Genomic DNA, 72089 nt, shown 5'->3' on the forward strand with positions numbered 1-72089 from the left:
TAACTAAAAAGATGAGGGTAACTAACAAAATGGGCCAGAGGAGGAGTTAAACTAAACACAAGAGACAGAGATCAACAATCACCATAATAAGAGACATAACTGAGAACAAGAAACACAGAGACAAAACTGGAGGAACAGAACGGGAACACAAGCTGGAGATAACTACATACTTCAGAACAAAGACACACAGCGACCCCACCCAAACATAACCTAAGAAACAGAAGTAGAAGGCAAATACAAACCGACATGCTGGATAATAAATGACATCAACGAAAATAGAAACATTATGACTGGGACCATGAAATACTCTCTCTTTCATTAATCAGCTCATCAGCTCTCATAATTATCTTGTGGCTGACGGTTATTTCACATTTACAGATTTAGATGCTGGAAAACTTTCGCAGTTCCTGGAGTCAAGCTCCACAGTAAGGGTGAGAGCTGCAGGCGTCCTTGTTCATCCAACCCTCCATATGTTTAAGAGATGAAGGAAACCTTTCAGAAAACGGCTAAGTGCTCCTTTATGAGGAAAGACAGTCTCCCACGTGTTCCTCAAGGGAGCATTTTAGCTTAATCATGAAATACCAGCAAGGTGGAAAAGTCATGTATTAACCTTTTTCCAAAACCAGGACCACTTGTAACCACAAACCCACGTCCAGCATTTCCCAGCCTTGTCCACTGAATAGCGGTGGGTGACCTCATGAGCAGAAGGCTGTTGTCCCTGTCCAGCAACACCTCATGAACCGGTTTCCACATCCTGCTGCTGTTGGCTGATTGCGCTGTCCAGCGAGTCCTCTCTGAGCCCACAGAGTCTGCTCCATTTCCGTCAACAGTTTCAGGCAGATTACATGACAAATGGCGAGGAGCTGCTGTAGCCCTCATTACAAAGCGTTAGTGTCAGAGAGCAGGAGAGCCTCGGAAATGACTTGAGATTGTTATGATATAAAAGCAAGAGCAAGATTTGATATTACCTTTATTCACCTAAGGGTGGGTGGAAGTGAAAAAGACAGCTTGTAATTATTCACGACTGCTCGCTTTGGGTAAAAACAAAAATGCACTGAAACAGTCTGACGACATGTGACGGCCGCAAAAGGAATGAGAGCAACAGCTAATTTCTTCTAAATGCGACTTCCCTTTTTCTCTTTTTTTTTTTGGTGCAACATTTCATATGGACTTTGGTGTTGCATGAGCGGGCATAATGTGATTTCTTCCCAGAGTTTACCTCATCGGACGGCTACCAGCGAACTGGAAACATGACTACTTCATAGGCGATTCATCATCATGTCAAATAGCGCACATGCAGTTTTCTTTACAGAAAGAAACATTCGCCTGTTGCCAGGCGTCTGGACACGTGTTCGCGGTCCTCGTCAGCTTTGACAGTCTAATGAAAATAAAACAGCATGGCCCTCAGGACCCCTCAGCAAGTCCTCAACAAAATTTTCCACCAACAGAGCAGAAGAAAAATAAATGTTATCTTTCCACTGTAGCCATACACTTGGCCACAGTCGTTTCACTCAGTAGCACCATGGTGAATTTATTCCATTATGTTGCCGTGTGTGTGTGCCTTTCAGTTGTGTTTGTGTGCGAATCTGTGCGCACGTGCATGCTTTCAGAGGTCTGAGTTTATCAGCCCTGCTGACTGAGTTTCTCTCAGGCCGGAGATAAAGCTCTGCAGCCTCGGGGCTCAAAGCCTCTGTCTTGCTACAGGACACAAAGTGGTTGTGATTCAGTGAGAAAAATGAAGCACGCAGGGTAAGCTTAATGGCAACAGAGATAGGTAAACGGCAGGACATTGTGCATGTATGAGTGTTTTCTTCATGCGTTTACACATGTAGAGCTCCGTGTGTGTTTTTGTGTGTGGACTTCAGTCACAAATTACTGTTGCTTAAAGGTGGAGCGGCAGAGATTAGAGAGGAGAGAAAAAGAGGATCCTCTGGTATTTTGGGGGGGATTTGCACCCGGCGCTTTCGCTAAGCAATTCTCTCATTCTTCATTCAGAGTTGCTCTTCCGGCCGATGAATGTCATTTGATTCTTAAAGCCAGCTCCACACTCATATCATCAAGGATAATTTGCCTTTCAGAAGTCCTTGTGAGGCTGTTGTTACTTGGACTATACAGCTTTTTTATTTCTTATTTTTAAACTGTGTCGGTTCAGGACACTTTTTGTCAAAGGTATTTTTGGGTCCATTTGCAGAGCTGGGCAGAGCAGGCACAAACTTTACCTAAGTAGAAGAAAAAGTAGAAATCGAAATATCTTCTTGATTTTGAGGTGATGTAAGTGGTAACCCTAGACCACAGTGAGAAGCTCAGTCATTCAGGAAGGAAGGAGAGTAGAGCAGATGCTCCTCCTCATTGAAACGAGCCAGTTAAGGTGGTCCAGGTGTCTGATTAGGATGCCTTCTTGATGCCTCTTAGCTGAGTTTGTTTCAGGCATGTTCTAACCAGCAGGAGCTCCCAGGGCAGACCCAGGAGTTGATGGAGACAGAGATATCTCTCAAATGGCTTGGAAAAGCCCATCTGTCCTCCAGGACCAGCTGGAGGAGGTAATCAGGGAGAATATGTCCGCTGAGACTGTGATCCACGCAACCCAGATGCACATTTGTGGAAGGAAATGGATGGATGGAGTGTCCACTTTGCAGTGTTGGGAAGGTTACTTTTAAAATGTATTCCACTACAGATTACATGCCCCAAAATGTATTTTGTATTCCGTTACGTTACTCAATAAGAATACATAACACCGGTACATGTATTCCGTTACTCCCCAACACTGCCACTTGGATGTTTTGGAATGCTGACAATCACAATCTATGTTGTGGAACGACAAATTATTATAGCTTAGCCTAAGTTGCATTCACAGACTGTACGAATGCATTGCATAGATACAGGTAGCTAGTAATTAGTGTTAACATTAATAAAGTACTGACACTTCACTGGCCAGAACTACGGACACTTGTTTCCACCACTGAAAAAAAAATAGCCATCCATAAGACAAAATATCAAGTTACTATATGAAAATCTTGATTAAATAACTCAAAAATTCAAGTTATTTTTATGTCATTTGAGCTAGCAAGTCAAAATTTTGAGATGATAACCAGAAATATCAACTTATGGATGGCAAAAAAATGTTTCCCTTGAAAAGTTCTTGTTTGGTTTGTACAATAAACAGCAGAGGTAATCAGACTTAATGCTTTAAAACGGGTGTGACAAGGAAGGAGTCGACACAAGAGATTTGCCTTTTGTTATAAATAATATTTTATTAACGTAAACACCAAAGGGGGTCGATGCCAGGTGGAGTGGAAGAGAGAGTGAGCCTGGAAATCCCAGGTGAGCTGCATCAGCTGACAACCTTCCCATATCATCCAATTACAGGCTGCGATTTCTTTGTGGGAGGGCGCCACAGGTACCGGCAGCATAAACAAGAAGAGGGATACAGTGACTCAATTTAGCATCAACAAATTGCTCAAATAGGCAGTGTAGTAAACATGTTTATTTCTGCTGTGAACTTGGCTCTTTCATAATGGGTCTATGTGGCTAGACTCGATTTTTTGGCATTTATGCATCAGCTTTATTTTTCAGCCTCAGAGGTTGCTGCTTGATGATAACAGATCTGGGAACAGCAAGCTACCTCTAATGTATGAATGCTTTAAACAATAAATATTAATTTATTTGTATTTATTGACGTAAAAACAAAACTTAGGCAGCACAAAACCATCCAAATACGTTTCACAGCATGCATGTGTTAAATACATTGTGCAAAAGAGAAGAGCAAGGGAAAACGGTATAACATCCAAAAACATCGCACATAAACCTCCATTATCCATATAACTGGTAAATATATCAATGGTAAGAATGGCAATGAGTGCATAACTTGGAAGTTTTGGTCTGGTAGCTTCGGTGTAAACACCCCTAATGTACTTTGAATTGGCGTAAAGCTTTGTTGGAGGTTGGTTCCCTCTTTCTTGGCTAGAGAGTATCGTCACTGATTTCTAGAATCGATTTGATTCCGGTTCACAAGGTCCCGAATCAATTCGATCCACGATTCGATTCGATTTGAATCGGGGAAAATTTGCCTCAGACAGTCAGAAATATTATAATTCAGATCATGCATCAGTACATTTCCATATTTGGTACCACTTTACAATAAGGCTCCCCTTATAGATGCTAATAAATAGTTTATAGCTATATTATTAATTAATCTGTAAATGCTTTATAAACCATTATTAATGGTTTATTATGCATTAGTTAAGGGTGAGAAAGAGGAAAAAAACTGACCGGTTTCTTGCCAAATAGTGAGCCAAATGTGTTCACCTATATATTTCATCTAGAGTTGCTATATTAAACATTTCAGACTAAGTTACTATCCTGTAAGCACAATCAGCATTTGTAAACATATTTTTTATCATAGAAAATTGTACTTCAGAAATGCATTATAAATATCCACAACTATCAATCGGAGCTTTGTTGTAAAGTGTAAAGCATAAAACCATTTATTAATGAATAATAAATATTTATAAATGCCAAATGGGAGCCTTATTGTAAAGTGTAAAGCATGACACCATTTATTTATGACTAATAAACATTTATAAATGCCAAATGGGAGCCTTATTGTAAAGTGTAAAGCATAAAACCATTTATTAATGAATAATAAATATTTATAAATGCCAAATGGGAGCCTTATTGTAAAGTGTAAAGCATGACACCATTTATTTATGACTAATAAACATTTATAAATGCCAAATGGGAGCCTTATTGTAAAGTGTAAAGCATAACACCATTTATTAATGACTACTAAACATAAATGACAAAAGAAAGTTTTGTTGTAAAGTTTAAAACATGTCAACATTTATTAAGGACTAATAAACATTTATAAATGCCAAATGGGAGCCTTATTGTAAAGTGTAAAGCATAAGACCATTTATTAATGACTACTAAACATTTATAAATGACAAAAGATAGCTTTGTCGTAAAGTTTAAAACATGTCAACATTTATTAATCACTAATAAACATTTATAATTGCCTAAAGTGAGTCTTAAATGTATAATGTCACCATTTATAACACTTAGACCTAAATTACAATCAGTGCTTGAAATAACATTTAACTACTGTCAAAAATGGCAATGTATTGTAAGAGTAACACATGTAACATTAAATGTGTTTTTTAAAACACCAAACAGTCACCCACTCCAAAAAAAGTTCATGCCAGACTGGTTCAAACTGGAAATATTTTTTGTATGTCCTTAAATAAGCGTCCCAGTGGTCCATCAGGGTGTCGCGAACCAAGCCAAGATGACCACTCAAGAACCATCAGGTGTTCCTCCAGCAACTTCTCAGTGCGATTTCCTTAGTCTACGGACATGTCCTTTGATGGTCATCCAAGCCCTTTCGATATGCTGTGTATGACTGCCAGATTGAGGATATACAAACCACCTGCTGTGATTTACAGTGTAATGTCTGTACCCTATGTTTGTCAAAACATTCTTGTAGGCTTTCCACTCATCACTGATAATGGCACTACCCAACTTAGCATGCTGTCTGATCAGAGGAACAAGGTGGCGCCTTGATCGTTTTTCAACAAGTTTTAACACGAGCCTTCGCCTTTTGTCTTTAATTCCCATCATTCCAAATACCCATTTCTTCCTTTTCCATGCATTTCCAAAGCGTCCACGTGCATACTGAAAACAAAAAGAATAAAATTAAACAGAATATCTACAAAGAAACATTCAAAAAGATGGTTGCTTCTACTAATTTTTTTTACTTATGGTAAAGGTTTCCATGTTTAGAGGACACATTCAGATCTGCATTGATTCTAACAAACCTGTCTGAGAGTTTACCAACCTTTCGCTGATGACGGAGACAGCTTTCATCTATAACCACAAATTCTCTGTCACCACCAAGACGGTGTCCATTGTTTATTCTGTGTCTTTTAATTGCACGTATACAAACATGTCGAATGTGTCTTGCCATGCTACTTAGTGTTCTGGAGCTGCCAGCCACTTCATCATCGATCATATCTATTTGTCTGAGCCTGAGCCCTTGTGAAAATCTGTGATAGAAATTGAGGCAATTATTACTTACTGAGGCCCTAATTTTATTTCACAAGTCTCGTATTGGTGTTCAATTATGAAAGGTGCATTGCTATTAATGTCTACATCTACATATACCTGTAAATGAACTTCATCCAACTGAAAAGAGATGTTTTTGATTTCTCAAAGAGGGAGCTAGTTCTAATTGTTCTGGAAACTTTCCTATGACTTGCTCTTTTGCAGCACCTGAGAACATACAAATGAGTTAAGTAAAGAAATGGACCCTTAAACAAGAGCATTAATTGAAAAGATAATCACAAAATTAAGTATGAAGAAAATAATAATGAAAAGAGGTTAATGCTCCCTCTTGCATTGATAACCGAAATATTTTGTTATATTTACTACATGCACTACATTATCATGCATTATACATACCACATATATTGGTCTTTCTTCACCACGGAAATCATTTTCATCTTATGGTGACAAACAGGACATCTAAGCTTCTTTTTTAGCAGGTGTTTCTTCTGCAGCCATTTAATGAGCCTTAGTGCCTTATATTTAGTTTGTTTTCCTTCTATTCTGGCGCGCAATCTCATTCCCAGAGACATTCTGGTGGGAAAAAATGAGTAATTTATTTTATTATCACCTCGAAACACCGTAAAATACTCTATGGGAGTCTAGTGCAAATCGGTTCAGAGTTAAAGAACTTCACATGCTATATAAAACAAGCCCTATAATCAAAAATAGTCCCACGCAAAAAAAGAGGATTGTCTCACCTGTTATAATGTATCTCCGACTTTGTTATGTAGATCTAACCCGCTGGATTCATGCTAAAGAAATATGTTCTGCCGCCAAAGGGAGGGAAAACAAATTTAATTTAAACGCAGAGGAGCTTATACAACCATCCAATCACAGTTAACTTTATTAAGGAAAGCCCCTCCTCTCAGAGCGCGACAGGCAGTGGAGCGCTCTGGAAGGTCAAGCCAAAGGGGCACGAACAGACACACTGAAGGCGCTCGTTCAAGTTGCTGCACCATGGATGGAGCAGAAGATAAAAATTTGTGTGCGTCTGCGACTTACACAGTTAGCACACGTTCGAAGAGATACAAAAAGCAGAGACTGGATGATCTAGATTGCACTAAGCCAACGACGTCAGCAGTTAGACATGAAGGTGAGTATAATGCTAGCTAGCTAGCTACCGAGCCATTTGGCTGCTAGCTACAGTGGCTAACTAACATCACATAACATGTGAATAGCTCTATTACTATTGGTTATTCCAAACGATTGATATCACTTAGTTGTATATTTTTAGTTTTGTTTATGTGCATCATTAAATTTATATTAAACACCCTGTTAAGGCAGTACACATAAGAATTATTTGCCTTGTTTTAGAAATGTCTGAACCACCACATGTGTATATAACATAATTTTTACAAAGTGGCTTTTTATAAATTCAAGTTGTAACCGTTTTTAATCAATATTTTATTTGAGTTTCCCAAGTTTAGATTATAAATTATTTTAGTATTGTAATTTAATAATTGTTTGTTCTTTAGATTCTTCTTCTAATCCTGCCCCTACTGCAACTGCCCTTCTTAACAAGGAGCGAGAGAAACTGACTTTTCTTAAGGAGGAACTGGAGCGCGACACCCTGATGGACCACTGGGACGCTTATTTAAGGACATACAAAAAATATTTCCAGTTTGAACCAGTCTGGCATGAACTTTTTTTGGAGTGGGTGACTGTTTGGTGTTTTAAAAAAACACATTTAATGTTACATGTGTTACTCTTACAATACATTGCCATTTTTGACAGTAGTTAAATGTTATTTCAAGCACTGATTGTAATTTAGGTCTAAGTGTTATAAATGGTGACATTATACATTTAAGACTCACTTTTGGCAATTAAAAATGTTTATTAGTGATTAATAAATGTTGACATGTTTTAAACTTTACGACAAAGCTATCTTTTGTCATTTATAAATGTTTAGTAGTCATTAATAAATGGTGTTATGCTTTACACTTTACAATAAGGCTCCCATTTGGCATTTATAAATGTTTATTAGTCCTTAATAAATGGTGTCATGCTTTACACTTTACAATAAGGCTCCCATTTGGCATTTATAAATATTTATTATTCATTAATAAATGGTGTTATGCTTTACACTTTACAATAAGGCTCCCATTTGGCATTTATAAATGTTTATTAGTCCTTAATAAATGTTGACATGTTTTAAACTTTACAACAAAACTCTCTTTTGTCATTTATGTTTAGTAGTCATTAATAAATGGTGTCATGCTTTACACTTTACAATAAGGCTCCCATTTGGCATTTATAAATATTTATTATTCATTAATAAATGGTTTTATGCTTTACACTTTACAACAAAGCTCCGATTGATAGTTGTGGATATTTATAATGCATTTCTGAAGTAAAATTTTATATGATAAAAAATATGTTTACAAATGCTGATTGTGCTTACAGGATAGTAACTTAGTCTGAAATGTTTAATATAGCAACTCTAGATGAAATATATAGGTGAACACATTTGGCTCACTATTTGGCAAGAAACCGGTCAGTTTTTTTCCTCTTTCTCACCCTTAACTAATGCATAATAAACCATTAATAATGGTTTATAAAGCATTTACAAATTAATTAATAATATAGCTATAAACTATTTATTAGCATCTATAAGGGGAGCCTTATTGTAAAGTGGTACCCCATATTTTTATATCTACAAAAAGAAAGCTGACACTTGAGACTTGTGCATAACAAGCAAGCGAATAATGCAGAAAACAGATTTTTAGATGAGAGAGAGAGAGAGAGAGAGAGAGAGCTGTGCATGAAGTGTGATTTTATTGTGGTGGAAACAAAACAGGAAAAGTAAGAGGGGATTCATGACGATTATATCAAATGTGAAGCGTAGTTTGCTGCTTCTTTTGCTGCTGGTTCAGTGAATTTTGGTTGGAGATAAATAAAACCTGCAGCTTCAGAATCTAACGCAAAAAGGGCGTAAACACAAAGCGCGGACCCGCCGAAACATCAGAATCAGCGAGCTGTCGGCTTTCAGCCTCGACCGTGTCCGTACCGTCGGGTGAGAAAGGCGACATCTCACTGATTCTGATCCGTCGGCGGGTCCGCACTTTGTGTTTACGTCTTTGTGCAGAATCCGTGTACCTGCTCTCATTTACTGTTTTAGCTGTTTGGTGGTTGTTGAAATTTTGTGAGGTTTAACCTGAGATTCTGGCTTTTCGGGCAAAATACATTTATATTAAAAAATCGATTCAGGATTTTAATGAATCAATATCATGTAATCCAAGCTAGAATCGATTTTAATCGATAAATCGATAATCAAAACTCACCCCTACTAGAGAGCCTTTTGTTTGGAGAACCTTTGAGGATGCTGCTTTGGTCGATGCTCATACTTTAATTCCAGTTATGTTTTGGTGGCTGGAATTTTGGCAAAGCAGTGCGGCGCCTGAATTATGCATTTGTAAAGAGACCACTGCTTCTGTCCTGTATGGACCTTTTGTATTTTATGCTTGTCCTAGTCTTTTCTGATTTAGTTTCACTGGCTTTTTACTCTTCAGCCATGAAATGCCAATGGAGGATTGTCATCACCCTGCCGGGCTGGCCGGTGGCACGAATGCCCAAGTTTGTCAAATTTATAAATGGAGAATGAGGCAACATAGGATTTTGAAACAGATGCATCTATTAAATATCTCAAATGAGTTCAAGTCTCAGTGACCTCAACCTTAATGTCAGCGGTCAACTTTTCTAAAAATATCTTGTGATTTTCAAATTTATACCATCTACTAGGACGCTGAGGGGTAGCACTGATGGACAGCAGTGTTTTTGTTCTAGCTTTCCCTAAACACTTAGATTTTTTTTTTCTTTTTTTAAGGAAAAAGCTGAGAAATTATTGAAAGAAATATACTGATTACCTAGAAACAGGCAATTCTGAATGAATACCTTCCTTTTGAGGCATATCCTCCTTCAAATTCATACAGCTTCCTCCAGCTCTCAGCACCTCTGAGCAGCTCCAACGGGGCAGCTTGAAGTTCAATGCCTTGCTTAAGGGCAGCTCAACTATTCACTTTAGCCACCCAGATTTTCCAGCCAGACACAGAGATGTGTGTGCATGTGTGTTACATCACGTAAGTGACCAGCTCCAGATCTATCTCAGGTAGGAATTAAGTGCCCTAGGGTCAGGTTATAATAAGGTGACACTCTCCTTCTCTCTGCCTCTTTCCCGTCAGTAATTCCTTCTGATGTCACCCTGCACTTCTCCCCAGTTCCTTATGCGAGAACCAGGGGGCATGGTGCATCCGCAGGAATGTCAATGATGGAGCCGTGTGTCGCCTTATGCTGCGGGGGAGCAGCGTCCTCGAATCATGATGAGGAGGAGAGTGCTTTCTAATGACAATACGACTCAGCCGCGGCACAAAGACAGATGCTGCTCCCTGGCTCTCCACTGCAAGAAATAAAGAATAAACTCTCTTTGCTTTTAAACTTTGAAGGTACATGTAAAAAGCCAGATATTTGCCAACGGCTCTAACCTGAAAATCTCTGAATACTGCATGAGAAACAGCTTGCTATGACTTCATAGTTTTTTCCTGTTAAAAAAAATACCTTTTGGGGAGGGGGTGGACGAAAATAAAGTGGCATGCAATAAACCTATACGTGCAAAACGGCTAACTACTGCAGGCTTTTTTGTTTTTATGGTTTGAGCACTTTAAATGGTCATTTTGTTTTAAACAGCCTTTTCTCTCTTTACCTACAGTGGGGCAAAAAAGTATTTAGTCAGCCACCGATTGTGCAAGTTCCCCCACCTAAAATGATGACAGAGGTCAGTAATTTGCACCAGAGGTACACTTCAACTGTGAGAGACAGAATGTGAAAAAAAAATCCATGAATTCACATGGTAGGATTTGTAAAGAATTTATTCATAAATTAGGGTGGAAAATAAGTATTTGGTCACCTCAAACAAGGAAAATCTCTGGCTCTCACAGACCTGTAACGTCTTCTGTAAGAAGCTTTTCTGTCCCCCACTCGTTACCTGTATGAATGGCACCTGTTTGAACTCATCATCTGTATAAAAGACACCTGTCCACAGCCTCAAACAGTCAGACTCCAAACTCCGCCATGGCCAAGACCAAAGAGCTTTCGAAGGACACCAGGAAAAGTATTGTAGACCTGCACCAGACTGGGAAGAGTGAATCTACAATAGGCAAGCAGCTTGGTGTGAAAAAATCAACTGTGGGAGCAATCATCAGAAAATGGAAGACATACAAGACCACTGATAATCTCCCTCGATCTGGGGCTCCACGCGAGATCTCATCCCGTGGGGTCAAAATGATCATGAGAACGGTGAGCAAAGATCCCAGAACCACACGGGGGGACCTGGTGAATGACCTGCAGAGAGCTGGGACCAAAGTAACAAAGGTCACCATCAGTAACACACTACAACGGCAGGGAATCAAATCCCGCAGTGCCAGACGTGTTCCGCTGCTGAAGCCAGTGCATGTCCAGGCCCATCTGAAGTTTGCCAGAGAGCACATGGATGATACAGCAGAGGATTGGGAGAATGTCATGTGGTCAGATGAAACCAAAGTAGAACTTTTTGGTATAAACTCAACTCGTCGTGTTTGGAGGAAGAAGAATACTGAGTTGCATCCCAAGAACACCATACCTACTGTGAAGCATGGGGGTGGAAACATCATGCTATGGGGCTGTTTTTCTGCCAAGGGGACAGGACGACTGATCCGTGTTAAGGACAGAATGAATGGGGCCATGTATCGTGAGATTTTGAGCCAAAACCTCCTTCCATCAGTGAGAACTTTGAAGATGAAACGAGGCTGGGTCTTCCAACATGACAATGATCCAAAACACACCGCCCGGGCAACAAAGGAGTGGCTCCGTAAGAAGCATTTGAAAGTCCTGGAGTGGCCTAGCCAGTCTCCAGACCTCAACCCCATAGAAAATCTGTGGCGGGAGTTGAAAGTCCGTGTTGCTCGGCGACAGCCCCAAAACATCACTGCTCTCGAGAAGATCTGCATGGAGGAATGGGCCAAAATACCAGCTACTGTGTGTGCAAACCTGGTAAAGACCTATAGTAAACGTTTGACCTCTGTTATTGCCAACAAAGGTTATGTTACAAAGTATTGAGTTGTATTTTTGTTATTGACCAAATACTTATTTTCCACCCTGATTTACGAATAAATTCTTTACAAATCCTACCATGTGGATTCATGGATTTTTTTTTTCACATTCTGTCTCTCACAGTTGCAGTGTACCTCTGGTGCAAATTACTGACCTCTGTCATCATTTTAGGTGGGGGAACTTGCACAATCGGTGGCTGACTAAATACTTTTTTGCCCCACTGTATCTTTCTCTTACCCTAATTAGAACTACCAACTGCTCTACAGTACGATCAGAGTTTAATGTAGACATCAGGGAGATGGGGAGGACAGTAAAAGTGGACTAATTGATCACTGAACAGAACAACATCTGCAAACTTTACTGAAAGGAAGTAAAAGAAAAACAATTTGTGATTTCAGACACCTACGTATGTCCAGAAATTGTTTACTATATATGGATAATCGTCAAGTGACAAAATTAACCTGAAAAGTGTAGTTAGTTTAGAAATTCCTTAAATTTGCAAATATTAACACTCGATCTGTGATTCACTCTACTCATCCCCAACTGGTCACAGCTGCTGACTGCCCCTCCCTGAGCCTAGTTCTGCCTGAGGTTTCTACCTACCAAAAGGGATTTTTTTCCTTCCCACAGTCTCCAGGTGATTGCTCATATTGTTGTCTGATTGTTGTGGTTTTCTCTATTATGATTATTATGTAGGGTCTTTACCTTACAATATAAAGCGCCTCAAGGTTGTTGTGGTTTGATCTATATTTTTAAATGGGAATTGACAGAGACTGAGTCATTGTTAGATTCTGCCTCAAGTGGTCATTAAAGAAACTGCAATTTTTGGGGTTAAATTTTTCCATCCATGGGGTGCTGGTTTAGCTCTGCACGTTGAGCAGGCACCCACGTGCCTTATGGCTGAGAGCAGCCAGCCCGGGTTTGAGTCTGATCTGTGACCTTTTGCTGCATGTCTTCCCCCTTCTCTCTCTCTGCCCTCGCTTTCCTGTTGTTTCTTCACTGGATTTGTCAAATCAAGCTGAAAAAGGTCCCAAGATCTTTTTCCATCCCTGGAAGTTGCTTGCTTAGTGCATGGTGTTCATTTTGAAAAATTATGGCCCCAAGGATAGTGTAATGTGTGCTTTAGCATGGGCCCTAGTCTGTGACTTACTGATCTCTACTGTATTAGTGATACATTTTCTTCTGTTTCTTAGTTGAACTAACTCCTTGGCAAGAGCATAATGATACAAATGAGGGCTTCACTAACCAATGGGTGATGTCTCAATCTATCTTTTATTTACAGTCTGTTAAGCATTCAAGATATTGTTAGAAACATTTCTTTTGTCTCCCAGTGCTACTTACAGATCAACAGTCAGTCAGAACTAAAATATCAAAGTGCACCAAGGCACTCTTTATATAACATTTAACATTCCTTTATTCTCATGCCATAGTCATGTTTAACAAAAACAAAACAAAAAACTCCCCAATGAAGGTTTGAATGATGAAACATTTTTGGTGGGTTTAAACATTCTTGTGGGATGGGAATAAAGGAATTGCTTTCTATGTATCCCTTACAGAGAGCAGCTCAAACAAAAACAGTTTGAATCCAGGAAACAATCCTTTTCATAAACAGTTCAAGTACACCTACTGCATCATCACTTATGTGGACTCTGATACTCTTATTGTCCTTTTTAGGATACCCTGCAAGACCTACTTTCCCATTCCAGCTTAACATATCCCAGCTGTGACTGGAGCTATTATTCTTTGAAGTAAGTCTTTTTAAAAAGTGAAAGTACTGTAGTAGTAGTAGTGGTAATAGTTGTAGTTTTTTGTTTTGTCTTCTTCTAAACCTCTCTAACTTTACATGTCAGTCATATCATAAATTTGAAGACATGTTCCACATCTAGGTTAAGCATTAAAGAAATCCAGCTGTTTTGTCTCTTTGGTTTATCTTTAGCATCTTGAGAGCTGACTTGCTTCTCAGTTGTATTATCTTAATGTTCGAGGTTCTGTGCTTGCTTTGGTTTGTCTGTTTTTGATTAAAATAAATGCAAATCTGCCCATAAATGTTCATGAAAATCTGCTGATAGCGATATTAAAGAGGTGGCCTGGCCCAGCTTAGAAGTGATGGAGCCCATCTAGATCTGAATACAGGAACTTTTGGAAGAATTTTGTAATGTAGGGCATAATTGGACATTTTGAGGTAAAGACCTGATTGAAATACTAAAGACTGGAAGACACTGTCTTGATGTCCTTGTGAAAATACCACAATCTAGTACATATGAAAAAGGTTATGTTCATAGGACTGTGGAAATATTAAATACACCTCAAGACTTAGTAGCATGAAGAACCACCTCAAGCAGGAGTAACTTCTATCACACTCTCACAAGATTGTGGAGGAATTGTGGCCCACTCTTCGTTGCCATGTTGCTTCAGTACGTTGAGGTTTGTAGGAATTCCTTTAAGATCCACACCCCAGAATATTTCATTTGGGTTGAGATCTGGACTTTTACTGGATCATTGCAACATTTGACTCTTTTCTTTTCAGACATCAGATATCATTGTTCTCCAGAATCCTTTGGTATACAGAGCAGTTCACAGACAACTCTGTGACTGCAAGGTGCCCAGACCATGTGTCAAAACAAGAGCAAATCATCACTCCTCCATCACTGACAGTCAGTATGAGGTGTTTGTACAATATTGTCTCACCTGTCCAAAGAATATTGTTCCTGAAACCCTGTTGTTTGTTCAGGTACTGCCTGTACTGCCACTCTACACAGAGACAGAAGAGTCCTTCTCCTAGCAACCCTTCCAAACAAGCCATACATGTTCAGTGTGTTTCTAATTTTACTGTCATGAACTTTAGCATTTAACATGCTAACCGAGACCTGTAGAGTCTGAGATGTAGCCGTTTTGCAGTTTCTCTGACCTCGGGGTGAATTTGCTGGGACATCCACTACTTGGATGATCGTAGTATTTTGTTAGCACACCCCTGAATGCCCCAGACCAACAAACTGCTGAAACATCTGCTTTTTTAGAGGTGCTCACACTAGCTGATGATCAATTAATCAAGAGCAGTTGATTAGCAGCACCTGACTGATGCTTAATTCCTAATTTATTTTTCACATAACTGCACTTGTGGAGGCTGGGACTCGATTCATTCATGATGTGGAGGTCATTTTCAGTGTCAGTGGAGGTACGCAGTCTTGCACAGCTCTTGTTAAGCTATAACTCCTACATCATGTTCAAATTAACCTACATATAAACACTCCTAGTGAAGCAATCTGCAGTGGGCTTTTTCTCTCTCTCTTTTTTTTGTTTTTACTTTGGCCCAGCTGTCGCTGTACTTTTTAAAAACTTTATCTCTGTAGAATAAACCCACTGTATAAACTCCCCAACCTATAAAACTTCCAGGTATTTTTTTCTCTTGTTTGTACGATCTGTTTGAGCTCTTGGTATCGTGCATGCTTGCGCTGCATGCTTTTACATTTGGTTGGACCATAAAAAGAATCACATTTTTCACCACCTCGCTTCATATGATGCAGTTACGTGCTTTACAAAATCAAAGGTCATCAATATTTGCCACTTACACTTATGCTTTTGTATGTTTCCTCTACTCAGCACCTTTGATGTTTCCAGCTCATAGCTGCAATTTCACCATGGCTGAATCATTTTCTTTGTCGGACTCTTTCCTCTCTCTCTCTCTTTCTCTTGTAGGAGCAACAGCAGGCATTTGGCGGGGTTATCTCAGTCCAACAGATGACTTTCATTAGCAATCCAGAACTCTGCCAAAATTCCCACACACCATGATCATCACCAGATTTTCAAACAAAACACAGATCTCTGTCCCTGTTAGATACAACATGTTGTACTTTCGTGGACGGGAAAGTGACCTCTCAAAACCTAACATTTAGAAATCCGTTCCTCGATCTAAGTTTGATGTCCTTAGCCATTAAGCAAATACTCGTTCAGTTCCCAACAGTTCAATAAAACATTGTAGAAGCCAACTGACAGCTGAATAGATGTTGGCTTCTTGTGTCTGTTAGAAAAACAAAGCATTACAGTACTTTAAACAAAAGAGAGTCTTAGTGACGCAGCAGACGCTTGGGCTAGGAAGCATGGTCGTAACACCATCAGTTACGAAACAAGCAACATTCGGTATACAACAGTGTGAAATGAGAAACAACAGAATCGCACAGAATTAAACCGCATGTCTCGGGTCTCTTCCTATGATGTGCCTCCTCTTTGTGCATATAGTAGCCTGTGTAACACCCGTCCCACGTTCTATTGAGAGGGGCCCTGGGTTCCTGTTGTTACTTTCCTATTGATACTCCCTTTTTAATGCTTATGGTATTAAATATGTAATAAAACTACACTACATGGAAATAAATCACACACAAGCAGGTCAATTATAAAGTTAACTCCACTTTAGTGAATGCTGAATTAACAACACAAAGAAAATAAGTAAAATCAATAAAGTTTGTTAAACAATGATAAGGTATCTACCTCAACAGAAACAAAATAATCAAATAATATTGTGGGCCCACACGCACTCTCACCAAACACACACACACACACCTCAAGTGCTACAGTCTTTCTGCTAGCAAACCCCTCGTTGCAGGCCTGAGTCATGGCTCGGGTGCGTTGGGACCTAAAACAATATGGTCGCTTCACTTGTTGCAAAGCAGTAAAAATAAAAAGCACGTGCAAACAACAGTACTCACACCTCCAGGCAGTTCAAGGGGATAGCGGGGAAACTGGGTCACGGCTAGGGCTGCTCGATTATGGCAAAAATGATAATCGCGATTATTTTCACTGAAATTGAGATCTCGATTATTTGACGATATTTATTTAACCCTTTAAGACCTACCATAGAACCAAGTCCGCCAGAGCTTATATTATATTTTTACATGTTGTAGTGCCATTTGTGGGAGCATTTCAAGTTGCTATACAACTATTATAGCCCATATTTTAATAATATGTATGCATTAAGTCCATAGTAACTACATTAATTGCAAAAAAGTGCAATAAACTACAAAAAAAAATTGAAAATCATTTTTGGTTTTTTTGCATATATTTCTACTTGGAGAAATTTAAGAGGCTTATCCTTCAAAACTTTAAATACAAAAAAGTTGCAAAAAATAGTTTACAACAGGAAATTTATTTTGAGTGTCTTCATAGTTTTATTTTGGAGATACATAAATTTTTATATACTGCAGGAAAAACGAAAAAACAATCCTATGATGCAAATTTGCAAAGAAAACAGCATCAAAATAAACTATTTCCAGCAGTGCAATTCGAGTTCTAAGCATCCCAGAAACTATTCAGAAAAGTCAAACATGACCAGTATAGGCTTTTAAGGCCTACAAGTAAAAAAACTACAATTTCCGCGAAAATGACGTCACTTCCGGTTTCGGGCAGGAAATGGCGGAAATGTGACAGTTCGCGCTGACGTGTTACGAACAGCTGATCGGATCGGCAAAGCGTGTTTCTGGAATATTATGTTTTTGTTCCTGCAAGCGCTTTTTATGCAGTTTTTGCAAAGCTTTATGTGGAAGGAAACCGTGACCGAGGACAAACTGATGGCATCAGATGTAAGTACAACTCCTCCGGTTTCATATGCAAAACAAATTATTGCGCTAACTTACACGGTCCAGGTTCTACAGGGATTTAAAAATAGTTATGCAAAACGGAGCGTGCTGCTCTGACCGGATCTAAAGGGTTAACAATGACTTTAAAAAATAATATAAAATAGTGTGCAACACCACTGAAGTTTTTTTTACCTCTCTTTTCAACCAACGGCAGTCACTCTCCTCTCCAAATAACTTCTGCTTAGCTTTCCGAGCTTCCCTCGGGTCCTCTTAATCAGCGGTCTCCAACCTTTTTTGCGCCACAGACGGTTTATGCCCCACAATATTTTCACGGACCGGCCTTTAAGGTGTCGCGGATAAATGAGGGAGGGGCCAATAATCGGCTCAGTCATTTTTAATGATCGTTGAAAGCCCAGATCGTAATCGTGATTAAAATTCGATTAATTGAGCAGCCCTAGTCACGGCTACCAGCAGGCCGCGGCAGCAGCACTCACAGTCGTCCTTTCCACGTGCTCCCACGTGAACACATAACTTCAGCACACCAGCAGAAGGGACCTCTCTGACCACCAGCAAGACGTCCGTCTCCTCCTACTGAATCACACAACTCCGCTAAATGCCAGTTCACATGCGATAACATTCAATCTTAGCATTAGCTTAATAAATAAAAACAGAGCAGAACAAGAGCTTAGCGAATATGCTAGGCTACGCTAGCGGCTATGTTAGCAGTTGTGCTAGCGGCTGTGTTAGCGCTAATCCGTTTTACACAATATAACATTGGGTACAAGTGTCAGACAAAATCCACCTTTACCTCACAGTAGGGTACAACAGTTCTCGACTCCAGTTAACTATCCGTTAACCCGAAAATGCGTCTGTCGCCCTTCTATGAACTCTGCGTTCACTCGACACTGTTCAGCTCTCGTCTCTCTCGCTTCCTGCAGAGTGCACACGGCTCCCCACTTACTCCCACCCCTCTACCTGAGACTACTTCAGGGTTCACTGGAGCTGTAGTACATATCAATACCATATCAAAAATAATGACATAAACCTCAAAATACAAATAAAAAGGTTGTGCATTTAACTGACACACATCACATACTTTGCAGGCATTTGTATACATTCTTGAACACATTAAACATTTGCAATTAACTATCAATATTAATGAACAAATTGAAATAATGAGCTACTTATATAGCCAGGGCTACACCTGTATGAGACTAATCAAGAGGTATAATGTAGTTTTTAGTGTATGTGAATGTCAATTGTTCTTTTTTTTAAAAAAACAAAAAACTAACATAATTCCCCCAGAAGTATGTTTTGCACCTTCAACATTTATCTTTTCCAAGATTGCCCTGATGGGACATACCAATTCTCTACATCCCAAATAAAAATATGGAGCTTTTAAACACAATATTTTTTCTGTAGCTGTGGTCACTACATCAGAGAAGGTGATTATACAGTCGTAAAATATTGCATTTTTGAGACTGAGAGACTCGACGGACTACATTATGCTCCATGATCAATCGTGCTTGCTGGCCTTTATAACTTGCTCTGTCAGGTAGCAGGAAACAGACAACCAAAAGTTAGTGAAACAGTATGCATACACTGGCTGACTACCTCACTGTCCAGTTACACTGGCAATATTAATTAATTTTATCTCCGTTTTGCACTTATAGTTTGTATAATTTCTTAAGACTTTCTGCACCTTTTCTTACGTTTTGCCTATATGTATGTATTATAGACAAGAGACAAATAAACGATATAATAAATAGTTTCTTTTTTTGTATGCAGAAGTGCAAACCGGAGTGAAATTCCTTGTTTGTGCGCACAAAAGTCATTCTGATTCTGATTATTTATGGTTATACCCATCTGAACAACTTTTCACGTTAGTTTGTTTGAACCATCCAATCCAAGGAAACGTTTTGTTTTTAGTGAGAGGGTAACGACCCTACAGAGAATTTCTGTCACACTCACATGAACGAACTGTACAATAAATAAATAAACTTTTAGGACATGAAATCTTATTTTTTATTCTTTTTTTTTAAATTAATTTAGGTTTTTTAAAAGTTTTAAAAGTTTTTTATGAGATAAAATTATTCAGTGAATTCCTGCAGAATGTGAAAATATCTTGTAATGTTTGGTATGATGTGCGTGTCACTTTCCTTTTTAGCATTTGCTATTTTTCTGAGAATTGTATACATGTAAATGTACTGACTATTAAATATCTATTTTTAGATGTATAAATATATATATATATATTTTTTAAATACTGATAGGATTACATCCAGTTTTGTTTAAAATGCTGTAAAGTTTATTTGCACACACAAATATGCTTTGGAAGCTGAAATGGTCCAGAGGATCAAATATGTGAAAGCGAGGGCAGGCATCAGAGTCTGTGTTTTCCTAAAGGTTTACTCTGAGAGCTGGCACACAAGCGGGGATCTGAGCGGAGGAGAAGAGCACAAGGTACGTCAAGTCTCCAGGGAAGCACAAAAAGCATTAAACACCACGTATAGCTATTACTGGGGAACAGGAGGCCTGATTGACTGTAACCGATCGAAATGATCTGGCAAAGAGCAAGAAGATGTTTGCAGCACACGAGTAATTAGAATTTGAAAACAAGTATTTTAGCCCCACCTTTAGATGTTTGGAGTTGATGCCCATCTACACTTTTAGATAGATTATCATTTTTGTTGTACTTACTGTGCAAAATCTGAGACTGAAGCTGAGCTCAAATTAAATAGGTACACAAATACACTGATCGAGATAAGTTTAGGGGATGGGGGGGATAGACACAGCCCTCCATATGAATAATAAGAGATACACGGATGACAAAAGCGATTAATTATGGCAGCAGTGGTTGGATGCCCTGTTGGCACACTGTCAGACAGAGATTTATTCATTTAAGCTTATATCACAGGCCTTCATTCATCATATGATTAAATGATGATGTTGTGCTTTTTTCTTTTTTGTCTTCTATTTTTCCTTTTCCCCTGCATACGTGTGCTGTTGGTTTGACATTTGTTGTGAAGTGTTTTGACCATAAATCAATTCATAAAGTGTCAATACAAAACACAGCAATCATGTTTAGCATGTGTGGACCAAAAAGGAAATGGATCTTTAATCCCTAGATTGTTGACGCTACGCCATCGTCCACGAGTGTAACGACTCGCTGATTAGAATCGATGCGCTTGGCTTAACGTTGGAGAAAAAGCTGCATCGATTCAATCCGCTCGGATGAAACTAAAGCTGGGAGGGAATCAGAAGTAAAATATTGATGCAGGTTTTTCTATTTTCACTGCTACTTTACTCATTTAATCATTAACTACGTGCATGCGCTGTGTGCAGCATCGCCACTTGATAACAGATAAATATCAGATAGTCTGTTTAGATTTTGGGGGGCTGTGCTGAACACGTTTTGCTTACAAATTTGCATTTGTTAAGATTCATGTTCAGTGCACAGAACTGTTGAGTCCAGCTCCAGCTGCATGTTGAATGTTAGGAAGAGAGACAGAGGCGGGCATCCTGGCCACAGTATCTGTTTAGTGCTGTAAGCATCATCCTATACACCAGCACCTTATTTCTCCTCCACCCCAACCCCTCTGCTTCCACAGAGTAGTGTATAATTAGACACACATACGCAGCCACACAAACACACACACAGATATCTGTAATTACAGGAAGACAGCTGATGTACAGAACATATTCGAATATGGCACGTCAGCCTTTTTAGTTACCTCTGAAGGAAAAGAGTTCAAAAGGTTATGAGAGGAAAAGCAATGCAAATGTGTCGGGGGGTTTTTCTACCACTGTGCTATATTTTAGAAGACCTCTTTGCCTTCACCGCATACTGTTCAGAATACATTTCTTTACGCAGAGACACCGACTCCCTGGGAATGAGAACATGCTCGGACATCCAAATACTGCTGTTCTGTCAGAGCCGCTGGTGTCTCACTGACACACACAACGTCTCCTTCTTAGTTAGTGACACACACACACACACACATACAAGTTATGGCAACGGTGACACCAGACTTTCACTCTCAGCTCATCACATTTAAAAGCCCATTGGCTTCACATTTACATGCACTGTAAGCATAATGTCAATGGGAGGTTATCTTTTTAACCAAAGCCCTGTCACTTTTTAACATAACCAAATTAGTGCAAATTAAAAGTAAAAAAAAAGAAAAGGAAATCAAAAGGAATCAAATCAGCAGAAGATGCAGAAGACAAAGCTTTTAAATTGGGGACAAACCTCTTGATTTACTCCGCCGCCACCTCTCCGGCCTCCTGTTAGAGCCTGTAATGCTTTATCTCCGTGAGGTCTAAGTCATCATTATAACCCCATTATAACACTATGCTATCACAATATGTAATTTCTTTTTAATTGACTTCCTAGGGTCTTGGCAATCAGGACACAAAAAGCAATCATTCTAACTGCCATGCATCAACACTATTTATATTTTATCTAAAGACGGAGTTGGGGTGTGGAGCTAGAATTGAGGTTGTTACCGATGATGACTTAGATGAATAAGGTTAAACACAGCTGTTATCTTTCTGTGTCCAAAAGCTCTGGCCGTTGAATTAAAGTACTAACACGAAAGGACACCTTGTTGATATATGACAACAGCTGTATTTGACACCCCGGTGACATGGACAGTATGTAACATGGATGTAGCTTCCAGGTCTGAAAAGTGAAGCCAAGTACTGTAAATGTGGATTCTGTTTATTGGTTCCAAAAAACACTTCATTTTGTTTACAGGTTTTTAAGAAAACCGCCTGGATTGCTTGCTCTGTGACCTCTTTTCAGGTTTCAGCTCATATTTAATAATCCATAATCATTTATTTGCAAATTATAGTCTAAAACAGGGGGATTATTTGGGTTATGCTATATATAATTCTCAACTTGTCAAACACAAGCTGTTAGCCAGTGAGCGTGCGGTTTCACAATCAGATCCGTCCCTCACTTGGCACATCTGTGGATACATTCAAATAGTCCGTTTTGCTTAGGAAGGTTCCTAACTGAGAGAACTGACCTGGAAGTATCTGCTTGGCCACAATATTAAGAACTGCTCAAATTTTCCAAATGCTGATATTCCTCTATTCCCCACTTTAGCACTGGATACACTGGACAATCCATTAAGGAAGGAGAGGAGACGATGCAGTCCAACAATTCGCAGTTCGTGAAAATGATCAAGAAAATTGACAAAGCGGTGCAGATCACGTAAACGTTGATTCCAAGTGTATTTTCCATTTCATCTCAAAACCTACTGGTATATTTAGAATTTTAAGCTTATTAAATTCATGTCACGCTGCTGTAGTGAAATCTGCTCCCTGTCCAGGTGTTGCCTTGCATGAATAACATAGGTTTAGGCTATAAAAGCTCTCGAAATCAAGATTATGACTTATATTGACTGAACAAAGCTTTGCTTGGACTTTGATTAGAAATCGTAAAGATGGCTATCAAGCCATGATGTTACACTGGCAGGGTGTTTGACCAATACTCTGGCCGGATCATTTCAGTAATAACCAGCCTTGTGCCAAGACCAGAGGGACTTAGTGATGTAAACACTAACACTAAACACTAAAAACAAAACAGAGTCAGCACACGTCTAAAGCATGTGTTTCTCTCTGAAAACTGCGTGGCAATTAAATGAGAGGCAGCTGTAGGAGAATCAGTGTGTTTTTGATTTAGAAATTGCTGGGGACTGTGTAAGGTCCTGAGGACTGAGTCTCAGGTGGTGAGCCGGATTTATTCGTGAGAGAGCTGCATTATTACAAACTACAAACCTGAAGTCTGTCTGTAACGGACGACCTGTACAATGTCTAGAAGAACACGAAACATCATTTACCATCAGACCTCGAGTCTGTGTGTGTGTTCATGGGAACACTGTTACTGCAGTCACATATTGTATATTATTGCATTAATATAACACAGTGGCACAGTCCCTTTTGTTCTTAATAAATTCAATACCAGAGAGAAGTGGAACCAGAAGTCGTTGCTCTGTTTCTTCAGCCAGTTACTGAGGAGCAGAATAATGTAGGGCTTTTCTCTAAACATTCAGGGTCAGGAGTGACCCTACATGTTCCCTTTTCTTAAAAATTCCAGCCAATTGTTTGTATGACCTGCTTGAAACAACATGGTACGAACACGGTGGGCTGAAGTGTGGCTTCACCGCACATCTGAGATTCCCTGTTTTATTTCACACCTTTCCTTGATCTCATGATATTTTCATTTTTCCTTTCTCACGAAAGTGGTTAGGAAAAGGAGCTAGCAGCTGATTTTTTGGGGACTATTTTAATGGATTTAGATTTTAAAATCCCAAAATGGGGATGGTAAAAATGGTTGAGGCTTCATAACAGGACTTTACAAACCTGTGGGTGACAGCTTTTCCTGCTGCTTTTATCAAACAAACAAGTTTCTTAAGAAATGCTTAAAATTGATATATGATAGATGAACTAACATTTTAATCTCCATTTAAACACTAAAAGTTTTTTATTTTTGTCTCTTAAAACGTACAAACCTTTTTTCTGCAAATGGAAGAATCTATCAATCTGCCTGTAAAAGGACTCTATAGGATAATAACGTGCAATCAGCAGCCACAGCCTTTTACTCTGAATTAATTTTCTTCTTTCTTTCTTGAGAAAGAAAAAAGCAAGGAATTCATATCCTTAAGAACCATTGTATTTTTTCCCCCAGATAGCCTCTCCAGATGCAACAAGTACCTTGCTCAACAAAGAAGCCTCTTGAAACCTTATTTCATGGTGCTTTGTGGCATCTGCTGCCTCACACATTGGAAGCGGGCTTGCTCCTGGAATACCTGATAGATAATAGACTGTACCCAACCATAATTACACTGACATTTCATGCAAATAGCATGAACCTCTGTAATTGCTTGTTGCAGTTAATTTTAATAATTAGGGTGAGGTTTTTATGAGCATGCTGTCGTTTTACATTATTGTGTTAAATTTATCTTCCCTGAGAATACCTGCTAATGCCGTTCAAGTGGCTGTTGCCAGTGCGTCCATCATTTTTCCTCTTTTCCTGATGCAAAATAAGGTCAAAGGTCTGAGATCTCAGCATGCAGAATTTTAGATGTGTTTTAATCTTTATTTTGTACACTGTAAAAACTGTGACTAGAGGTTACTTAAAAAAACCTATGGCAACAAAGTGACACTTAATTTACTTAAGTAGAATTTAATTTCAAGTGATTTATGTAAAATTTAGATAAAATGTTAATTAAATTTCAACAAAAAACAATAATAGATATTATTGACATTGTCTTTTAAATATGTGTTGAATTTAGGGACAAAATCTCAAATTGAAGGTTAAAATTGCCTAATTATAACAAAAAATTAGTTCATTTGAAATGAATCTCTGAGAAAAATTACTTTGAATTTACTAACGATCTGGCAAAGGTTTAGTAAAAATGACTAAAATATCCATTACAAAAAAATTAACAACTTTTTGTTTTTAATTAAAACTAATTGGATTCACTAATTTTCCAATTAAACTTTATAATTAATGACTGAATAGTAAGAGAAAATCAAATTAATTTAACTTCTTTTCTGAGTAAAATGAATCAATTTCGCAAAGACAACATTCAAACAGTAATTGTTTTTATTGTGGAATTTAAAACATATACAAAATTTATAATATAATATTTTTCTGATTAATTTAGATTGTATGCACTGAAATTCTTCACTAGTGCTTGCCCCAAAATAATAGGAAGAATAGGCCATAATTGAAAATACAGTTTCAGCCAACTTCTCGAGAATGTCAGTCTTTACTTTGGAGGTGGGCAGAAGATTTCCATTCTTTTTATACTCCTCGGTGGCTCTTTCCAGTTACATTTCAGTTTCATGTGCAGACTGTGGAATGGGGAACAGCTTTGGCCAGGGCTCACAACGTTCTGTGAACTTCTGCCTTTTGAGAATAATGGTGTCCTGAGAAGATGTGGTTGCAGCAGAGTCTGCATTGGATACAACTGGATTGGATGATGAGTCATAGTCAGTTGATCAGAGGGGCTGCCGAAAACTGGCAGGATGACCAGGGTGATGCCAACAACCTTCACAGTGTCTTTGTCTTTTATCTGGTCACTTCTGCGAATAGTGAAGTAGTCCTGAAATTTTGGTTTAAAATACTGAAGACTTAAGTTGTTTGAAATCCCAAAGGTATCCTTCACAACACCTTGCAGCTCCTCCTACTGTTGGTGGGATCCCTGATGAAAGAACCAACTTCTCCGTTTGGTCATCAGTGATTACATGGAGCTCTATCTCGTTCAACCTAGAATAAAATGTAAATGGGCAGAGTTAAGTTAGATTAAGTAGGGTCAACTTTGTCATTTTCTGCTGCTTCAATTTCAAAACTAGTAGTTTAATTCAATACAATCATCCATCAAAACCTATTCAAAATGCATAGTCTACATACTGATCAGCTGAATTTAAGTTGAGGGATCTTCCAACAACTGAAAAGAACACAACATTAATAGCAATCGCACTCTCCAAAGTAAAAATTTTACACACACAAATTGTTAAAGACAAATTTGAATTAATACTAAAATTTTTAAAGGTGAGATTCACATATAAAACAATGAAACTCTTTATTAGATTAAAAAGGGAATAGACTCTATTTTCTGTACCGATTTGGTGACAGATCATGACATGAAATAACACTATTTGTGTATTTATATACTGTATATATCTTCCCATATTTGAAAAGATGTCCTTTTAATCTACACAAGGTCATCTCTGTATCCAAACACCATTGGGTGTTAAACATAGAAATTATGAAAGACTTATGTCAGATTAAACACGTATTACTATATTATTTCCTGAATGTACCTTTGTCTTGAAGATCGTTACATCGTGACTGAGCATGGGTCTCACTGATACACCGACCAAGTTTAACTGGAAACTTGCATTATCCCTCTATGTGAACTGTGCCTGCACTAAATTCACAGGGCTCCGACAGCATGAAAATGAAAACCAGTTATTTTGCTGGACTGAGCCACTTTAGCTTAATTACCACAACTGAAAAACACTGCGTGGAGACAAAAGCTTTGAAAAACCGTGACTGACAAAATCCCGCACAAATGATTTTAACTACATCACTCACTGCTGAGTGCAAAACTTTTTCATAAAATTTTAAAAGTAAATGAGGGAGGTTACAGCCCATCGAAATACATAATTGATATATTTTTTTAATATGGTAAAACGTGGTTAGTCAAAGCTCTTAAGTAACACAGCTGCGAAGGCTTGGAAAGTGACCTTATGCTAGCAGTCCACTTCGTGCCATTTTGTGTAAAAATACAATACTGTCATTACAGTGGTCATTATTAGTCTAATTTTGACGTATCATACTGTTTAGAACTTTTACTCAAAACTGCTATACGTTATTGTTTAAAACGTGTCGTATATTCGTACAAATTCAGATAATCTTACCTCGGACAAAATGGAGATCATCCACTGCTGAAGCGTGTGTGTCCTGCACGTGGCACAACAGACTACAGGTGGAAGTGTAGAATGATTGAAATGAAAATGCTTTCATTAGTTAAATCTATTAGATTTCTTCATTTTTCACGCTACTCATACATTTTTGTTAAATCTGCTCAAAAAACTATTGCTTAATTTACCCCAAACAAAATTGTGTAAATTTAAATAACTGAACATCTCAAAAATGTTTAATTTTGCTTAGATTTTATTAAAACAACACATACATGTTTTTACTGATTAATAGTTACTATTACTTTCCTATTAGATACTAATTAACCCAAATCACAGTTTTTACAGTGTATAGCACTTTGTCAACCTGTGTTGTGTTTAAATGTGCTTATAAATAAATTGATCGATTGATAGATGTGTTGTATTCTCTGAGGAGTATTTAAAAGACAAGGGGGGAAAAATCGATATTTTGGCTTCATCTCTCATGTTTCTCGGTTATTTTTAAGCATCTCTGTATTTGTCTGCTTCTCTGTCTCTTTCTTTATCAACCAGTTTCCCTCCACCTCACACCTTCCTGTCCTCCCGTCTCTCCCCTCCACCTACAACAACTGCGGTTTCCAGGTGTTGTTCAATAATACTTCAATAAAGACTAATAAAGCAAAACAAGGATGAGAATGTTCCCGTGTCCTTGAGGTCAGTGCTCGAGTCAGAGCAAAAATCAATCTGTAGCAGCTTTAACTTGAGATACTCCAATGCTGTTGTACGACTGATGGCAGATTCATTAGGAGCATAGGTGCAGGCGATTAAGTCATAAAATGGTGAAATGCTGAAAATTTACAAGTCAGGCTGAATTATCATCACTGTGACCTTACCAGCAAAAAAAAAAAAAAATGTAACCACGGGTGAGATGATTAAGCTGAGGAACATACAGTGGGGCAAAAAAGTATTTAGTCAGCCACCGATTGTGCAAGTTCCCCCACTTAAAATGATGACAGAGGTCAGTAATTTGCACCAGAGGTACACTTCAACTGTGAGAGACAGAATGTGAAAAAAAAAATCCATGAATTCACATGGTAGGATTTGTAAAGAATTTATTCGTAAATTAGGGTGGAAAATAAGTATTTGGTCACCTCAAACAAGGAAAATCTCTGGCTCTCACAGACCTGTAACGTCTTCTGTAAGAAGCTTTTCTGTCCCCCACTCGTTACCTGTATGAATGGCACCTGTTTGAACTCATCATCTGTATAAAAGACACCTGTCCACAGCCTCAAACAGTCAGACTCCAAACTCCGCCATGGCCAAGACCAAAGAGCTTTCGAAGGACACCAGGAAAAGTATTGTAGACCTGCACCAGACTGGGAAGAGTGAATCTACAATAGGCAAGCAGCTTGGTGTGAAAAAATCAACTGTGGGAGCAATCATCAGAAAATGGAAGACATACAAGACCACTGATAATCTCCCTCCATCTGGGGCTCCACGCAAGATCTCATCCCGTGGGGTCAAAATGATCATGAGAACGGTGAGCAAAGATCCCAGAACCACACGGGGGGACCTGGTGAATGACCTGCAGAGAGCTGGGACCAAAGTAACAAAGGTCACCATCAGTAACACACTACAACGGCAGGGAATCAAATCCCGCAGTGCCAGACGTGTTCCGCTGCTGAAGCCAGTGCATGTCCAGGCCCGTCTGAAGTTTGCCAGAGAGCACATGGATGATACAGCAGAGGATTGGGAGAATGTCATGTGGTCAGATGAAACCAAAGTAGAACTTTTTGGTATAAACTCAACTCGTCGTGTTTGGAGGAAGAAGAATACTGAGTTGCATCCCAAGAACACCATACCTACTGTGAAGCATGGGGGTGGAAACATCATGCTATGGGGCTGTTTTTCTGCCAAGGGGACAGGACGACTGATCCGTGTTAAGGACAGAATGAATGGGGCCATGTATCGTGAGATTTTGAGCCAAAACCTCCTTCCATCAGTGAGAACTTTGAAGATGAAACGAGGCTGGGTCTTCCAACATGACAATGATCCAAAACACACCGCCCGGGCAACAAAGGAGTGGCTCCGTAAGAAGCATTTGAAAGTCCTGGAGTGGCCTAGCCAGTCTCCAGACCTCAACCCCATAGAAAATCTGTGGCGGGAGTTGAAAGTCCGTGTTGCTCGGCGACAGCCCCAAAACATCACTGCTCTCGAGAAGATCTGCATGGAGGAATGGGCCAAAATACCAGCTACTGTGTGTGCAAACCTGGTAAAGACCTATAGTAAACGTTTGACCTCTGTTATTGCCAACAAAGGTTATGTTACAAAGTATTGAGTTGTATTTTTGTTATTAACCAAATACTTATTTTCCACCCTGATTTATGAATAAATTCTTTACAAATCCTACCATGTGGATTCATGGATTTTTTTTCACATTCTGTCTCTCACAGTTGAAGTGTACCTCTGGTGCAAATTACTGACCTCTGTCATCATTTTAGGTGGGGGAACTTGCACAATCGGTGGCTGACTAAATACTTTTTTGCCCCACTGTAATCAATGGATTTCTTTGAGTAGTGTAGAAAAGTTTGGACACGTTGAAATTGCACAAATTTTTTCAAGTTATAGATGGTTCAGTAGACGTGAATGTTTTCAAAATTAACTTCTTTACTCCTTTTCAATACAATATTGTGCAACATAATATGACTGAGCCAGCTCAATTCAGACATTGTGTCACCCAAGATCTAAAATAAGTTTTAATCTTCTGTCAGCTGCTCCCTTTAGGGGTCATGATGGTGAATCATCTGCCTCCTCACCCCGTCCCTGTCATCTTCCTCTCTCCCTGTGCATGTCCTCCTTCATTACATCCATGAATCTTCTCTGTGGTCTTTTCCTCCTGCCTGGCAGCTCCATATCCTTTGTTCAATACACCCACCCATCCTCTGTCCATATATTAAAAAGGATGTAAGATATATATGTAATTTTCTCCAGTGTGCACATATAGGGAATGTCACCATAGGATGTCACCATGTTGTCTTTTGGGAGCCAGAAGTGACCATTTGGATGAAAGTGTGGCATGCTAAGTTATCAGATTGCCAACTTGGTTAGTAAGCTGGATCCATAACCTGTATAGGTGTGACACATAGACACAGATCGGGTATTGAGAGTGAAACTTATGAACTTCAAAAATTTCACTCATGAAACTCTTCTAACCTTTCTAAATCCTTTTCAACAAAGACATTTTTGGCCCATTTTCCAATTTGATTTAGCTGACAGTTTGACTTTTAATCAGATATGGTCCGGATGAATAAATAAATACTGGACCCAAATAAAAATAGAGTAAAGAAATTTCATTAGTAAACAAAAGTCATGCCCTCCTTTTTATGTTTGTTAGTGCTATTAACCAAAAGCCAGTAGTGGAACTCAACTACATTAATTTGCTAAAATGGTAACTCCTGAACCAAATCTTTAATCTAATGAGCTGGAGATCGTATGCGGTGATCAGTCTCAGAGCAACCTGTGCAGACAAAAGGCAGGAAAAACGTAGAGATCTAACAGCAGAGAGGAAGTGTGAAAACAGGGAATCAAATACACCTGGAATTCTGTACTAGAAGAAGAAAACATGTGGAAATAAGTAATAAAGGAAAAAGGGAGTGTAGTGGGAAGACCGACTGGATAATTATTGACAGGTGGTGCACAGAACGGGCGGGAAACCAAAGAAAAAGAACAGGAAAAATAAATGAAGTGCAAGAAAGTGAGAGATTTCCAAGTGGAAGTAACCTAATGAAAACCTAACACAGTGAAAGGTACTATATTCAAGTATAGATTTGGTGTACATCAGTATTTTTGTCATGGAGAATTGGGTTAAAGGACTCAGGTGCGAGACTCCTTGCAGAGTGACAGTGAATTTATTCACAGTGAAAAGGTGAGTCAACAGTTCGAGTCTGTAATCCAGAAAGGGCAGTGCAGAGATACGGTGACTTCTCCCCGCGGTGACAGTGCAGTGACAATCCAAAACAACTCCTTGTGCCTGCTTCTCCTCTAATCCCTGAATCCCGGTTTAGTTCAACGTTCCAGCGTTGGTTGTGACTCGACCGCACCGTTAAATAGGTCTGCTTCAGATTAGTTGTAGCCAGCGAAGTGATTACGCACAGGTGCGACGATTCCAGCTCAGGACACTCCCCTCGGGTCAGCTGCCGTTCCGTGCCACGGCTTCCGGAGGTACATGTTCCAGCAGAAAAACACATGCACAGGATGGAGAGGAGAACACGACACAGTACACACAAACACCACCAAAAATTGGCAAGGCGATCGGTGAGGACCGTCTAGCCGTGACAATTTTAGATTTTTAGATTATCTATAGATTTTCCCAGGCACCAGAATCATTGTCAAATACTTTCTAAATATTGATCCCACTACCGTTAACGACCTGTTTTTATGAAATATCTATGACAGAAATGTTAAAATTCATCAACAGCAATAATTTTAAAAAGATTAATGGTAAATGTAAACGTATTTGACGAACAGGCTGAATGAGTTGTAGTTATTCTTGGATTGGAGAAAGATTAATAAAATAATAATGCTCAAAAACATGGAAACTTTTCAGAGTAAAAATGTTATTTGTCTTCCTGTTAATCAGGTAATTCCTGAAAATCCATATTGGTAATTACAGCTTGTTGCTTACTGAGCTTAAGTGTGTTTCCAGGTGACATCATCTAACGTGACTTTGGTTAATTAAGCCAAATGTTTTCATCGCTGCTCAGGCCCTGCAGCTTTGGACTGTGCGTTCACATTTTTACTTCATGCTGTAAAATCCCACATCTGGATATTAGGTGCTAACTACAGTCAGAGCCACCGGTAAAGATTTTTTAAAGCATAAAATAATGCACCCAGTTCCAAGAGTCAGTCAGTGCAAAGTGACCTGACTCATTCTGTTTTATAGGCGAAACTGCATTTGTAAAAAGGACCCATAACTATGAGTGACATAAAGATTATATGACTTGTTAGGAGAGATTTCTGTTGTGCGGTTCAGGAAGAATGGTGGAGGGCGAGGAGGTTGAGAGACTGGAATGAAGAGGAAAAATGAGAAGAGGAGGTGTGAACCTCCGGTGTCAGCGGGGGGAAGTCTTTTATTTATATGGCCCTGTGCTGCTTGCCCAAATGTGTAATAATGGGCCATTCCCACAGTATATGCATTCAGGGGTGGGCTCACAGATCATCACTTCCACATGGCTGGACAATGAATTAGAAAGAGAGAGTGTGATATAGGTGGAAGGGGGAAAAGGCAAGGGCAAGTAAGTTAATGGATATGACTCTGTGGTCATATACATTAAAAATGATCTGCACACCGACGTATTTTATATTACATATCTTACAGTTACAGTGAACTAAAGTGTTGATGTCTACAAAGAGGTTTCCTTTGACTTAGAATAAATATATGTAAAGTATTCTAATATTCAGTTGTTGCAGTTTCTTAATCTATCCTATCTAACCTATCCCATCTACCACAGGGCAAAAATACACCCAGGACAGGTCGCCAATCTGACACAGGGGCAAATGAAGGAATGCCTTATTTAATTTGAAAACAAAACCAATTAAAGCCTCGGTCACACAGGCCTAAAGAGCAGTCATGAAACCCCGCCGGCTTGCTGTAGCTAATTGAACTTGTTTGCAAAGAGGTATACGCTGCTGCACCAACAACCCCCTTGCATATGCAATGGTAGCTAGTGGTTTGCTGCAGTTACCTGAGGTTTGCAAAGAAGATACTCGTGCAAACACTTGTCCATGTCACATAATTGGCTTGCATACGAGATGTATAATACTGGAGTAAATTTAAACACCAATCACAGAGGAACATTCTTTCCAATGATCTAATCTAGGGTTATTCTCAGGAATCTGACTGGAAGCTCAACCAGGGGATGGAAGGATGGATGCATTTTAAAGTGCTAACACTGAGGTTTCAAAGTACAAAGTCCAAAAGCACCGGGTGACTGAGTGGTTACATCCATATTTTGTATGGTCAACATTTCCCAGCACTGAATTTAACATAAGCTGTTTAATAAAATAAAATTGATCAAATCTATAATAAAATAATATTTAAAAGTGAAACCAACAAAAACAGATAACAGTGAAACACTTGAAGGGCTTGAAAATTCCTACAAAATACATCAAACCGTGTGACAATGTTAAACCAACCAGTGTGACTCAGTCAACAGCTAGCTTGTAAACAAACAGGAAAATTAAGCAGCTAATGAGCTGGCTATGCCCCTCAGGAGTTGGCATGGGTCAAAACCAGAGACAGAAGCAATAACAATAATAACACAATAGTAAATTGAGAATAACACAGCTTGCTTTCTCACAGTTAAAAGTGTCCAAAACAGATGTCATATGGTTTGTCCCTCCACTATAAACTGAGAGGTTGAAAGGCTCTTAAACCTCTTTTATTAAAACAGGTAAAAACAACAACAACCTTGGTATAATCTTAGATGCAAAATTGAAATTCAACAACCAACTCAATGCTGTGGTCAAGACCAGCTTCCACCAGATCTGGAAAAGGTTATGCATTCTTTGCTACATCTGGGCTGGACTACTGTTGTCATAACCAATGAAGCAGACCGGACTCAAAACATGGGACTCAGGAGACCAGACTGAGTGACTTTATTTACAGTGCATGTGAAAGGGAAACTATTTACAAAATCTTGAGGCAGGGAAAGTCCGTTTGTAAGATCCAAACTCCAACCGCACATGGAACAGAAACAGAATCTCCTCCACGACTCTCTCTCAGAAATGCCGCGTTTCTCTAACATGGTTAGATAGTGAAGGACCTCTCCCAGCGTGAGAACAGACAGGTTGATCAGTAGATGACAAACAGGTGAGCTTGATGGCTTCAGGTACAAGAATTGAGGAGAGGAAATTCGAAGGGATCCCAAACCTACCAGGCAAGGTGTGGCACACAAACAAACACACACTCAAGCCAGTAGAGAGGGAAAGAGAGAAAGGCAGAGACACACAGGAGGACCATGACAGTTGTAATGTACTGTATACTTGAATTAGTCAATCATTTCTTGCTCAACTACAGTTACTATGAAGTCCTGCAGCCAGATTGCTGACTAGAACATGAAAGACAGACCACATTCCTCCAGTGTTAGCAGCCTTGAATTAGCTCCCAGTGCGTTACAGAACCCAGTATAGAGTGGCACTGTTTGTGTTTAAAGATTTAAAAGGTTTTGTACCTGCATGTGTGGTAGATCCATCCATATACTCCTTCAAAATGATTCTGGGTCTGCTTCCCAGGCACTCGTGACCACCCTGTGGTCGAAGTTTATTTCAAATGGGGGTTATGCCTTTGCAGTTGTTACATCAAGACTCTGGAATGATGTCCCAAGTGACCTCAGATGAACAAGGCAAGCTAAGCTAAAGACCTTTTGCTGAGCTTTGGAGGCAGCTGATCTCTGGAACTATGTAACCAAGGACGGCTTGTTGTGTCATCTTATATAAATAAATCAACACAGTGATGACACTAACATCCTGGTGTTTACCAGCCAGAGATGGGCAGTAACGCGTTACTGTAATCTGATTACTTTTTTCAAGTAACGAGTAAAGTAAGGGATTACTATTGCAAAAACAGTAATTAGATTACCGTTACTTTCCCGTAGGAACGCTGCGTTACTAAAACCGTGATTTTTTGCGAGAATCTCTCGCGACAGTGACGTAAGCGAGTGCGCCGTTAGTGACAACAGCTGTGTGCAGATCAACAATGGATCACATATCGATTGCGGGAGAGAGTATGAGCGTGCAGCGTTTAAAGTGTGGAAGTACTGACCTTACTTTGAGTTTGATTCCATAAAAAGTGACAAAAACATTAGCGTCTGTTGTGCGTGGGAAGAAAACTTATTTTTACAGCGAAAAAACCCCTAAACTTCCAAGCAAGCACCGAGTGTGCAACGACGTAATGGGAAACTCACAGAGAAACTCGCGGATTCTTCCACTGACCGCGGCTCACCTGCACCAGGGTAAACCTCTGCCTACCGTAGTCCTGCTTTACAGGTGAAAATAGAGCAACAGGACCGCTGAGTCTTTGACTTTATTTATTTTCTGCTGTGTTTTACTTGCATCTATTTGAAAGACTGAGTGTAAACACAAAAAATATTTTATTTTATGTGCTGGAATGTGCAGAAAATAGGTTTAAATGTTAAACTAATTTATTCAAGTCAGAGAATGGTGCATATAATTTAATTTTTGCTTGATGCATAAAGTTAAAAGATTAAAACTAATAAAACAAGTTAAAAAAAAGAGACTTTTCCATTTGATTACATTTTGTATGATGGATTATGTAGAAAAAGTAGAATTGGGCTGAAAGATCTATCACTTTATCACCTCTTCAGGTTGTAAATCGTGTTTTTAAAAAGTAACTAAGTAACTAAGTAATAAATTACTTTTGAAAATAAGTAATCAGTAAAGTAACGGGATTACTTTTTGGGGGAAGTAATCAGTAATTAGTTACTGATTACTTTTTTCAAGTAACTTGACCAACACTGTTCAGGAGGGTTTGTCATTTGCAACCATGAATATTTTTATCAATTTGTTTGACAGCAGTTGAGACTGGAGAGTTAAATCAGCGTGAACCAGTGTTGTGGATCAACGGAGCAATCTGCTAGCATGTCTCAAAACCTTCAACCATGAGCTCTATACCGGTGGAGCACCGGTTAAAAAAGAAAAATGAATAAAGCCAATAAATTATATTCTGTTATTTATTCTTTACACTGATCCTATTTAAAAGCTGTCAGTAGTATGGTTTTATGACAACATACAATTCTTCTTTATATTACCAGGTTTGCTGTAATTCCCTCCCCAAACAACAGCTTATCATTAACCCCAGACTAATTTGGCAGTGTGTTAAGTAAACACATCGTGGTAAACTTTCCATGCAGTCACATCGCACTGAGAGAGAAACTTCTCCCCTGAACCATCGAGTTAATCTGTCCCGCAAATTGACTGAACTCTACTGCGCAGAGAGACAAGGAGTACAAAAGCCAGAGAGAGAATTGTTCATGCTGAGAGTGACCAGGCAATTTCTCTCCATCCATGGTTACGCCTCAGTACTGTACTTCACAGCCATAATGCACTGCAGCTCTGAAGACACACACCTCTTTGGACCATTATGCTACACTTCTTCACTGAGTCACGCACACGAGATGCTGAATGTTTCTTCTGGAGACACACACACACAGACTACATACATCACATACATCACATGGCCTTTCACGTTTCAAACTTGCCACCAGACACTCTGTCACCCTCCACGCTGTGTGTCCTGCTGAGACCTCTGTCAGCCGTGACTGACAGGATGACAGGGGGACGCTGTTATGATTCATGCCTGGGCTGGTGGCCTCACAGCTGGGTACCTCCAGCACCACACCTGGGTACCCCGGCTGCCAGCCACGCCAGCCAAACCAAGCACTGACGAGACAGAAAGACGTGCGTCACTCACATAGGGATGCTGAAATTCAAAAAGAGGTTATTCAAGTTGGAAGGATGTTGAATATGTATGTGGCAGACTTAAGTAGCTCTTAAGGTGAAACCTTTTAAAGGAGCACTCTGCAGGTGATGCTCCAGCGGCAACAAACCAAAGACAGAAAAAAGACACAACTGAAAAGTGTGAGGAAGGAAGGAAACCGGAAATATTTACTTTGTAAGTTTTAGTGGTTGGTAAAGGCAAACATTTACATTGTGTTTTACTGTCTGTTTTGATTTGTCACATCGACTCACAAATGAACCACAATCTCTAAAGTCTCAGATTTTGGAAAATCTCCCTGAAAGGGCCCTTTGTGATGATGGATTTCTCATAGTAGCCCCTCCTGTAGCCACCAGTGCCAGTGATTCCAAGTTTGAAACAGGCAATTTTATTGTGCCCTGCTGATTCCATCTTTTTTTGGTGAATATGTGTGATCCAATTCTAGATTAGCCTCCAGCACAGCCTCTTGTATGTACTCCAAGAGGGTTGTGAGAAGTCACAAGCAATTTTGGTAATACAGGCTGAATATTATAAACGCTAAAAATGTCATTTCACATTAAAAAACACCCTGGTTTCTTACTCAGGAACTACATGTGTACATACAGAGGTCAGAGAATCTGCAGTTGTCTGAAAGGATACGACTTTTTTGGAAAGTCTTTGAAGAAAAAATTTGTCAGCGTCTTTGATTCTGGTTTCGATTCCTTGTCTTCTTATATCAGCGCTGATATGGCGGTGTTGTCTGAACGGCGCCACGCATCATCACTCTGTTATGACATTACCGGTGGGTACACTGGGGCCTTAAGACTTCAGTAACATACTCTTAGAGACTGGTTGATGACCTCCTGACAACCACTGGTTACTCAGGAAAAATGTGATGAGAGGCTGTCACTGAAACTGGTCGCAAAGAGGGTGCTGCTCCAAAACAGCTCATCGTGATTGCGTTGGCCACTAGCAGACTGCTGTGGATACCTGTGGTTTGCATGATTACGACTTGTCTGCAGACATTGAGTAACTAACGTAAAACAAATCACCTTCAGATTAAAAGTTTGATGTTACACTGACACCAACATGTTTCAAAAGGTCAGTCTTTTACTGTCAATAGTCTCAGTTTGCCAGGAGGTTGCTGACTGGTCTCCAGACCTGTATGGCTGAGACCACAATGAAAGCAGTTTAGATGGACATGATCTTTAGAACATTTTCGCTGCTTTACCTGCAGTCAGACAACATTTTCTATCCCAGTGAAATTAAAGTGTTATACTAGAGACTAAACACAGGAGTTGGTTAATGTTGTTGTGTGGTACCTGAACTAATGGTTTAAAAAAAGGTTGAAATATTTTAACTGATATAATAAGAGTTGCATGTCTCCTTTCCTTTGTACCATCATCCCTGAAATGTACACATGTAACTGACCAGCTGATCAAAATTAACAGGCCATTTTTGCACCACTAATTCTGCATCATGGCTATGACAGTCCTTTGTCTCCTTCACATCCTCCCAGTGGTTTTTAATGTGGAGCACAGGTGAAGTTACTCTATAGATAAAAAAATGCTTCTTTTTAATCTCATTAGTCTGTTTTATTAAATTTCTACATGTTGTCAGGTGGATTGGAAAAGACAAAAATCAATGCTCTAAATGATTGATTTAGCTCCCGAGTTTATTACCTATGTGTATTGGGTCAAAAATGCTCATAATCAGCACAAATATGAAAACACCCTGAGAGAAGAGCAGACCAAACAGAGCAAATTGCCAGATGACAGCTCACTCCTTCTGTATGTACACATAATCCATATATCGCCATCAGCCAAGAAACCCACGGATGTGAGCTCATTAATTTTCGATGAGTAGAGACATGTTGGCAAATGTGGAACACGGTCACCTTGTTTACCGAGAAGAAAAGTTGGCACTGGCCTAAGTTTTGTGTGACTTCACCCATCAGCGGCTAATCACAGAGCAGCTGAACGTACAGTGAAGAGAGAGAAAGACGAGCCCTGACCCTCAGACAGACACCCGGACATGCGCCCAGGCCTCAGATGCTGCTAATCTAATCACCTCATCCACATGGCAGCTCACCTCCGCTCACCTCATCTAGCACTAACATAAACACACACACATGCACACACACTCTCTCTTTTTCTACGACTTGTTGTGCCCCATCTGGGAGTGGAGCCACCCAGACACCTAGACACAGCTCACTGGAGCAGGGACCAAACCAGCACCTGCTGCCTGGCTGGGATAACCACAAACATACCGCTCTGTCTGAGAGCCTGTTTAGAATGACTCTGCTCCCTCATGAAGTGACCTTCCCATTTTGTTCCCTTCATGTGTCCTTCGTGTGTCCTGTTGGCATCCTCTGCACCATATCCCACATTTCCTGCCTGTTTCCTTCACTCATGATTACTGTCCCCTATTAAATTTTTACTAGTGAAATACAAGTAGAATTATTGCTCCTATTCCTTCATTTTAGGGAATTTCTATTAGCCGGGGGGATTATATATCATAATAAATACTGGATTAAAACAGGATTGTGCAAATGGGATTTTTTTTTATAACATTTGCTTGTGTTGCACTGATTATGAGCATCTGTGGGTACAGCAAAGTGTATAATCTAGTTTCTGTCAGCATATTCTTACTGTGTTTATGTTTGTTTATGCTGATGGTTAAAACAGACCTATTTTTACCTCTCATATTTTTATTTATGGATCGTTCTGCAGCTTTGCATGCCTTGAACTGACCCTTGACCCACTCAGTCCATCCTCAGTCTAAAAAACGTTGCTTTAGCTTCTCTTTGTTTAAAGCCACCCTTACCAGTTAACTTTCTTCCTATTGGCTGCTCCTTGTGAACCGTTTGAACTGGCTTCTGTGCTCACAGTTATTTAGCAGTGTCAGAAAAGCTCTTAAATATTCAAGATCTCTCACTCTTGAGAGTTTCATAGAGGGCATTCTATGATATTCTAGAACGAACAGGACCTAAAGAGCTTGAGCTCAAAAATGTGAATGTGGCCCTCAGTCAGGCCTAAAGGTTGGTCGACCACATTTTGAAAGAGCTTTGCTCCAGAGAAGATGGTGCTGTTTCTGGACTATTATATGGGTTATTAATTTAGTGGTGGATCTTTAACCTCCATTAGACCTCAAGTTGACAGGAATCCAACATTATAAACGATTATATTGTATACTGTACATAATGCATGAATGTATAGATGCAGGTTTTTGCAGATTTGTGACTCTGTGTCCCTTTTTACTTCTGAGAAACATCTATAAAATGCTCTTTTTATACCCAGTTGTTTTGCTTGACTGTTGCCAGTAAACCTAATTAGCTGCAAAACGTTCCTCCCATTGTTTCCTTTTGGTACTGTTTACCTTTTGTTGCCCTTGTCCCAACTTTTGAGACAAAATTAAAAACTTTGACGGCAGCAGCCATTAAATTTAAGAGTTATGTTAATATTTGCACACAATTTTTATTTACATATTACACAGCATTCCTAATTTTTTTGGGAATTTGATGAAATTATTAAATTAAAATAAGTAATTTTTTATGACAGAAAATAATGAAAGTCATAATATGTCCCCTTCACTAAATAAGTGGATTTCACCACGGTTGTAAAGGCTGTTTTGTTTCCATAAAAATAAAAACACATGTTACTAATAAGATTAATTAACAGCTAAATGAAATCCAGAAAGCAGTCCCTGCATTATTTACAGCTGTTCTTTTGCTGTGTGTTGAAATTTTTTCTGCCAAAAGTGAATGCTGTTTTCTCATCTTGTCCTAAACTGAAGTGAGGCTGCAAAAGTTTGATTTTTACCACAGTTTACAAACACTAACATTAGCAAGCTGCCAGTCAACTGATGGATCTCTCTTTGTGCTTCACTTCGATCCATCAGACAGTTTCAGGGTTATTAAAGCAGTAAAACTTTTGTTGAGTTAAAACATGCTTTCTTATTCCCGACCTTAATTTAAGTACTAGAACTGGAAAAAAACAACATGTTTTTTCCCCTCAAGTTGGTAAGGGAGAAAGATAAATAGCATAATTTCTGATTTTGGGATATTAGAAGCTAATAATATAATGATGATAAGTTTGTTGCCATTGTTCTTGTGGCTAAAAGGTCAGTTACGCTAGATTTAAAATTATAATTTGGTCAAACAAGAAGAGATTTATCCATCTATCATCCAGTTCCAGGTCAAATACCATCCACAGAAAGTGATTAGCAGTAACGAGGCGACTAGACACCACAAAAAGTCAACCACATTCTGCGATTCCAAGCAACATCGAGCAACATAACAGCTGATAACATAAAGTGTGCGAATCTTGAGATAAACTTTTTGCAAAGACGAGTTAAGTTACTGAAGCGACCACCTGTGAGAGTAAAGATATTGCTGACTGAGATGTGACACAATTGCAAATATATTAGAGTAGTCACCTGGAGACAGGAATGTCTGCTAGCAACCAACCATCGGTGGCAAAGTGATACAAAGAATGCAAATCACTTCCTGTGTAGATGCTACAGTCTCTGCTACGGGGGACACAGAGGACCTCCTAAGCAAGCAGTAGTGTTGGGAAGGTTACTTTTAAAATGTATTCCACTGCAGATTATAGAATACATGCCCCAAAATGTATTTTGTAATGTATTCCGTTACGTTACTCAATGAGAGTAACGTATTCTGAATACTTTGGATTACTTAATATATTATCATGCTTTTTACAACTACATGAATGTGATTTATTACTATTACTGAAGGTTACTCGCCATACCAATACCAACTAGATTTTTAAATCTTAATATAAAATGAGTAACAGTAGGGTGGACATTAGGTAAGGCTGCACTTTTTGCAGCGATCTCGAAAAGAAAACGATTCCGCGCGTATATAAAACAGGTCCGCGGCTACAAACCGTAAAGGCATAAAACCGTAGTAAAGGGACCTCTGACTAATATGTCAGGTACCGTGTCGGACTTGTAGCCAAAAACTAGCTTTACTTTGTCTGGGTCAACTTTGCTTGTATCCATGAGTTCTGCTGACATTTTTATCACGATAGACCACTAGGTGAGTTAGCAACTTAACAGATCTTGAACAAGTGCTGTGCAAGAAATGTAAGAAATGTAATGCAACTGCCGTAGCTGTTAATTATCAACATTAATTGACTCCTGCTGTTTTAATTAAGTACAATAAAAGAGAGCTCATGACTGCATATCGCCTTGCAATTTTATATCCAGCATGTTCATGTAGCAGCAAACATGAAAACTGCTATAAGGAAGTAATTATAGAATACTAAAACGCTGAATTTTCCAGGGAAAAAATGAGTAAAACATTCTGAAAATTCGGTTGCACTTTAGAAAAAAATTTAATCTATCCGTGCAATTAAGATAACAGATGCAGACATGATGAAATGCATTGTGTACATGCCTTGTTGGATTGATGCTTTGTATTTTATTCTCTTCCACCTGAATCCCCAAATTCTTCTTATTCTCCAAAAAAATAAAGAGCTCCTTTCACTAAAGGAAAAGCAAATAATAGATGAAATAATAGACTGTATTTTCTTTCCCACTCGATGCTAGTCCATTGTGATTCGAGATAGCCATGGCATCCTCGGTTACCCAACTATGCGGATGCAGGTCCGGGATTTGAATTGGAGATGGGACAGAGGACCACGATGACACCACCATCTGGAGCCATCTCTCTGTTCAATTTTAGCTCATTACAGCCCCAAAGATTTTCCGGCCATCATGATAGTCACAGTCAGTGGTCCAAGAAAAAGGCTGAAGAGGTCCTGCTGAGCACATAGCACACAGCTCCTCGGAGCACTGGGCTCTGACACGTACATCATTATATGCTGCAGGAAAAAAAAATCCTGAAAATATTAATAATGGAAATAATATGACAGATGCATACATAAATAGTGAAATCAGCAGTAGAGGTTACACATGGAATAAAAACATAAATAATACTGAACCATAGAAGATTCTATTAGAAATCATCTCAGAGAAGTTACATGCCCAGCCAGAGAAATGAGGGATCCTTCTCTTACAGGAAAGAGAAACAGGAAATCCCAGCACCTACTATGTGGTCATCTTAACAGTAAAGTTATTAGTAGTAACGTATGAGCAGTTCTAATGTTCTGTTTCCAAATTTCAAAATACCACACAAATGTCAGTATCAAGTCAAAGTTATCACTTGGGTTTTTTTTTCTTAACTACAACTAACACTTTCAGGGTTTAGCTGATTGTCTTGGTTCATCCATCATTCCCCCCTCTCACTTACTGGGACACTATACCACACATATGGCTCTTCAAAGAATAGTGCGGCTTTAAGAGGTCTATGGATGCATCCCTACTGAAAGCCAATAGATGATTTGCACAAAGCAAAAACAGCAGCTAAAAATACTTTTATTGGATTAAAAAAAAAAGAATACACCAGTGAGAAAGACCGTTAGCTTTCATTTATGACTGTTCTTTCTTTACTTGATCAACTCCCCTACATCGTTTGTTGCAATTTAGTTACTTTAAAATGGTGGTAGGATTACCGTTAGCCTGACAGGCATCCTTTTATTCTTATACCCTTCTAACAGTAAAACTTTAAGGCAAATATTGTGTATGAGACATGTTTGAAAAGGAATATGTTTCAAAATCGAATGTGCAATGTGAGAAAAGGTGGAAGACTAAAGTCAGCGAAACATAATTACCATTAAAAGGTAACAAGAAGTTAAGGTGATTATACAGGGGACTAAAATCATAGAAAAAGCATAATATTTCAATGTAATCAAAACATTTCCAATACAAGCAGTATGAGGAGACATAAACATTTTACAAAACTACAACTCTTAATCACCTTGTGTGTTGTGTTTCTACCTTCACTTTCAAAGGTCTCATTTGTGACTCAGTGAAGTAGGAGCTGTGATGTAAACTCAAGAAATGAAGCTTCATCATTACAAAGTCATCTTGAGCCTCAGGCGGGCGTTGGCACTCCTGCGGTGCTGCTGGATGTGCTCCAGTCAAATGAATTACAGGGCAGTGTTTTTCACATAGTCTAATGTCTGTCTGAATACATGCTTGCAGATGCAAAGTGTTGATTTAAGCTTAATGCTGATGTCAGATAACCTCTAATAGGATCTCTAAACTGCTACCTTTGAACTTCGTCTTTCATAGAGACACATCTCAGCCAAACTAGAATGAATGAAACCCTGAGGAGCTTCTGTCCATAGACTTTTTGGTGTTTTGATATTATTAAAATACCTTGCGTGTCATCCACCATGAGCCTCTTTACATTATTTTAAATATCAGAAGAGCATCAGTAGCGAACTTACAGCACCACCTGATAATTAAATCACAACAGACACGACTGCTACGTTGTACTTATTGTTTGGAAACCGGCAGGCTTCAGACAATGCTAATTTAGAAATCCTTAAATAAGCATTTATGGCAAAAATCAGCTGTAGGAAAAATAAAAAGTGCATAGATGTATTTACAGATTATAGATATTTGAAACTAAAATAAAATGGGCCCTTTTTGTCTAGAAGTAAGTAATTTTAGCCATTTAGCGCCAGCTGGTTCTTCTCATTGGGGACTATCGCCTTCTTGGGGAATTGCAGCCAGCTTCTGTACTATATACATTTAATGGGAATTTTGCAGGCTAACTGAACATGGGATATAGGGATGTCTCTCATGTTTAGGTTGTTAACAAGTTAAGCTAATCTTGCTTAGGGTCCTGGCAATGGCACTGGGGGTGAAGTCAATACTTGCAGGTTGGCTGAATAAACTTGTGAGGAAGACTGGAGGTTTCTAGCAAAATTTCTAGCCTTCTTGGACGCCTTACTTCCAAGGTGCATGGATCAGAGTTGTCTAGACGTCTGAAGAGTGACAAGCTTCAGCAACAACTGTGGTATAAAGGCCAACTTTATTGTTTGGCTTGTGGCCTTCATCGGGTTCATCATAAAACACATCATAGCCAAGATTTTAAATATTATATTTATCGAGTAAAAAGGAATGAAACTCACATTCATGTAGATCAAACTCATTTCATATCATCGACCACATACAGCCCACTTTAATCTTAAGATGCAAACCAAAACAAAACGTCCTTTCTGTAAGTGTAAATACATGTTTAATGACACAGTTAATAGCAATTAATATAAGAAAAAGAAGTGCAATTCCAACAGTACAGTTTTCCACATGATAAAGAAATTCTGCTGTAGTAAATGAAAGAAATCTGTCAGCATGAATAAATGAATGTGCACGATTACATTGCTCATTGCTCAGACTGTAATTAAAAAAGTACTGAATTGACAGAAAATGTCCTATTTGATTTGATTTACTATTATTTTAAAAGACTTTTTAATTTTAAGAAATTTCTATAGTCAATAGTAAAAACATTTATTACCTAATTATTTTAATGCAATATGAATGCTAGTGGGGGCGATCTTTATCAGAGGGGAAAAGGGGTAAAATTCATGAAAATACAGTTAAAAGTCAAAAATCTGTGTCCTCTGTCACATATTCCAAAGTCATCCAGAGGGCTAGACGGAGTCTTTGCCGGGCCAATTCTGGTCCCTGGGCCTTATGTTTCACACCCCTGATATAGATTTTTCAGTGAGGCACCAGCAAATGATCAAGTGGTTTATAGCCAGTCTAGTCCCAGGCAATGGACTAGAAATACAAACCTAACTCAGGGTAGCTTCCTAATAAATCAACAAGTATCATAATATTTTAATATCTTATAGTCTTCCTTCGACTCTTCTTTAGTTAACTCAACAAGGACTTGTTCAATCTTCTTGAAACTTGGCAGGAGTGTTGCTGGGAATCTGGGGAAGTGCACTGCCACGAATGAGGTCATTTAGATGAGCAGTTGCATTAACTAGCACAAATTGGTAATAAAACCACACCTTAACACTTAATCTTAACTCTCACACTGGCCTTTTAATAGAAAACAAAAGACACCCAGCCAAAAACTTCTAGCTGACACTGTCTAAAACTCAAACTTGTTCTCACAAAGATAGATGTTTCCAATTTTTTATTTTATTATTTATTGCCTTTGGTTTCCTGTGACAAATGTTTTCAGTCACTCACTCGTGTAGTTTGGATGAGCAAGTCTTAAGAAAACTGCAACCCACAATCTGCTCTGCTATGTTTTGAAGAGGCACAGTCACACACACGCATCCAACCAGTGTCTCCTTACAGCTGTCCTCTTTTCAAAGCACCAAATTAATAATTCCCCACATGTGAGGCATTTAGGGAACATCTGTAAATGATTGCTAGAACAACACTAGAGTCTCTCTCCAAACAGGCCCTGCAACACTCTAAACTAAATATGCAAAATGTTTGTTATTTCTGTTTACCAGGCATGAAAATCACGTTTTGTCTCATCTGCGCTAAAAAGGCTGTAAGGTTCATTATTTCCGAGGATAGATGCAAAAAATAACAAAGGTCCTGAAAAAATAAAATAAAGTCTGACTTCAAAGCGATGAAGAGAGTGAAAGGGAAGGAATCCTGCATGTTGATGAAGGTGAGCAAAATCAAACAAAAAACACAATCAGATCTCATTTTTAGTCATCTGAAAATAAGTACCCATCAGAAAATTACTTAACAGACCATTCTGCGCTGCTTTTGTTGCCCTTAATTTTTCTTTTTCCTCTTCAGTAAAGTAGCAACATAAAGTAAACAAATCACGCCATCAGTGTCAGCATAATTAAAATAGAAATGGAAACTCAGAAATGAAAACAAAATAGGGGTAAACAGAAAATGCAGGACTTCAAGATGTTTTCGCAGATTGTAAGCAACAAGAAAGCCATCAGTACTATTTTTTACTTAACGTATTATTGTATAGTATTATTGATGAGCCACAGAGGATTATGAAAATGGCTCTGCAACTGTGTCCCCCCCCCCCCCCCTCTGGAAAATTATATTCATAACAATGTGGTTCATTTTCCATCCAAAGCAATCAGTCTGCTCCACTATCAGCCAAAACTCTAAATACATGTCAAACACAGAGCCTGATAAATGTTAGCAATAATATTTAAACAGCCATAAACACACATTAACTAAGCTAACAGGCTTATATCTGAGTGATAATAACAAAGTTTTAATGTTTATCATTACTTTTAGTTATAGTTGCTAAACTAACTTTTCATTATGTATTTTTTGTTTTGCCCCATCTGCCTCCTGCATGCATTTTGCATACTGTATGACTTCACACTGTACTGTTTGTGATCATGCATGGGCATCATCTGTGAAAGTATTAGAAAAACTGACAAACAGTAAAGTACTGTCACAGTTTCCAATAATCAGTACCACTGATCGAGTTTGACATCATATCATTATTTTAATGTTCTTACTATCATCTCAAACATTTGTCTTATAAATGTATTTAAATTTCTTTTTCAATGTTTGGTCCTTCTGACTGGAGCCTAGGACACCATCCATTGTGTTGCCAGTCCATCACAGGGCAGATATAGATCTACTGCTACTAATGAGATTTTGCAGAACGTGACCAATAACCATGTTATGTTAACTTGTGCTACTTATAAATACAATCACCACATTTCATCATCTGCACAGAAAGCATGCTAACACAAAGCTAGCCAAGAACCCAGAGTGATGATAAAGCTGAGTGTATGCTGACCTTAGTCCTGCAGCCAGAGCCTGAACTTCAACAGGTAAAAGAGGCAGTGACGAGTGGTCAGGCTTGAGCCTCCTGTCTATCTGTTTTCAAAACATTAGCATGCTTTCTTTGGACTAGCTTTCAAATCTGTTTTGTACGGAGAGGATTAGGGCCACTGAAAACAAAGTGGGCACGTCTTTTTTTCTTCTTTTTCAGAATTCTGAGAAAAAAGTCAGAATTCTGACTTTAATTTTTTCTCAGAATTCTGAAAAAGAAGAAAAAAAACCCGACATGCCCACTTTTTTTTTTTCCAGTGGCCCTAATCCTCTTCTGTAGTTTTGTGTTCATACCTAAAAACTACAAGATCATATGTATGCCCTCATTCTGATAGGGATTTGTGTTGGCGTGTAAAATTGTAGCCTAAGGTTTATATTGTTAACATGTAATTATGTGTTAAATACATTTCAAGTCATTTTACAGAGTAACGAGAAAATAATGTAACAAATTACCTTCTCTAATGTACAGTACTGCATTACTTTTAAGAAAAATAAAGAGTGTGTATTGCATTAATTGTTTTGCAAAACAACCTCAACATTGATAATCATGGTGATAATATAGGATCAAATGCATACAGTCATAGCCACACAGGCCTAGACACTGGTCGTTGTTAGGGGAAAAGAATTATTCCTCCACCTGTTGCATGTTTTGCCTGGAGGTTGACAAAAGTTGCTTTGAAAATAGTTGCTAATGTTCCAAGCACAATATGTATTCTCTTTACGTCCTTGTAATTGCTTTGGTCTGGCTTTGGTCTCCATCAAATTGCAATGGTGGTAGTTTAAACAGAAGTGATGGACTTATCTACAAATATTAACCAGCTGCTCTCCGAGCTGTAGTGAAACTGAGAAGTTGTGCTTTTTACCCTGAAAACGAACTGTTGCCAAATTTGGTTTGTGTTGCACTTTTTCAAGTTTTACTACAATATGGTAGCAACTCCTGAGCAATGTGCACATGAGGGCACAAGAGAAACCTCAATACTTTAATATATTTTCCTAACAATTTATGGCACTATTGGTGCCATGGCTCTAGGTTGGATAGCCCTCAAGAGACCAAGCTGTTTCAGTGACTGAAATGACCAAGTGGGGTCATTCCAATATATTTTATAGGAATAATTTTGTTAATTGATCTCTTTTGTTCCTGTGCTGTTTTCTGTCCTTTATTCTAAGATGTTCAAATATTTTTATATGCAGAAAGCAGTTTAAAAGACAAATTGTCCAAATAATTTGCTTTATGAGAAGCAAATTTTTCTTTGTTTCACAGAGTACATTTTATTATTTTAATAGCACAACACAGATGAACCAGTGACTCTGTAATACTTTGTTAAATCTACAAACATCATTTCTTGATTGGTGTGTGTTTGAAACTTTTTTTATGTTTTGGCATTAAAAAAACAAAAAACAGGTGATGTTGGGTTGAGGGTCCCTTTTTGTCTTTAAATCATTTTTTCATCCATAAATGGGGAATCAAAAAGAGAGAAGCCCACTGTATGTTTTGTCTAATCTGCCACTGTATCCATCTCAATTTATTTTACTCAGTCTCATTTCAGAATAAATCGATACATTATGCGAGCACTCGGCCAGTCAGATGAATAAATATTACTTGTGCTACTGCCCACGATGAATTTAATGGCTTTCCTACTGACCTCTCCCAAATTGGATGCTTGACTGGATGTGTAAATGTCAGCTGTAACATGTTTATTATACAGGAATACGTCAGATCTGTCAGCTGATTCAGCGTGATCAATCTTAATATAGCTATGTGTTCAATAAAAGTGAAATGCCGGCAAACCACTGTGTCATATGTCACCTTTATGTTAGACGAGGGTTCATATGGCCTGAATTCACTTAATAGGGAGTTTTGCCTTTAAAGACTCATTGAATGCGTCGCAAAAGAACCAGTCGTTATTGAACAATACAGCTAATGGAACCTTAAGGGCCTGTTATTGATCAGTGAGCTGCCACTCTTTTAGACTAATGTGATCAATAATTCAGCCATACCCTGAAAAAAAATGTAATAGCGCCAGTGGTGTGGCACTTACCCCTCTGACTTCCTTTTGAGAGAAATGTGAGATGTACACCTTCCTACAAAACATTTCCATTTGTGAGACTGCAATGAAAGCTGCATGCTAGATGCTATTAATACCATGCATTCATGGGAGAGAGAGAGGGGGAGCACTTTTCTATGAAAGGCAGGCTGTTCGTGTCGGGGAAGAATCAGCAAGTCGCTTCGGCATGGTAAAATGGTTTTGATAATGGGATAGGGGGAATGCAGGTGAACTTTGGAGAATGGAGTAGAGAAAGTAAAAAGGGGAATATGAATAGAGCCTGGATGGGAAGGACAAAAAAGCTGGGGTGTGAATGGGTCAGGCAAAAAAAATAAAGCTGTTAAGAGCAGTTTCATCTGGTGACAAAGTGGAGCAAAGTGCAGGGGCAGGAGAAACCTGAGCTTTCTTAGGTTGGAGGTTCTGTGATGACAAGGTTTGGTTATGTACACGGGTTATGCAGAAGAATAAATGGCCACTTGACATTGAAAAATCGAATCCTTTTTTGTAAAGAGAGTCTGCAGAAAAGCATCACTTCCTAAACAGGACTGGGTTGCTCTGTTTTATACTTCAGACTTGATTATTAAATTTACATATTCCACATCCTGCAGTGTTAGCCAGCTTTCAGTCCTTGTGATTGCTGGTGTGAGGCCCATCAAGCACCACAATCGCTCTTCCCTGCGCACTTTTCTAAGGTACCCTGTTGGCTTGTCTGGCTGCTACTGCTACTTCCACTTTCAACATCCAAGCACTCTGTGCCTGGTCCTTTTCTGTTTATACTCTAATGCCTTTCCCTTAGTGATGCCCACAGTGATACTGACAACATCTACAGAAATATCCCATTTATCGGCTTAAGCCTGCTGGTATTTTTGTGTTTTGATGAACTGTTTTTCGGGATTTTGTTGAATGATGTCCTCCATTTAGATACAGCCTGCCCTTTAACCCAGGACTGCTAAAATAAGACGTGGAAAGAAGTGGAAACCAAGAGGATAAAAGGCCTGACACATAGATGAGACAAAGTGAAGCAAGACAGAGAAACACTGTGAAACACCAAGAACCAAAATTCAGCAAACTCTAAACAAGAACCCAGGGCCATGACGGATTCGACTGAATTTATTTAAAGATTTCATGACTAACTCGGGGATTTGTCTCGGAGGCAATACTGTGAGACAAGATGACAGTAAAAGAAGGAGAAAATACTTTTAACATGAGCAGCAGCAGGATAAAACCATGCTGTTTGCTGTTTGTCACTGTGCAGCTGGTCCATGAGAGTCATCTTCTGCCACTGTCAGCAACGCCGCCCTGTGACACAAATTTTTCCACCTAGTTATCCAAGATGTTCGGGCAAGGATCTTCCACCTTTTTTTTTTTGACTCAAGGTTTCCTCCCCACTTTTCTGCTTCTCATTATATTCTCCCTGATAGTTAGTGAAATGTGTATATGCTCACACATACAGGCTGATGGCTTTTTAAAACCAACCTTGAACTCATATTCAGTTGATCATGTGACTTTGCAGCGCTGTAAGTGGCATTTTTTAAATAATCTTTCTCTTATGGGTGTGGTTCTCGTCAAGGATTAAAATATTCCCATGGATGGATATGTATAAGATTTTATTGATGCCAATACTACAGCTGATTTTTGCTGTAAGGTCTTTATAGTTTCTGAATCCTGATCAGTTTCTTGTGTGGAAAACACAGGTTTTCAGTCTCAATTACCACAGGGATGCAAAAGCCAGACTGCCATGAGTTTTCTGATGGTACACTGTTTTTTCCTTTAATTTGTCACCTGAAGGGTGCTGTTGGAGCTCACCTGGTTAAGGGAAAAGTGCTTATGCTACAATAAGAAAAATAGTGATTGGAGACCACGGCATTGCAAGCAACAGACTTGTGATCTTGTTGACTTTGAAATGGTTGCTTCAAAGACAGAGACCAGGACTGCAGCTATTCACAGAAAATCTGTTTTTATAATATGTTGATTAACTGTGATAAATCAATGAGAATAAGATATCTGTGATTCACATTAACTATATATATTCAGAGTCCTGGCAGAACCGCCTACATTTCAAACAAAAAGGTAGGGATTCCTCCATTAATAATGACATTTCTACAAGATGGCAATTTAACTGAAAGGTGAGTGTGACCAGAATACGACCAGTGGACAAGCAGTTAAGTCGAATCCCTTATTGCAAAGAGACACTTTGCAGACCAGTCGTACTCATCATCAGCGCAGACCGACCCAGGCTGATTGCAACGTGTTGGCAATCCGTCTGCGTTTATAAATTCAATCATCTGCCTGAAAGTGATTGCACTCAGTCTGAGTTGGACCGTGGTTTTTTAGAGACAGGTTGCCTCCCACCATGACTCTTTGTGATCGAATCCGGTCACCCCTGGATGACCATTTGGTGGTGAAACTAAATTCAATCGATTGCCAAATGCACAAACAAATTCACAGCAGTCACCATGCAACTGTTTTCTTCCAGACACAAAGACGTTGCCCTCTTATTTTTACTCTAGTGTGGCTGAGCCTTGATCTATTACTAAAGTGGTCTGGACTTCATCCACCCCAGGCCCTTTGCTGTGCATCATTCGCTTTTCTGTCCACACTTTCCCGTCTGCTCGAAATTGTCCCTGTCAAGGAATGGCAAAAAAAGAGAAGACCAGGAATATTCCCCTACAACCTTCCCTGACAGCCAGTGGTTGTCTAGATGGGGAAATGGGAGGTCACCGAACGGACTCTAGGCATGTGTGAAGCGGATCTGACTTGAGGTTGGCTTGAAATTTACAAGCAGACATGTTAAAGTCTTGTCAGGTTGAGTTATAATATTGCTGGATAACTTTAAAATGAAAAGATTCGTATGCTGTTTGCCATTTTGACCATAAAGACTTCCAACGTTAAAATTGTCATCATCTCAAGAAAAACTACCGTACTTATGACACACAGGAACTTTTATCTTCCTCAACTATTTCCAGGAAGAGGAAGGATGAAGACGTTTTTTCCCGATATATTTTATACTTCTTGAATCAGATTACACATTTATATAGATAGTATAGTTTGATATTTTGGTTTTTTTTTTTTTTTTCTTCGATCGGCTACTTAATTTGTCTCCCTTTCTCTTTTTGCCTTTCCTAACAAAATTACACTGATAAGAGCACTCAAGGGGGTGCTTGTTCACACACAGATGAACATTCGGCCAAACCAGCAACCATTCAACACTTCATGTCCCCTTTTTTCAGAATAAGCAAGAAATTATAAAAAGCCTCTCAGACTCGTACAGGTTTGATCAAGACTGCTTTTGACATTATCGGCCCCATGGGTGCTGTTACTATTCTCAGCTCCATATACCTCCTCTTCAAACTGCACGCCCCTGAAAAGAATTAGCAACCTGTAATAACAGAGTAGCAGACTAAAAGCTATGGCTTGCTACACAGCCTGAGCTCCACGCCACGGTTCAGCTGCCTTTAAACCTTCTAACAAACATCTGGGCTTTCTATAAAAGCGAGGCGGGCTGAGCACGTGCAGCGTACCTGACACCAGATACTCCCTGTGACACTGGGCTTTAGCACACCTAGAAACAGACATTATCATCGACTGAGATATGCATGAACGCCCGGAGAGTTTATGAGGGAAATGCGCACAGTGTTTCCTCACACTTATGTACCTGCTCTGAAACTAAATTACAACGCAAGCATGAGCAAAATCAAAAGCATACAAAACCTCTGCCCTTTATCAGTTTGCTGTAACATGATGTTTGTATGCTGTAGGGATTCTGGGAGAGGCTGGCTTTACACTGAACTAGAGGTCTGGCAAAAAACAGGAACTTTCTCAAGGGTCAGAAGTGAATGGCTTGAGTGTTTTCCCTTGTGTTAAGTGGCGGATCAAAAAATATGATGACTGACATATTAGCTGGTGACAGGAACCATGTCGGGGCGCCAGCTTATGCTTCCAAGGCTGTCGATCCCCGCGCCCAGCTGAAACTGGGTTTATAGGACCCAGGGAGCTGAGCCGTTCCAACATGACACGCTAATGGCTTCAAGTGGTTAAACGGAGTGCACTGTGCCATTTCATTGCATGAGCACTATCTGCGAAATCTGACAAGTTGATTCCTCGGAGGAGAGATAAGAGGCAATTTGTTAGCCCAGTAGGATTAACTACACCCCTGCTCTTGGCTTCAGGAGTGACAGACAGAATCCAGCTGTGAGTTTTAGTTTGGGAGTCTGCTGACACTGTGGAATTAGGAGAGGATACATCACAGATAATAATAATGAAGTTTTGTTTCGCCATAGCTTAATTCGGTTATTGTGTAGCTGTGGCTGCCAGACGTTAGCAGGTTGGATTCCATACCTCAGTTTGTGTGAACTACATGCTGAACCCCGAATGTCCTTTGGGAATGTTTCTCCTGGCTGCAATTTCAGCCCGGCCTGTCTGCCGAAATCTGATTATGTAAACTTTTCAAGGCTCACAAGAGGAATCTACATAGAAACACATTAGATATGCTGTATGTCATATGACAACTGAAATGCTATAAAATCCCCCAAATAAATGAATAGGTGGAATTATCTCCAAGCAAAACTGTTTTTTTCTTCTTCTCTTGGAAATATGAGCGTTCCACTGTTTATGCTGAACAGTGATATACAGTGTCTATATAAGCAGCTGTTGGTATGTCTAACATTTGTCATGAAAGCAAAGTGTTATAAATTATTATCCCTTTGGCTTCATGTGACTGATTAGTGTAAATCAAGAACAGAACATCTTTCTTTTCATTTTCTTTTCAAGTTCTGAATTTCCCTCTCCTCGTTTATCGACGTACCGGTTCAGTTTCTGTGTTGGCTCTGCCGAACCCTTCCTTACCGCCAATCTGCTCCACTATTTACCTTTTCTTCCTGTTCAAGGGCGTTTGCGGTTTCTGTTAACAGTGGGTAAGTTCTAGTATTGCCCCTCTGCACCCTTGATTTATGTGGTACGAGGGGTTTGGAGGATAAATATTAAAACATGGCCGCTCCATTGGCTGCCAGCAATAACAGGCTGACTGGTTTCCTGTGCAGGGTTAGATTGCCTTGCCTTGCAGGGTCTTTGGGGACAGCAAGGCCAGTGGAGGGGAATCCAAGGGAGGATAAAGTGGCAAATAAAGCGACAGAGAGAATAATCAGCGCAACATAAGTCCACATGTGAGAGCAGTATTTGCTCTAAAACAAAGTATCAACACAAACACGGCTTGCACTGATCATCTCAAGGGCGCAACCGTGGGGTCAAGAACAGAGTGTCATCAGAGGACAATCAAGATTCTGCTGCCAAAACGGTGAAAGAGGGCATGCTGGTACTTTCAGAGAACATCCTATTGCTGACTGTCTTTGACAGTGTCCTTGAGCTGCACACTAAATCTAACATGTTCCTGGGATTCTGCAAAACAACCAACCACATGAGCTTAACACACACATGACTACCCAGTAAAGAAGTATCATCAGGATGGAGGCACAGTGTGGACTTCCCTTCCCAGAGGTCGTTTATTACTGCAATATAACTGTTAAACAAATCCAGGTGATATGAGCTGAGGGTCACTTATATTTTTGCTGTACTTTCGATTCTTGGTGACACTGTTGTTGCTGTTGTGGAGCACTGTGCTGTTGATGTATATCCGTGGATGTTATGTCTGACAGTTCCCACAGACGCAAGTTTCTGCAAGGACAGTAAAAGAAACTAACAGGGGAATGTATGTCACGCTTGTGGAAGCAGAATGGGCAATAAAGGAACTGTTTCTGTGGTTTGAAACATAGCTTTCCTTTCAACTTAAGCTACCAGATGACAGTAGAGCGATGCTGGCAACACACACAGAGTGCTAGCATTATGCCAGCATTACAAATTATCCACTGTGTCTCATGGAAATATGTTAAAACACCACAGTTGTGTTAAAATTACAGCAGCACTGCTCTGGGTTTTACTCCTTCCCCATGTGCGTTTGTTCACCATATTAATTACTGTGTGAAGCCTCTGCGTCTGATTGGTGCCAGCACTCGTTCTTTGCCTTGACTTCATCTCCCTTGACTGCTTCTCCTTTGTCCCACCCTCCATCACAATTGTTTGGACCAGCGCCCAATCACATGCTTCGACTGCACCATAGCATTAGTCTCTGCAGCTGGTTTAAGGGGTCACCAGCTTTCATTCTAGTAGGTTTGGATTTGGGAATGGCTCTCATTGTTTCATTTCAACCATCTTTGCTTGATTCTGGCCAGTAGTTTATGGCCAGCTTGCATACTAGTTGTGTAACCTCCTTTTTTTCTTTATTTTTTAATTGTTTTACTCTCTAGAGGATGGGCTAGGATTCAGAGTATTTTGTAGAACAGACTTTCTTCTTACCACAGTTACTTATACAATTAATAAAAGATGAGGAAGCCAGGATTAAATTTTTAATTTATTTTATGGTAGAATAGTTAGTTAGGTTTTGATACTTCCGTTTCTCATATTTTCTTTGTGTGTGCATGCTTTTCTTTTTTTTAAATCGACAAGCATCCACCTGCCCTGAGTACTTCAGATGAATTGTACTTCATTCATGTTTTACTGTGAAAACATTCAACACAGCAAAATATAACAGAAAAATCAGAAAGTTGCTGCAAAGAAGATAAGAGTGCCACATGGGCAGAAGGTCCTGTGAATTTGTGGCTTCATATTTTTATTTGACCACTCAATGCCCTCTGAGTGCCGCTCTTTATTTCAAGCATAACAGCTGCACATTACAGCTGTTAAACTTTAAACCTGATACATTAAAACATTAAGCTAATCAGTGCATTAAGGCTTGACAATGTCTCATAGCCTGTGACATGTGGAGAGATCAAAGTGAAATTAAATCTACTGGCTGGTAAACTTTTTCTGCAGCACCAACTGAGCGCATGCAGATTCCCATGACAGTGTGACGTATACAGTTTGTATACGTAAATGTAACTTTGTTGCACACACATGCATGCGCTTCTTAGGCAGAGGAGCTGTATTAGAATTGCCGAGCATGCAGAGGATGTTGTTGAGTAATTTTAAACTGAAACTCAAAACATGACCAGTTCCACATCAGGTTGCGTGTTCAGAATAAGTTTCTGAGGTGATCTAAGCTGGGTCCCCTAACTCTTGAATCTCACTCAACACTCTTGTCATTAAAGCAACAACCTCAGGCTAGCCCCAACAGTTATCCTTTCCTAAACACAACCATGTAGTTGTGTGCTTAGTTAACCAACCCACAACTGTAAACAAAATGAAAACCTTACCTAACATTTATAATTAGCGGTCTAATAGGGTTTAATAGTGGTGTCTTTTTGAGAGAGTGCTGTGTTTGATTAGAGAAACCACCGTGCACTCCACCTCTCAGTGTGGACTTTGTTGGTCTTTTAAGCTCCTATTTGACTTTCCATTGGCACTGAATTCATGGTTGTGTTCACACTTCAATGTTCAATGTGTCACTTGTAACTGAACCAGCACTCTCCTAACCAGCACAGCTTCATGCTTTTGCAGCTATGCTATGTGGTAATGATGCTTGGTCCAAGTAGAAAAAACAGAACAGCTATTTAATGGATTGCCATTAAATTTTGTGGAGACACTTGTGGTCCCCTTGGAATGAATCATATTGACTGTACTGATGCCATGACCTTTCCTCTGGCACCACCAGCTCCGCAGATTCCTTTGAGCCCTTTGAAGTCATCTTAGTTGGACACAAGCTATATTTTTAATAAGATTAAATTTGGAACTAAACAGTCTATTTTTTGACAGTTTTTTAAACTCTGGATGATTAATATCTAAACTCTCTGAGATTACTTTCCTAACCCCTTTCCACCTTTATGCAAATCAAAGTTTCTTAATACAAAGTCTTCTGAAATGCTTTGTTTTCTTTTTGAGAGAGGCATGGTTAACATCAGCAGATGCTTCTCATGAATAACAAACCTAAAGTGTTTTATATAAATCAAAGCAGCTGTAACACACACCTTGTTTCATTGATTGGACTCCAGGTTTGCTCACTCCTGACTGCAATTAGATTTGGTTGATATCATTTGCCTCGGGCTTCACCGTGATTTCCAGCCAACACTGTAAACAACTGAATGATGTATTCAATATACAGAAAATTCAATGATCTGTGTTTTATTACCAAAAAATGATTCGATTTCTTTATAATTGCAACATAGACTGTTGTTGTTATTGTTTTGAAAGGGTTGCTTTTTCTTTTTCTCTGTCCTCCTCACATCTTTCTGTTCTTTACTACCCTTGAACAACATTAAGGTCACTGTGAATTTTACACACTGAAACTAAATGTAGAGACTTAAGAGGCAGCCAGACGTCTTTTTGGCTCTGGCTCTGGAGGACAAAAGTAATATTCCCCAAACTAACATATTCCTTTCAGCACACTGTTTGTGTTTTAACAGTCAGTCCTTCTAAAATGAAACGAATCCCTGATAATAAAACAAAGAGACCAAAAATGAAAGATCAAATTTTCCTTTTCCCTTCAGGGAATGTGATATTATGATGATCAGAATCACTTCAGCCACCAATAACTGTTTAAGAGTTTGTATTGGCCTGAAACCCGAAACCTAATAGGGCTTCACAGACTATAATAATGACACACAAGGCAGAAGGACGACAGGATCTCATGGTGCAAAATGATACATTTATGAACCACAGACTGTGGATATTAGTCTAAATATATACATTTTAACAGTATCTGTGTTTGTGTAGGGCGTTGTGTAGTGCATTTGCAGCTGCAGAGGAAACTGTGGGGCCTGATAGTGATTATTATAAGATTTGTAAAATGAAGATGTTGTACTTACAGATACATAATCATTTTTTTCTGAGACCTCGAGCGTTTTTCTTTTGCTAACATATTTATACAGAAACATATATCAGCCATATGCTGTATATAAATGATGGACATCCATCATTTGTGTTGAACTTGTAACAATGGACAAGAGTTGGCCTGACAACGGTCCAATGTAGCCCACTGGGTGGCTTTGCAAAGTATAAAAACTGCAGTAACATGCTGATGACAAGCACCAGCCTACTGCACAGGCGTGCAAATGTTGTAACATGAAATAAATTTTAGATGTAGAAATGTCATGATTTACTACATCTTATATACTCAAATCAGACCAGGAGATAAAGGTTAGGGATGTTTATTACACTTTTATTACAATCACACTGGGAAAGCTTACTTTTCTTAGTAATGGTACATAGTAAGAATGTGACTGTGTGGCTGTGGAGAGTGGGGAGGCAGTCAGGTGAGTTTTTGTGGGAGCCAGTCTGTCTTTTGTAGAGGGAAATCCAACAACAGAATCCAAAATCTAAAGTCCAAAATTCAAGCATATTCCAGGCAGGGAGGTCCAGAGCACACCAAAGGGAAACAAAAAAGGAGACGCGACATCAGTGTAGGTATATGATCAAACACAAATCTGAGCCCAACATTACCAAAACGTAACTGTGAAGCTGGGCAGAAAACAAGTGGAAGACCTGGTTCTTCACGCAGCACCTGAAGAGAAAAAAGGGAACAGGTGCACAGCTGGAGGCTCAGCCTAAGGCTGATCACACAGAGAGAAAGAGAGAGAGCATTAAAAAAAGGCAGAGGAGGACAGATATTGCTGGCACCATAACCAAAAGCTCGAGGCACATCAATGGACTTCTCAGAATGCACCTTGTGGAACTCCCTTAACTAGTGAAGCATCCAGGATTAAAGAGTGTGGCATGAAGTATTCCTTTGGACAGTATCCCTCCCTCGACAACATACTGGAGGTCCAAACCCCCCTCACAGGAAGGATGATGAGTCAAGTTGAAAGGGATCAGATGGAAAGCACAGAGTGCTAGAAGACACCAGATGCTGTTGTGGTCTGTGTGTCTTGTTGGGTCATTTTTGGGCTTTTGTGTTTAATGAGTTTTTAATTTGCTTTTCAGTATTGTCCTCAAGCTCTACTTGTAGTTAATATTTAGTTGAATTTCATTATTGGGTTTTTTTCTATAATTGTTCTGTGATTCATTGGTTTGTTTTAGAATTATTCTGGATTGCATCTGTGTAGGTTCTCAGTCATCCAGGTCATGGTAGTCTAAGGGGCTTGGAAAGAAAAGCATCTGGACTTCTTTAAGTTTCTTGAAGACGTTTCACCTCTCATCTGAGAAGGTTCTTCAGTTCTAAGAGCAACTGGTGGAGAGTCAGAGGTATTTAAGCCCTAGTGGGCGTTCTCTCTTAAGATAGTCGTTGACCAACTTTTGATCATGTGCCGCATCACATGAGCCAAGGTGTGAAAAAGGGTGTGGGTTCTCAAAACTGGATTGCAGGTGTCATAGGCCACCCCCTCTGTTCAAAGATGGTTGCTAGCAGTGGACGTAGATGGCTTCTTTCACTCGTCTTTCAAACCATCTGGCCTCTTAGTCCAAACTGTGAACCTTAGCTTCCTCGAAAGAGTGACCTTTGTCCTTTAGATGCTGATGTACAGCTGAGTCTTGTCCTGGTGGCTCTTCGATGCTGTTCCACGCGTTCATGGAGTGCCTGTTTGGTCTCTCCAATGTAGAGGTTTGAGCACGTCTCACTGCACTGCACAGCATACACTTCAGCATTTAATTGGTGTTTGGGAGTTTTGTCCTTTGGATGAGCCAGTTTTTGTCTGAGTGTGTGGCTGGATTTGTGCACTGGGATGTCATCCATGGAGAAGATTCTCCTGAGTTTCTTTTATAAACCTGCCACATAAGGGATGACAACAGAATGAAAAATGGAACATTTTGGTCCCTTAACCTACAACCGACAACCTTCATGACAGAGTCTTCTATTTCTATGTAATTTTATCTGCACAGGTGATTGACAGTCTTCTAAATTTCAAAGGGTCCACTGTGGACCTGTACTAAACTACAGCTTTTTTAGGCTAGCCTAAAAAGGGGTTCCTTTAGCTGAAGAACACAGTAGGATTTAAAGCAACTATATAATCTAAGGAAGCCTCTAACGTTTGGTTGGCCCTCTCAGTTTACCCATTAGAGGACAGAATCTGGAGGGAAAAGTTCATTGTTGCTCACTTGTGTGTGCCTGACATGTTTGCAGAATAATAACTGCAGCTACATGGTGCTCCGGCCTACACTTAGTTGGCAGTTTATTAGTCACACTTTCAGCTAAAATTTATGTTATCTGATATGACAGGACTGTCTGCTAAACAAAATGCCCGCTTAATGTTTATATTGCTGAAGGGACAGTTGTCTGTCTTTGTCTGGAAACAAAAAAACACTGAAATGTACAAGCTTGACCCTCTTTGAGCTGCTAAATGCACCCTGGTTGCTAGCTAGTTTTCTATAGAGCCTCCAAAAAACTGGGATAAGAATGTTTTTTCTGGAGTATTCTTGCATTTCCGTTTGGCTCAACCCACTTATAACAGACTGCCAGTAAAAAGAAAAATCCTTTAGTGCAGATACGATGGAAAAGGACAGATGATGTGATATGTGATAAAACGGCAGCAGCTGCTCTGCATGACTGTGGCAGGTGAAGCTGTGGCTGGATATGGTTACCACTTGGAGTACAGTTGCTGCTGTGGTTCAGTCTGTGGTGCTAGGAATCTGTCTAGCTATAGTGTGTTTTGAACACTGACAAATGTGGTACCAGTAAACTAGTACAGTAAAATACGCTAGCAGTGAAAAGCCAGCACAGTGTCTCGGTGCACATACACAATGCTGCACAGTCAGTGTAACAGGCATAAAAAAAACTGTGTCAGCACCAGAATTATGACAACAAAAGCACAATAGCAGTGACAGTTATGTCATCCAGTGGCTGAAGTCATAATCACAGTGTGTCTCAATTAGCCTTGGCAGCCATCATTGAGAGCTGGTTATATTTATAAATGCAATATTGTAGACTGTCTTAGGGGGGAGGCTCAACACTCTGAAGCAAGTTCGGTATAACATAGCTTCACCATTTAGTTTAAGCTCCCACACGAAGGTGGTTATCAACTCATAAGTCAGCCCAGGATTTCTAAATCTAGCTAAGAGCTCATTCACATGAAAGATGTGGTTTTGGCAGCACATGACTACAAAAAGAAACGTCTACTTGCAGCAGAGCAGCTTGTTTCACAAAGAAGATAAAAATATAGTATTAGAAAATATGAAGAGGGTAGACACATAATGCAGACTGACAACATCACAGCTGCTGCACCTAAGAAAGTGTGTCTGTAAGGTCAGTATGTCTGGAAAAGTGCTGTATAGAAAGTCTATTTGAAGCCAGGATAGAAAACTGGCAAAAATACTGACTTTTTTAGTCAATAAAATTATTAGTTTCACAACTCTATCATTAGGAAAAGAGGGATCTGACAGATTACAATTGTAAATTTCATTAAATCAGTATTTTTAGAGATGCAGGCAATGATTATTATTATCCCCACTGGTGTTAAACTATTGAACTGCAAAGAGACGAACAAATATAAATTGAACCAGGATGCTTGGGTGTTTTTAAAAAGATTTAGGTGCCCTATGGGATCGTATACAAGTGCTTACAGAACATTTAAATAAGTTGATATAAAAGTATTTTCAGGCAACAGAGAATCTCTAATTCTTATTAATACTCAAAGAAAGACAAGGAAATGTAGACCCTATTACTGTCCAGTTCACTGCTGCCAGGGCCAGGCACCAGTTTGGTGGTATATGTGTTGTGTTACGCATTAACCTGAGCAGATTAGACATGACGCATAGTTACCATGGCTTTGTAACAGTTTTGCAATATAAAATTAAGTCAGGAAAAGAAAATTCTCATTGTTGGCTTTTTACTTGTTAACCATGTGTCTGCAATTTTGTTGTACTGAAGGATTTGGAGCTTGACCTCTGAAAAGAACTGCTATAAAAGGCTATGCATCCTCCAACTATGCCTGAGAAGCATAATTATAATAACCTGTTTTCCTCAAGCTGAATTGTGAGGCTGATGTGTACAAGGATGTTTGTACCACAGAGACTGGTGTTGGAAACAAGGTGGGTATGTTGTACTCTGCTTCATACAAGCTAGCCTGAGGATGCTCCCATGCATGGGCCATGCGAGCAACACTGAAACCAACTTAATGCAACCTGCACTCAGAGGCTCAAAAGAAACACGAGGATTATCAATAAGAAAAAGATGCTGACAGCCAGCAGGTGAAGGTTGTTCGTTACACGTGTGCTCAGACGTAAACGCATGCACTCAACATCATTCCTGTAGCTAGAGGGGAGTGGGAAGTGCCAGCAACTCCAGCTCATTATCTGCATTTCTAAACACACAGTAAAAGATCTCTTTCAGTTCCACTGTAATGATGGTGCTCGTTAAATGAAGGTGACTGTATTCCTGCCATGTTATTCTAATTCCTACACTGTGTCATGTTACTTATAGTCTAATATGTTAATACCTTCTAAGCTTAAGGGTCAAATTTAGAGACTGATGCATCCAAACAAATGACAGCATGTTAGTTATAACCCCAATAATCAAGAGCACATGCTGTCTGGGTTCTTTGATTGGGTTCTTTTGTCACTTTAAATGATCTAAGCATATTGTATGTTTTGGTTGTCTGTGTCAATATGTTGATCCATAGAATCCAGAGACTGTAATTCAGAGAGATCTAGCTTCCAAGTTAAACCCATCCATGGAGGGGGCCGCAAGCCAGTGTGCTATTACTGCCATTCCCAAGACCAGCTAAATGGGCAGGGATGCATCAGGAAGGGTGTTGAAAGAATACAAAAATGTCATTCTTCTCATTAAGAGTGATTTCCAAACTGAAGCAGTCAAGACCTCGGAGACCTGGGTTAACAACCTGCTGGCCAAGTGCTTCTGGTGGTGTTGGCCAACAGAGCGCTAGTGTGCTATTGCTGGCTGAAGAAAAAGGAAGCGGGAAGGGTGATTGTAGTTAGTGGATGAGAGGAGAGTGTCAGACAAGATAATGGTTAGATGACATAAGAGAGAGAGGAATTCTGGAATAAGCCAAATGAAGTGGTAGAGAGCGTAACGAGCAGCTGGAAAGGCGATGTCAGTGTACATGTCGGTAAAGGAAACTGTGGTGATGAGGTGGTTCTGGTATGGTATTAAGAAGAGAAATGTAGAAGGATAGATGGCAGTGGTAGAGAGAGGAGGATGGATGGAGGCAAACTGGTGAATGAGGAAGTGCAGAGGATCAGTAAGGCTGAAGCAAGGGTAGCCATGAAGAGAATAAAGAGTATAAAGGTAGTTGGTCCAGATGACAAACCTGTGGAAGTATGGAGAAGCCTAGGAGAAAGGGCAGTGGAGTCTAACCACATCCTTTCACATTCTTGAAAATTCAGAGGCTACCTGAGGAATGGACATAACAGGTTTCCAAGAACATGGGTGAAGTGCAGAGCTGTAGTAACTACAGAGGGACAAGGTTGATGAGCCATACCACAAAGCTATAGGAAAGAGTTGTTGAAGCTAAGCTAAGGAGAGAGTTGATGATCAGTGAGCAGCAGTGTGGCTTCATGCTGAGAGAGCACTACAAATGCAATGTTTTCTTTGAGAGTGTTGATGAAGAAATACAGAGAAGGTCAGAAGGAGTTTCACCCTGTGGCTCTACACAAAGCATATAATAGGGTGCCAAAAGAAGAACTGCAAGAGAAGGAGTGGCAGAGATGTGGTGCAGGACAGGAGTCTCCAAGCGCTACGATGATGTTGTGACCTGTAATGAGAGCAGGGAGCAGGTGAAAAGAGCCTGGAGAGGCGGAGGTATGCACTAAGGAGAACAATGAAAGTCAGAAGAAACACAGCATACAAGTGTGTGTGATGAGAAGGAGACAAGTGTAACAGTGAAACTACGAGAGGTACTGGGAATGAAGATAGATGAGTTTAAAAATCTGGGGTCAAGAAGAAGATTGTTGTGGGAAGCGGTTGTGGGATTCATCGGGAAACTAGCGGATGATACCGTGGAGACAAAGACTATCACAACGTTTCCCAACCAGAAGCCGTGGGTGGATAAAACCATCCGCGACGCTCTGAGATCCCGCACCGCTGCCTACAACACGGGACTCATGACGGGGGACATGGACCCGTACAAAGCCGCGTCATATAACATGCGGAGGGCGGTGAAAGAGGCGAAGCAGCACTACGGGAGGAAACTAGAGTCACAACTCCAACAGAGTGACTCTAGGAGCCTGTGGCGGGGACTAAGGACAATAACGGACTATAAAGCACCAACAACCGGTATGACGAACGCGGCCGTGACTTTGACAGACGAGCTGAACACTTTCTATGCTCGCTTCGAGGCTGCAGCTAAGGTCTCCAACAATGCTAGTGTTAGCGGCGCTAACGGCTGCAGACAGGAAGATACTGCCAGCACCGGAAACGTGCTCGTCATCTCCGAGCATGAAGTAAGGAGAGCCTTCAAGAGAGTGAACACCAGGAAAGCAGCAGGACCAGACGGCATCCCAGGTCGTATCCTAAGAGACTGCGCATACCAGCTAGCTCCTGTGTTCACTGAGATATTCAACATCTCTTTATCTCAGTCGGTGATCCCCACATGCTTCAAAGAGTCCATCATTGTTCCTGTCCCGAAGAAACCCCACCCTGCTTCTCTCAATGACTATCGCCCTGTAGCCCTCACCTCAGTAGTGATGAAGTGCTTTGAACGCCTGGTCAGAGACTTCATCATTTCTTCACTACCAGACACACTGGACCCACTACAGTTCGCTTACCGTCCAAATCGTTCCACAGACGATGCCATCTCTCATCTCCTCCACACATCACTCACTCACTTGGACACTAGAAGGGGGAATTATGTTAAAATGCTCTTCATAGACTACAGCTCTGCATTTAATACCATAATTCCCTCCACACTCACCACCAAGCTGGAGCATCTGGGACTCAGCTCATCTATGTGTCAGTGGATCTCCAACTTCCTAACTGGCAGACCACAGGCAGTAAGGATGGGCGGACATGTCTCAGCCTCCACCACTCTCAGCACTGGAGCCCCCCAGGGGTGTGTTCTGAGCCCCCTGCTGTACTCTTTGTACACATATGACTGTGTGGCCACTACCAGCTCCACCACCATCATCAAGTTTGCTGACGACACCGTCGTGGTGGGCCTGATCTCTGATAACAACAAGACGGCCTACCTGAAGGAGATTAGGAATCTGGAGAACTGGTGCCAGAGGAACAACCTCCTTCTAAACGTCAGTAAGACAAAGGAGCTGATAGTGGACTTCAGCACTAAGCAGGAGAGGAACTACCAGACCCCCGTCATCAACGAGTGCCCAGTGGAGAGAGTGGACAGCTTCAAATACCTCGGAGTTCACATCACGCAGGACCTGTCATGGTCCTGTCACATCAACACCGTGGTGAAAAAGGCCCGACAGCGTCTCTACCACCTCAGACGCTTGAGAGACTTCCAACTGCCCTCCAAGGTGCTCAGGAACTTTTACTCGTGCACCATAGAGAGCATCCTGGCGGGAAACATCTTAACCTGGTTCGGGAACAGCACCATGCAGGACAGACGAGCTCTACAGAGGGTTGTGCGGTCAGCTGAGCGCACCATCCGCTCCGAGCTCCCTGACCTGCACTCAATCTACAGCAGGCGGTGCTGGACTAAGGCCAGGAAGATCGTGAAGGACCTCAGCCATCCCAACAACAGACTGTTCTCTCTGTTGAGGTCAGGAAAGCGATTCCGCTCCCTGAAGACCAACACAGAGAGACTGAGGAGGAGCTTCTTCCCGCAGGCGATACGGTCTCTCAATCACACCACCACACAGTACTGACCCACACATATGGTTCTTACACACACACTGGACTTTCTGGACATTGTTTTTGCACAACACTGGTCACTATATTCTTCATTTCCAGTTAATACTTGTACAGCTGCTGTTATTGTGTATATATTTATTTATATTTATATTTCTTCATACATTCTTATATAGTTCTATATTGTGTATTGTGTATTTTGTTGTACAGTTATTTTATTTTCAACTTTAATTTATATATTTTATCTTATTCTTCCCAGTTAAATTTACCCTTCATTCTAATTTGTGTTGTACAGTTATTTCATTTTTAACCTTAATTTATATTTTATTCCTTCCTAGTTAAATTTACCCTTTTTAATTTTTCATATTTATTTCCTATCTTATTCATAGCCTTTTCCTTTTTTTGTTTTCTTTAGGTCACGAGCAGTTGTCCAAGCATTTCACTACATATCGTACTGTGTATGACTGTGTACGTGACAAATAAAATTTGAATTTGAATTTGAATTTGAATTTGAAGACAGTATAGACGGGGTGGAGATGTGTCAGATGTGATTTGTGACAGAAGAATAGTGATAAGAGTTAAAAGAAAGCTTCGCATGATGATAGTGAGAGCTCCTACAGTGTGTGGTTTGGAGACAGTGGCACTGGCAAAAAGGAAGCCCAGCTGAAGATCAGAAATCAGAGTATCAGAGGGATGGCTCAGGTCGAGCTAGAGAGACAGTGTTGAGATGGTTTGGGAAAAAAGTGTTAGGAGGCAGGAATAGAGTTTTATGGAGGCAGATGGTCAGCTGTGGCGATCTGAGAAGAAGAAGTTGTTTCCAAAGTTATGCCAACGTAGGGCAACTCACACGGTTGTATTCACACCTATTGAAAATAGCTCTTGGTTTCCTTCATCCAGGTCCTAAGTAAATTCCTTTCTGATGAGTGTACCACACACAGAGGAATGTGCCATAAAAGTAGATACACTGGGTTAACAGCTATGCTGAGATTCCAAAGACATTTGAGTGGCACAAAAATGTCTCTCTTTTTACCTGGATAGGTCACCACCTGGTCTAGATAACCTGGTCTGGGGTAGGTTACGTTCAGAGTTTCGGTTCCAAATTGTATTGAACTGACACATTTTCACTGATTCTTTTATTTACAGCATGCTTGAAACAACATAAAGTTCCTCAAAGCATGCTGTAAATTTAAGCTTACAGCATTTAAATGTGTTTCATGTGTGAAGAGAGCTTTCTCTCTTTATGCAAAAAAGTTAAAACAGATCAGGTCTGGTCTGTCATCTTTGCACAGCCTTTAGACTGGTGGCTTTAATATTTCTGATTTATAGTAAAGGCGAATTAAATTTTCTGTCGCTGCCTTCTTTCCACTTGAAAACTGTTTGAAGTGAAACGATCGTGGACACCCTGTGACGACAGATGGATTTGCTGTCATGTTGCTTTGCCCACATTAAGTCCCAAAGCCTTTGTTCTAATTCTGAAAGAATTCCTGAGCTCATGTGCTTTCCTGCTTTTCTTTGCTCGGGTATTTCCAGAATCACAGATGTAATCAGTCATATGATGTTTTACTTCTTTTAACGACCGCACTGACATTATTTTGCATAATGGTTGGAAACACTTGTAAAAAGGAAGAAAATGATTTTTATTGTTCTGCCAGTAGATGCAAAGCAATTTTAATCACACAGTGGTGGGTAAATGAATCCTCCCATCAGTCTCAGATGGAAATAATTTACATGTTTGGCTGCGTCATGTCTTGTTTTCCATTTTTATTGTTTTGGATTGTTCTTAATTTTTTCTTTTTATGTTGTACAATTATCATTAGATTGCACCAAGTTAACCCTTTACCCTAGAGGGGTCTTTTTCAATCAGCTGGTTTTTAGCAACATGACAAAACAGGAGATATTAAAGAATAAATGATTAACCCAAAGAAACATGCAAATGTTTATTTTCATTTAATGATGAGCTAGAATGCATTAATGTCTCACAGAGGAGTCTGTTATCTACTGCGCTGTCTCATAGATTGAGGCCTACCAAGCTCCAGTTGTTCAACTCAGTAACCCCCATTTATAACCACGTGCTTTAAGTTATTACAGCATAGTTGTACCCCGCAGTATCTCCAGTGTTTCAGAAGACACTGTTCAGTTTCCAGAAAACCAAACACTCTTACATCCTTCATCAATTTTCAGACGTCATGGAGTCTCTTCACTTGCTTGTGATTTTCTTTTGGCTTTCCAAGTTGGGAGTCTGCTCTGGAAAACTATTGTTCATTTAGCAGTAATGTAAAAGCAGCTGAGGCAAAACTAATTTCTCATCATGAAAAGTCCGAGCTACATTTTCATTTGCTGGGCTGCTGTAATCAAGGCCCCAACAAAATGCCCTTTTGGGAATCACCATGTTGGTGCAAAAATACTCTCTTATGCCTGTCAAATTGTATTAACTTTGGCATTTTTCGTAGATGCCACTAAAGAAATGGGAATAAATGATATTTTTACACCTGTGTCTGCTATGTTAGCCATCTGTGTCATCATGTTTACCACTCTTTATCTTGTCTTCATCATGTTTTTTTTTGTGACAGGCTACTAGTGACAAGTGCCCAAGGCCAAAGATACAATTTAAAATGAGTTCTTTGCTAGGTTGTGTGTTATGTACAGACACAACATTGGTTCATTCTTTGAGTTGGGTGCTTTTTTATGTTTGAATCATTCATAGGTCACTGTTATGTGGCTTAACAAACAAATAACAATCTTCTGAAAAATGGTCAGGTACAACGACTGGAGCGAAAATGAGTGAAAAAGCAAAAATGTCCAAAGAAAATCTTTAAAAGAACTTTCAAAAGCCCGAAGAATTACTGCTCAAAAACACTCTCACTCCTTGACTGCAAAATGTAAAGAAATGATGTACTGCTCAAGGCTTTTGAAGGTACTACAAATAAATATAAATTTAAAATAAAACAAAGCATTGGGACATGTCACATATAATTGCACTGATGCTGTTTGAGGACCACAGAACATGTAATCTAATTCCAAATATATGAGTGAAAACAGAGACACATGACAACTTACACCCAAAGCAAATCAGGAAGTAACCAAAAGACAAAACAATGAAACATGAAGACACAGAAACACCACGAAGACTAACAGTAAACATGATGATGGCTGAACACAGCAGGCACAAGAATAAAAATAACTAAAAATTGAATAACACAGCGATTATTAAATGTTAGAGTTAACTTTTTTTTTATTTTAAAAAGAAATTTCATCCAGATGTGGTGCAAGACAAATGATCAAGGGTTCACAAAAATCCCCTTTAAACTTCAGCCGCCCACTTATCACCTCCACAATCTGGATCCCTATCTTCTAGAAGTTATGCTTTTTACTTTATCAGGTGCCAATATAAAACCACAAAAGTACTGCAAATGTAAGAAATGGATGATGTATTAAAATGATGGTATTTTGGCAGAAATAACAATTCAATGTGAATAGATATGTTATTATTGTTCTTTTTAAGTAGTATATCAGGTTGCTTTAAACCAGTGAATGGAGCGATTGTCTTAGACAATAAATGGGCAAAAAAGATATAAAGTGCTTTGCATCGTTAAGGAGAAATTATATACAGTGTTTTAAAAATTATCAATTTGACCTGAGAGAAAACTAAGAAACTGCAACGAAAATAAGCACTCGCAATTTTACAATTCACCCTTGTGATTAATTTACCTGTTACAAGCCATTACAATGAGCCTTACATCACTAATCCCATATATTCAACTGCTGTTGCAGGCTCATTAATTAGAAAACAGCCTTTCCTATTATCTTTCTCATCCCCAAAACAGTTTGAAGATGATATGTGATGCACTCGCATTAAACACAATGAACATTGTTTGTCACAATATTTAATGATCTTACCACCTGCATCTGCAAAAATCATTAGCGGTGTTATTGGCCTGCCGTGCTGAGGTGTTACTGGGCTCGGACTAATATGAGCAGTGAGTATGCAAAACCATGTTCTCTATCAGTCTTTGAACAGTGTGTTGTCTCTCGTCACACCACCAACTGAGATGCGCAGCCACTGTCAGCATCAATTCCCAAGCTGATGAGATCTCTGTGTTTGTGTGTGTGTGTGTGTGTGTGTGTGTGTGTGTGTGTGTGTGTGTGTGTGTGTGTGTGTGTGTGTGTGTGTGTGTGTGTGTGTGTGTGCGTGCACATGCATATGTATGTTTAAGTCTCTTGTTTATTAGGCTTTGATAGACAACTCAGTGTGTTTGCCCACGTTGACATCGTCGTTGGCAGGCCCTGAGGTGATCGTATGATATTGTTTTAGTATTTGTGAACATTTGTAGTTTGACATCAGCCACCCACATCAGTCTCCTATTTAGTCTGTTTCTGTTTTGTCACTCATAGAGAACTAAATTTAAAGCAGGACTCTTATTCATAGTTATGAGGAACTCATTTAAAATCATCAAATAATGAATGATATATTTGATCTAACAAGATAACCATGTTCAACAATTCAATTCAATTCAACTTTATTTATACAGCGCCAAATCACAACAACAGTCGCCACAAGGCTCTTTATACTGTATTGTAAGGTAGACAACATAATAATACATACAGAGAAAAACCCAACAATCATATGACCTCCTGTGAACAAGCACAAGTGGGAAGGAAAAACAGGAAGAAACCTCCGGCAAGATATCGTAGGAGATATCTTAAGGAGTCAAACACATTTTAATCCAAAGAAAAACACATTGAAAAATGTCCTACTATGACCACCAACTGTCCTCTGGCATTCTTTGGTGAAAAGTAATTGATCAAGTTGCTGAAATCCAACTCTAAGACAGTTGTGTTTTAGTGATATTAAATGACAATCAAACCCCATTTCCTCCACAAATGTCGTCATCTTGTCAGGGTCCTGGGACTGGGCGACCCAGGATCCCTGGGCAGTCATGGACCTGTGTATTATTATGTATTTTTGGTGTCGTTTCCCCTTCTCTGTGCGTGTACATATGTGTGTTTCTCTGTGCTGTGTTAGTCTGTGTCCCACTCATATGTTTAGGCGAGGTATGGGTGTGTATGTCTGCGGGTGTGCCTGGAGGATGGAGCTCGGCCACCTGCAGGCCTGAGGGGTGTGGCCCTGCGGAGGGACTGGCCACACCCGAAGCCACACACCTGCCGCTGATCAGGGCTCGTCGGGGGAGCTACTTAGGAGAGTCTTGGAGCTCCCACCGACGCGGGATCATTGCATGAGACTCCACGTTAGTCACCCCGTCTAGGTTTTGTCTTAAAGTGTATGCCTGCCATTCCTAAGTGTCCTGACAGCTGCCGCTATTGTTTCCCACAGGTGGAGCGTGAAAGGCTTGGGAGAGCAGCGAGCACCGGGGGGTGCTGACACGGGAGCAGAGAGCACGAGGGAGACACGACACGGGAGTCTGGGGAATACACTGGGGTTTATTGTTACTTTCCATCACTGTAAATAAACGCACTGTTTATACACAGAGTACCTGGGTCCTCCTTTTCCCCACATCCCCACGGTCTGCCAGCCAGACCGTGACACATCTACAGCCAACCTTCCTCTGTGTTGGTCTGGCATACGTCACAACCTTTGAGTTGTCTCAACCAAACCAATTGCCTAAAGGACATTTGTGTTAGCTTTACTACACAATACAATTATGTTTTGCATTACAGTGTACCATCTATAGACTTGGAGAATCACCGCCAAGATTCATTACAACCTTTCCTGCAGCATGTGGTGCCCAACACCGAGGAAAAGACAGTTTATGGAGGCATTTCTTTTCATTTGTCTGTTTCATAGAGTGGCTCTGTTGTGCAGTACTTTACACATTTGCCTAAGAAGTGAAAGATCCCTGGTTTTATCCCAGGAAGCGATAATCTCAGGGGAGTTCCATCAGGAAGTGTATACGGTGTGTAAACTCTGCCAAAGTGAACATTTGGGCTATCTGCTATGGCGACCCCCTGTAAATAAAGGCAGCAGCTGAAAATAGCTTTAAATGGAGTGATGAATGAATTATAATGAGACTGTTCTT

At 39.7% G+C, this 72089-nt stretch overlaps 1 long non-coding RNA gene across 9 annotated transcripts; it reads right to left on the reverse strand.

Moving 5' to 3' along the window:
* Positions 1 to 3234: 3234 nt before the first annotated feature.
* Positions 3235 to 18879, reverse strand: LOC308393129. Of its 9 annotated transcripts, none has more exons than XR_013970926.1 (6): positions 18562 to 18879; positions 16887 to 18344; positions 9994 to 10495; positions 6801 to 6869; positions 6457 to 6633; positions 3235 to 6267 (listed from the first exon to the last, which is right to left on the reverse strand). It is a non-coding gene; the product is annotated as an uncharacterized lncRNA (long non-coding RNA). The 9 variants fall into 9 exon arrangements; XR_013970927.1 differs by lacking the exon at positions 9994 to 10495 and adding an exon at positions 15753 to 15947; XR_013970928.1 differs by lacking the exon at positions 9994 to 10495 and adding an exon at positions 15753 to 15947 and having other exon boundaries at positions 16741 to 18344.
* Positions 18880 to 72089: the final 53210 nt, after the last annotated feature.

The sequence above is a fragment of the Rhamphochromis sp. 'chilingali' genome (assembly GCF_963969265.1).
Source record: "Rhamphochromis sp. 'chilingali' genome assembly, chromosome: 2".
In the NCBI taxonomy this organism is placed as follows: domain Eukaryota; kingdom Metazoa; phylum Chordata; class Actinopteri; order Cichliformes; family Cichlidae; genus Rhamphochromis; species Rhamphochromis sp. 'chilingali'.